Genomic DNA, 72089 nt, shown 5'->3' with positions numbered 1-72089 from the left:
AAGAGTACGAGTAAGAAGTCGAAAAATAACAGAACAATGTTGGCTGTCGTTGACAAGTTCCGTCATACGATATCAGTTTCATTGTCAATAGAAAGGGGGCAACAGAGCTCACAAGAACCGTCACCACAACGAGAACCGCGGACGACTTTTTCAACAGGTGCTGCGTCTGCAGTCTTGGTATACTGGGTCTTTAGTTCGTCAAGGATGCAGTACAGGGTGTGAAAATAATGGATCAGATATTCTACAGATACCTCATTAATACCTCATTCGCACGAGAAGTGCATTTTTGTTTGTAGCGGCAGAAATTTACGCCTCGAGGAGTGGGGATCTGCAATCTGATATTCTAGCGAAGATGTCTTTTGCAACTAGTGGTGCGCATGCAACCTGAGTGTCCCTGCTCTACAGCAAGATGGAAGTAGAATCCACATCGCGAAGGAGTAACTTACCTTCTTACAATGTAACTTTGGATATGACCTGATTTCTCATGGAACTCAATTCCCGTACCCTTCCTCCTCCGCGAGTCGCATGGTCCCGGATGCTTACATATATGGCATGTTGAAAATATCACTTTTTAAAAAAAAGTGACCCAACTATAAATATTCATGAATTACTAGAGAAGAGTACGCAAATTTTACAGTAAACGTTGTTCATCAACATGTTCAATAATCTTCAGAAACGCTATGAATAATGTGTGGAACTTGGTGGTACACATTTTGAACATCAACTGTATCGACGTAATTAAATATCGCTACAGTGTGTTTCTTTTTATTTTGGTGCGTTCGGCATATTTCAAAATGGCTTTGTAATAAATGAACATTACTTGTGAAACACTGGTCCTGAACCAGAGCCTCTGAAGCGCCCAAAATCTCAAGCGTGTAAACCGAGGTGCAGAGGTTCGGTGCACATTCCATCGGTCCGACTCGACTCTGTTCGCACCAGCGTTTTGTGTCGGGGTGACTCGTGTAAGCTCGGCTCAACTCTGTTCAAATGGAGGAGCACTGCAGAGCAAGTGAGGAAGAGGGAGGCAGGCGGAGCGAGCGAGACAGATGTAGGGAATGAGAGAGATACCGCTACTGCTCAAAATCGAGGAGTGCGGGCCTGCACTTCCGCCGCGCAATGCATCAGTGCGTGCACCCTGACAGGCCCCGCTTCAGCTATACAGGTGGTTCCTGAGGATGGTTATGGAAATCTTCCGGGTGCTGACTCGCAACGTCCGTTATTAGCAGGGAAAGTAGTCGCAAGTATCATCTAGCCTCTCTAAAGTTATATAGGGGAGTTGCATACACATTGGCAGAGAACTTCGTTTTCAACATATTTGTTATCACTGTCTTGCATTACACAATTATATCACGAAAACATGCACAATACCACATGCATATCATGTACATGTTTACATCTGGAACGGTTAGTCAGGAAATGACAATAAACAGTTCAGTGGAATTGCGCAAGGAAAAGTATCACTTTGAGTAAAGAGGAGTGAGAAGTTGCCCAAGGTCAGTGTTCAGACAACTGCTAAACACACAGACTGAAGGTCACAGTGTCACTGACTATCTACTAGCGAGACAAAGTCAGGGAAGAAGAAATAATTCAATGTTACCAACTTCAAACCATCCAGCCCTCAAAATTTATTTAACTATCCTCTTTAACCAACATAATACACTGTATGTTATGACCTTTGCTGTTCCCTTCGCAAGGGAAAATTCAGTTCCGAATAACGTTCATAACGTGAATTCTTAGTATCATTTAAGTCTTTGTACGCAAATTATATGTTAGAGGCATAAACCAATGATTGGAACACTGATAAGTGAATGGTAGTGTGTATGTAGGAATTAGATAATTTGTTTCCATAAATCACATTATATTAATAGTTTCAACTGCATTCGCCCGGTAGACAGCAGATCGGCCACATTTTTGTATTATGTTACACATTTCTCGTCAGAGAGTTGAGAAAGGCCTGGGAGGGCCAGGTATTCGTCAGTTAGTCATCTCTTCGCTACCAGGAGTTCGATTTCAACACGTCCACCACTCCCAACCATCTCAGCACAGTCCGAAAGCTGACGGTGACTGTCAAGCTGCCATCTTGCTAGCGAAAGTGACAATTATTCTTCCATCCCTTACAGAAGACGTAAGTAAATATTTACCTATTTGTGCTAGTATTTTGGAATCATATTCATCTTTAGGGAAACGAGTGTGGCATGAAGTTTTTTCTGTTAATTTTTTCGCTGAAATACTAACGATGAATTTATCGGTCTTGTTACCCACTCTTTTATACAGCGATTCTGAAGATATTCTTCGAATTCTGGAGGAACTGGGGAAGGAAGAAGAGGACGTAACACTTCTAGATTTGTGTTATTCTTTTTAAAAAGTTACAAAATATTTTAATACATAGACTTAAAACTCTTTCTTATTTTATACTTGTTTTTCTATAAAAACGTACATTTGGGTAAAATAGTAAATCAAAAGTAAACTTGAAGAACTGAAAATGGGTTATAATTTTACTAACAAAAAGATATGAAGAAATAAATTTCTGCGATTTGCGTAATACATATTTCTGTGAATTGTTTACTGCATATTTTTGGTCAACACTGTGCTTGTGAAATTTTGTCAGAATTGCCTCCCTGATAATTTTGAAGCGATGCAGCTGAAGTGGAGGAAATTTAATGGAAATGTTCAAACATGTTCGGTGGCCAAGTGGCCGTGGGGGCGTGTGGATGAATGTTAACGAATGGTACGCGTTATTTTAAAATAATCCCTATGCATGATATAATTGAAATTATATTGGAATATTTGTGGTGTTTATAACGTTTTACAGTAATATCGGTAATTGTAAGAGAGGACCATCTTTCATAACTTCGTCACGACTCAAGACATTCTTTTTAAAAACGGGAATAAATCGAAAGTAAATTTGCTCACCATTTTGAGAATATGTATATATTGAACGAATCAACGGCTCCCAGCAATTACGGGTTGCCACAATGGACGAGGTAAAATTGTAAAATTCATGAGAGTTGTCAAGTTTCTGGTCTAATGGTTAATGGACGTAAGGTCTCACTCAGGTGACAGGCCGGTCGTAAATATCGACGATGCCATCTACTCGCATTCTCAAGGGATGCATGGGGATGTCAGTCTTGTACTGTAGTGGTTCCCTGGTTCATTCACACCTCATTAGTGAACGCTGTAAACACGAGCATTTACCGCACTAAGAACGCTTGATCGCAGCTGTTAGCTAACACAACACGTATATACTCCAAATGAAAAAAGGCATTTCCTGTTCATCTGCAAATCAAAGAACAAGTTATTTAATCTACTCTGTCAATCAAATGCGAGTCTAATGGACAGCCACGATAATACGAATAAGATCACATAAGATTGTGAAAGGGAAAAGGTTGTACCTTGAGATGTCTGGTAAGTGCTACCCAATCGATATTTCATAATGGTTTGCAACAACGACCATGCGTCCTGACTAAGTCAATGAGTGGATGTATCACTGGAATACAAATAACGAATTTGGGTGTTTAGGATCTTACAGGTTAGAATGCAAAATTACTGAAACGAGTAAGAAGTATACTCTAGCCAGGATAACATTTCTTCTGTGATATTTGCATAAACATTTTTGGCCTTAAATGTTGGAAGGGTAGGCTAGAAGACACTTCCTGAATTCTAACTGATTACTACCTTTACGACCGGGATCTACACACGACTCACATTAAGATGAATTATCGTCAATGAACATTTTTCATTTTAATCTAAATCGATTGTCAAACTGTTAGGTAGTGTTATACGTACATAGTACGTTTTGAAGAGGTGTTAAGTACAAAAAAATGGCATAACGGACATCAGTGGGATACAAACCAACAAGCTCCCTATTTCGCGTCGTTTGCTCTACCAGTTGAGCTATGGTGGCCTAACAAATATTCTTTCTGTTGGAAAGGATCTAAGCTTCAGGTCTGGCACTACTGCCATCACACTGTAGAGTGCGTGCAAGTCGCCCGTTGTGGGCCACGTCAATGACCTGGTAGAGAAAACGACGTGAAATAGGGAGGTTTTGCGTTCGGATCCCACTGGTGCCCGGTTGAACACTTTTTCTGTACTTAACATCTCTTCAACACGTACTCTGTACGTATAACACGACCTAATAGGTTTTAAGTCGATTTAGATTACAATGCGGTTGTGAAAATTCAATATTCATTTTTCATTCTCGTTTATCGCGTTTTTTCTGTTTCGGATGGTGAATCTCATGATAGCCAGCTTTGTTTTGTCGAATGATTGCTAGTAAGAGCTGAGCAGAATTCACATAAAACGTTTATCCGAGAGTCACAAACAAGAATTTCATCTTCTACCAAGTCCTTTTTCAGCTTCCCATTTTTGGCCGGCTCTCATTAAATACCATAACTATATTCTACTTTAAATTCTTTAAAACCTGATTCCATGAAGTATCTTCCCATTTCTGATTTACTTGATCCTCAGCATCCACTTGTACAGTTCACATTTCTTAATCTTGGATCCCCTCTGATGTTATAGATGAAAGGTCCACTTTGAACGCCATATAAAAGACGTGTGAGCTCATACGTCCCTACTACCCTCTTCTCCAGTTCTAGGCGCAGGGCACGGCAGAGAAAGTAAGAATTGGATCTTGGTAACAGGAGGTGGTGCTCTCTCGATTTTATATCGGACATCTAGTGCTTGATGCCAATTGATTACTCAAAAATGTCATTAGAGGTAGAGATTCTAATAATTCACCAAGGGAGATCTTCGATCGGTTTCCAACTTTTCTCACTTCTTGTAAGAGAACTAGGAAAGGGTAGGAGTTAAGCTATTATTAAAGCCGTCCAAATAGATTTTATATCTTGGAATGCTTTGAAGAGTAACCTTTAAATGTATATGACTGTAAAACATTCCGTTTACATTTATGATTCTCTTCTGTACTGTTTAACCTTTATTTGGAATCTATTTTAAAGAAATTTAGAGACAAAGTTTTTGTTACACAGGTTTCGTTTATTATATATTCCACTTCATCAAAAAGGAAGAAGCAGAGTAATAAAGAGGAAGAGAAATGTTGTACTTCGTGCTAAAGTGCGAGACGTTGTGTATCATCGTCTAGAGTGAATCGTCAATCATACACAGGTAATTTGTTATGACTGAAATAGCACCCCATTTGAAAATTCTGGAGCGTACTTCTGTTCTCAAGTTAAAGCAAAAAGCGAGATCGATAGCTGCAGTCCCTTAAGTGTGGCCAGTATCCAGTATACGGAAGATAGTGTGTTCCAACCCCACTGTCGGCAGCCCTGAAGATGGTTTTCCGTGGTTTCCCATTTTCACACCAGGTAAATACTGCGGCAGTACATTAATTAAGGCAACAACCTCTTCCTTCCTACTCCTACCCTTTTCCTATCCCATCGTCAGCATAAGACCTGTCTATGTTGATGCGACGTGAAACCAATTGTAAAAAAAGCCAAAAGGTCTGATTTAACTTCAGAAACACTGTAGGGATTCCTTATTCTCGTTCTTTCCGTTCTTGCGCCGTATATTCGCAGAAAATTCGCATCTTTCATGGAGATTTTTTCCTACTGTGTTTTTCTCATGTCGTATTGACGATCGTGGATGTTGAACCACAGTCGCAGGTTTATAACCAGGAACAATGTACAATTACTTACATGAATAATTGTATCAGGCTTTATTTGTAATTTGAGAAAATATGTTAGGGATAGGCCTATTTCACAGAGGTTTAAGACATCGCATAATGTCCCGGCACAACATTGTGCCTCCTCGTTGGTGACGCATTCTACCACGTGTAATTTATGAACATTTCAAAGCCCTGCTATCGATTCGCTGACAAAGTCTTTAGCGTTTATACTCCAACACCGTTATGCAGCATCGATAACACCCTTCTTACTGCGTTATAACGGGTTTTGACTTGGACACCTTGATCCATTCATTTGTTAGCAAGTATCCCAACTGCTTGGCATTGACACGATTTCTGCGAATTTCTCGACCACGATGATAAATGCGTTGTTAATTCTGCTAAGTGATTACTATGAACTTTTTACCGGTATATATTTTAAGGTGAAACTCATTGCTTAATTCGTTGAAAAGGAATTGGATGTCTTATGAAACTAGGGTGAGAGGCACTGGGTCATCTGAGTATCCTGTGGTGGTGTTACCGTTGTTTATGGTCCTTTCATCAATTTCATCAAAGTATATTCCAGATCACTTCAGAGAATTAAAGTGGAATTTAGTTAGAATACAAGTATACCCCACGCTTTATGAAAATATAGTGATGGGATAATTGAATACTTTTAATATTCGAATAACCTCCATATTTAAATATTTAAATATTCGCATTAATAATCGGATAAAATAATCAAATGAGTTTCAAGTGTGATTTAATTGTATCGCACAGAATAATCGCATGAATCAGGAATTAAGTTTTCGGTTTAAGTGTGTCGGATGGTTAATCGATTGAAATAAGCGACTAGCTAAACTCTTACGAAAGATAGAAATAACGGATTTCGTTGAAATGTGGGAGTGTGGGCGCGTGATGCAGAATGTTAGTTATGCATCTCAGGTAATAGCATCCGAATGTGTGGAGCATGTGTTCTTATTATTTTCGGAAAGCTTATCATAGACCTTTCGTCCTACTCGCACACTTCGTGTAATGGATTGGAGATACGTAATTTTAATTTCCCTGTGATGATGTTGATGAGTTGATGGCAATATTAAGATTACTTTTCATTAGATTTTTTCGAAAACATTCACTGTTCAATTGCCAATTGAGGTGAGATATACTTGTATTCGAATGGAAATTCAAATGAATAATGAAGAAAATAATCGAATGGAAAAATAACCGAATAGCCGAAAAATAATGGAATGAAGAATAATAATTTAATAAAATTTTGTAATCGAATAAGCGATTATTTTGTATTCGATTATCCCACCACTACGTAAATAGTTAGGCTTCGTCCGAGCAAAATAGATTGAAAATAAACAGTTGATTTACTGGCACATTGAAGAATACATATTCATGCTAATTTTTGGAGGCCCGTCGCATAGCCATCAATGGAAATGGACTTCACAGTCTAAGTTTTGTTCATGAATTGAGGTTCTGATTACTAAATATAGCGCATAAGAGTGACATAAGTTCGGTTATAATTTTTTAAAGTTATTGGTAGACCCTGGATGTTTAGGCAATAATAGTTTAATATTCAAACGAAATTGGTTGTTAAGATATACAGTCTAGCCAGCTCTCCCGCAATTTAGAAAGAGTAACATAAATTCTAAGCTTTGCCCGCCTTGTGGCCATGATCATTAAGGCGCTGAAGTCTAAAACGGTCTGACACCGAGGTTAGCTGGTTCGAGTCCCGTTGGTCGAAAAAAATGTCACCACCATCAGAATGTTGGCTGGCAGGGTAGGGGAGGTGGTGGTATAAAATTTCTAATCACTAGATTGCGTGCCAGAAGCCTGGATTAAATTCCAAACCTCTCCGCAGTGCTCATATGGAGTGAGGTCATATGACGCTGTTGATGGTGATTCGTCCGTCGGATGGAGACGTTAAGCCTTGAGCAGACCCCTTGGTGCTATTCGACAGGAGTAGGCTATGTGCCGGCACCGGGTTTCATCCTCTCCGTACAATCATATATCACGTCATTCATTTCATCTCATTAACTCCTCTGATGAGGTTGACGTCAGGAAGGGCATCCGGTCATAAAAAACCTTCAGGACAGATTCATTTCACCTCATATCCGACCCCGTAGGAAAACGGGACAAGGATGGACAAACAACATAAATTCTTAGCTTTCTGATGGGTCGTACCTCTAATGTTTATGCAAAACTCGTAGCATAAATTCTAAGCGTTCTCATGGTCGTACCCGTAACGTTTATGCATAACTCGTAGCAAATGCAATAAAAACTTCTCAGTCTTTCAAACACACAGCAATTACAATATAAATTATAGCACTATAAACATACCTGTAAAAAAGAATGACATGTTTCGTTCTACAAGAACATCCTCAGATTCTATCAAATCACTTAACAAAATAACTCGTAGCATACATTCTAAGCGTTCTGATGGGTCGTACCCCTAATGCTTATGCAAAACTCGTAGCATAAATTATAAGCGTTCTGATGGGTCGTGCCCCTAATGCTTATGTAAAACTCGTAGCATAAATTCTAAGCGTTCTGATGGGTCGTGTCCCTAACGCTTATGCAAAACGCGTAGCTTGAATTCTATACGTTCTGATGGGTCGTACCCCTAATGCTTATGCAAAACTCGTAGCTTAAATTCTTACCATTCTGGTGGATCGTACCTCTAGTGCTTATGCAAAACTCCTAGCATAAATTCTAAGCTTTCTGATGGGCCGTACCCCTAATGCTTATGCAAAGTTTGAAGCATACATTCTAAGAGTTCTGATGGGTCGTACCCCTAATGCTTCTGCAAAACTCGTAGCTTGAATTCTAAGCGTTCTGATGGATCGTAACCCTAATGCTTATGCAAAACTCGTAGCATAAATTCTAATCATTCTGATGAGTCATGCCGATAATGTTTATGCAAAACACATAGCATCACCGTTATGCACGATAGAGCACTCGCTTCAGTAATTTTGCTTTCTGACATTATTGTAACTCATTACTGCGTAGTAATCCGGACTCTAGATAAACAAAACTGGTGTCTAATCCAAACCTGAACTCTGGGTGTGTAGTTATGTCCAGACGTTGCACATTTTGTGCATGAGACATAAAAACTTTCCAGTCTGTCAAACACAACACAATTTCAATATAAATTCTAACACTATAAATATACCTGTAATAATCCACACTATTATAGAGAGAATTGCTTATCGTGAAATAGTGTTTGAAGACAACGAACTAAGCTTCGGTAATCCAGATAAGTACAACAAGGTTTTCATTATGTTAATACGGTGAAGGTTGAGTTCTTATAAAACCATCATTATTTGTTAATACTTGTCGATATTATCACATAATTCTCTATCATTGACACGTTCACGCAACGTAAATAATTTTGTACATATGTACGCTTGATTTAAATGATTTGGTAGAATCTGAGAATGAGAATGAAATGAAATGTCGTATGGCTTTTAGTGCCGGGATATCCCAGGACGGGTTCGGCTCGCCAGGTGCAGGTCTTTGTATTTGACTCCTGTAGGCGACCTGCGCGTTGTTATGAGGATGAAATATGATGAAGACGACACATACACCCAGCCCCGTGCCATTGGAATTAACCAATTAAGGTTAAAATCCCCGACCCGTCCGGGAATCGAACCCGGGACTTTCTGAACCGAGGGCCAGTACGCTGACCGTATAGCCAACGAGTCGGACATCTGAGGATGTTCGTGTAGAACGAAACACGTCATTCGTTGTATAATAGTGTGTAATTTTATGCGTATGTTTATAGTGTTGTAATTTTTATTGGCATTTTGTTGTGTTTGACAGACTGGAAAGTTTTTATATCTCATTTGGCTAAGTCGACATTGGAAAGTACGACATCCTTGTAAAAAAAAGAAAAAACTGATGCATGATTATAACCCAATGTTCTTGTAGAAATTTAGATAATCGAGGAGCTAGAGATAAAATTGTTAAGAACTTTCAGCCTCCAAATCCACAGACTGAATTTCCTAACAGATTCAAATTCTGGCTCAGAGTTGGCAGAAAATTATGGCCTTATTTTTGGAATAGTAATAGTATTCTTACGAAGGTGAAATTTTCACAATTATAGTACTAGTTATTAGAAATTACTTTCCATCCAAACTACCGATCATTTATGTAAGATATATTAATGTGGAGACACTTTTAGGATGGATCCTTCTAGAGATGATTGATTAATAATTCAATTACAGCTACATCATGATCCTTGTCATCAGCCCTTTGATTAATGATAAAGGGCAGTTTCAAACCCTCGTGAAATGAAGGTGTCGGCCGCACGAGGGGAGGGGTCATGAAAAACTCCCTGGGCATGAAAATGGCGTGTTTGAGGGATGGGACAACTACCTCACACACGAAAGTGAAATAGCCAGCAGAATTTTACTGGAGAACCGGCACACGAATATCAGAAAAATGCTTCTTCTTGCACAGCACATACAAGCGAGTATGGAATAATAACTGTTGTACTAATAATGTAAAATGTTTCGAAGGTATTTGGGCTGTGGACGTGTTCGATTGTTAATAATAAGCACGATATTTGTATTGTATTCATCGACATCGTATCTAAATATGTGTAATACAGGTACAAATGTCCCTAAATTAAATTAATCCTTTTAATATCTACAGGTTGGTGCCTTTACAGTATCCAAATGCATCTTTTATATGTTAATCATCGGAAATATTCATGTTTTATTTATAGCTTTCCCATTTCGATTACGGTATCATATAAGTACTTGAGTAAACATTGTTTCTGCTTCGTAATACAAATAATTGTTATAGTACTCTCAAAAGAGACTTTATGTTATGGATTGCAATTCAAACAAATTTTATATTTGGAAAAGTTCTCATTGCTCACGATATCTCTAAAAGTAAATACATTATTTTAAAATGTAGTGTATAGTGGAATTTTCTAGTAAATATTAAATACATAGACAAACAATTTGTTATTCAATGGGTTATTAACGACTTTTTTACTTTTATATTTAACGAATAAATAAGATCACTGGTACTTGGAAATGTTTAAAGCGGAATAATGAATTCCTAAACATTGTAGTGAAGAATAACAATTGACAAAATAGCTTAACGTTTCGAATTATTTATGAAAGAATACATGCTATTATTTTGGTCTGGAATTATTTAAATGAAATTATATCTTACATTTATTTAGAATCTCATTGTTTCCATAGTTACAGCCAGTCAAAGAATAATCCTAGTTCTACTTCAATACAGCAAATCGATGCCTTTCTTTTAGAACGTCGCCTCTCCCCATGCGCTTCCTACACATTATATTCCTTAAGACTAGTGACGCCTCTCATCCTCATATTTAAATGCAGTCCATCAGAATAATTTGCGTTGTGTTCATGAACCTTAAATAACTTACGTAATATTGTAGGAGTGCGTAAATTCGCCATGAAACCAAATCCCTACAATACCGTATGGTAAGGTCCATTTTCCTTCACCCATTAGCATAAAAAATGGCTGGGAAGCGTGACCAGTCTTAAGGAATATAATGGGTAGGAAAAACACTGGGAGTGGCGAGGTTTTAAAAGAAAGCCATCGAAATATAAACGGCCTTCCAAATGAAGAAAGCCGGACGCTATTATTATTATTATTATTATTATTATTATTATTATTATTATTATTATTATTATTATTATTATTATTATTATTATTATTATTATTATTATTATTATTATTATTATTGTACCGGGCGGTACACCTCCACTCCGCTAATTTAAAATGTGCGCCTGTTGAAACTCCTCTGCTGGAGGAAATCTGAACTTTATATACGCTATTAATTTGCTACCTTCTCAAAAGATGTCACCACGTGGAAAATTTTGAGTTTTTGAACTGTGTCATTTTTGATGTGTTTTTGTTTTGCTTGAAGTAAGAAGTGTGAACTTTCTCTTCTAGAGGACACTACTGAAGATCAACAATAGTGCACCCTAGTGCGAAGTCAAAGAACTATTTTGTTGGAGAAATTTTTATTTCAAATGTTTGTTCTTTGCTAAATTTCTTTCTGTTATTGTTTAAGTTGGCTGTATACCCCTCTTTTTCCCCTTGTTTTAGATTTATCCAATCCCGAATTTCTTTGAGTTATTTCCGACCAATCCGATGTATCTTCCCCCAACTTGGATATGTTTCTGTACCCTAGCCAATAAAAAGTTTGTGGGAGGGTGTTTTCATTCCCCTGACACCTAGAACCTTCCGCGAGAGGATATAAACTGCTGATTTTAGGGTCTCCGGGCCACTTCTGTTCCATCTTTCAGTGTATTAAGTACATAGCAGGAGGCGGGAAGCGCCTCTTTCCTCGGCAGCGGTCAACAATAAGGTAATGGCCGATTAATAACTTCTTTCTTTGCTTGCTCAGCAGTTTAACTCTCGGGGCGGGTTCTAAGCGTTCCACCATGTAACCTTTTCCTAAATGTAACTACTCTTTTTATATATTCTCTTTTAAAGCTACATACTGGGATAGAGAGTGCTAACCCTCTCGAGCTCCCACTCATATTGTTTTGAGGTGAACTTATTTTTCTCTACCTATTCTCGTTAACGTTAAACAAATTGTTCTCTTCTTAAGTCACCTCCTTAGTATGGGATTAGCCCTGGTATTATCGGCCTAGTGCCAAGTAGGTCTTAATCAAAGTGTATTAGGAGTGCAAGTTCGCCTCCTCTCAAATTGTTACCTTAGAGGTCATTTAATTAACCTTCTTTTCATTTTATAGACCTCAGTAGATTGGGTATTTTACCCCTGTGTTTATGTCCGTTGAGGACAACTTGAAGGTGGAGTTTGGTGTGGCCTGAGAGAGGCTTAAATTTGAGAGCGAGTGGCTCTTTTGAAAATTGAGTGTTGTATGCCTCGTGGAGGCTTTTCAGTGTAATTTGGAGCTAGGGCTCCTAGGCATGAATGGGGTTTTCTGCCCCTCTGTTGAAACTTGTGTTTGGAGGTAAAACTGAGCTGATTGTCAAGGCATTGTGTTTTCAGGGCTCGAAGCCCAAATCCTGTAAATATTGTAACTACCCTTTGACTTGCTACTTTGTACCTGCCATGCTTGTTATTTCTTTGTTTTGAAAAGAAAATATAACCTTGTTAAATTTTACATTAACTTTGATTCCGTAGTTTGAGACCCGTTCACGCCCGCACCTTCTTTCACCTCTACCTACCACTAAAACTCGGTAACAATTATGAATAAGTATAAATGAAATATATACGAGTACTACACTTAGAGAATGAATGTGAGTGGTCATTTCAAAGAATACAGTAACTATTTGCTTTTACGTCGTACCGACACGAATAGGTCTTATTGCGACGATGGGATAGGAAAGGGTTAGGAATGGGAAAGAAGCGGCCGTGGCCTTAATCAAGGTACAGCCCCAGCATTTGCCTGATGTGAAAATGGGAAGCCACGAAAAGCCATCTTCAGGGCTGCCGACAGTGGGGTTCGAACCCGCCAACACCCGGATGCATGCTCACAGCTGTGCACGCACAAACGCACGGCCAACTAGCCCGGTAGAATACAGTATATAAAACAGAAGTACACAATACGTGCCGAAGTTAAATTTATTAATTTATTTTATTGTTTTTATCGCCCCAGTTACTACGTTTTCGGTTTTCGAAGACGCCAATGTGCCAGAATGTTGTCAGTGGGGAGCTATTTTGCGTGCCAGTCAATCTATCGACACCATGCTGGCAAATTTGAAGACTTTCAAATACCACCGGACCTAGCTAGGATCAATCCTGCCAAGTTGGGCGCAGAAGACTAGCGTTCTACCGAGTTAGCTACTCAAACCCCATGGCACAACAGCCCTTGAAGGGCCTTGGCCTACCAAGTGACCGCTGCTCAGCCTGAAGGCATGCAGATTACGAGGTGTCGTGTGGTCAGCACGACGAATCCTTTCGGTCGTTATTCTTGGCTTTCTAGACCGGGAGTTTGCTAGTCAGCCTGACGAAAAGTTGAATTTGTGTTGATTTGACCCTACGGTTGATCTCCTTCAAGTGAACCTCTTCAGCTATAGCCTTAGACTCCTCGAACTTACTAAAGCATGTACTAATTGTGAACGTCTTCATAAGTATGTGGCTTGGCCTACCACGATGGCGCTTTTTAGAAATATTACTCTCCTGCAAATACACGATGAGGATGACATGTTACAATTTGCGCCTACGAACTCCTCTTCTGGAAGAGTGGTGTTTTCTTGATTGATTTATCTATTCATTTATGTATTTATTGAAATTACACTCAACTGAGCCCGAAGAAACATTGAGGCATGCTGTTTCTAACAGGTGGTTATCGTGGTAGTGATTATTGTTCTAAGAGGAAATACAACTACGCATCGTTCCTCTATTAACACCAATCAGAGGAAAAGTGGAAAGGAATCCGACACTTCGAAAAATAAAGGAATCGACCAAGGAAAGACAAAACCCACTAAGGGCGTGAAAATTAAAGACCCCGTTGCAATGTGGAACTTTCAAAGCCATTATACAATCTGTTTAGGAAGTCCTGCTGCTAAAAGCAGTTCCTTCATTCACCATATCTGAAATAATTTAGTTTCCTAATTATGTGTTAAGACCAATAATTAATTAATTGATCAAAACCACAACACCAATATACTCATGTACAATTGTGTACACACTGTTAGGATATTCAATAAATAAAAAATAAAATGGGAGATTCCCTAGGCCACGAATGCTCTAATGCATCGGAGTCGGAAAAGAACAAGAGTTGACCAAAGTAGGTCGGATAGGATAATGAATGTGTGGAGCCTGGCAGAAGTAAGCAATGTCAGGACTCAGCTAAGGGCCCCGTAGTCGCCAACCCACGTTCCCAAGTTAAGAAATCCTGGCAAGGGATACGGTGGATGTCATTATACTGCCCATAACCACAGGGGGACTATATTTAACATTCCTAATCAAGCGGCATATTGCTCCGTGAAGCGAGCGGTAAAGAATTGAATATATTCCAGTAACATCATCAAATAGCGGCGTATTCATTACAACATACTTTAATGGTCAGATTAGAACCTACAGTACCTCCAAACCATATTCATTCCGCTTATCTCTATTGTAGTGATAACAAAGAGACCTCGTATCACTCATGAAATTCACTTTTATTGTTATGCTTCCTTTTTTCTCGGTAGCACTCAGAATGACTCCATCGAGAATAGAAAGGTTCTTCTATTCTCTTCTCCCAAATTGAATGTGGCCCATTAAACCTAGTATATGAAACTTTTGCATGGGATATTGCAGTTCATCAAATTTCCTCTATAATCTTAATGTGGAGTACTTTCCCTTCATTCCTCCATTATCTGGAGGATATTTATGCTTATTCATGTGTAAAAAGTAAAGTTAAATATTGTGCTCATTTTCTTTTATGAACTATTCTGCATATCTTTCTCCATACGCACAGAAATTACAGAACATTAAGTTACTCTCCGATAATATTTCGTCGCCAATGTAAATTCTGAGGCCTTTTACTTATGTGAGAGAGCCAGAATTACAGTAAGTGTGTCAATGTAAGTCCTACCAAGTTAGTCAGCTGCGCATCTCCGGTCACACAGCTGTAACTTTGAATTCATGAGATAGTGGGTTCAAATCCAACCGTTATCAGCCCTAGACTTTGTTTCCCGTGGTTCCATCATTTTCACACCAATAACTTCTTCCCATTCTTATATCCCGGAGAACTTTCTGTGTGTTAGTGCGACGTTAACATTAGCATAATAATAATAATAATAATAATAATAATAATAATAATAATAATAATAATAATAATAATAATAATAATAATAATAATAATAATAATAATAATAATACAGTGAGAGCCTCAGAATTACTGATTATTCCCTGTGCCATGTAGGGTAGTGAATGATGCATTGACACAGTAATAGCATGGTCTCAGGTAGTCTGCGTTAAGCTTCCGTAGAGCGTTTCACGACTTCCGAATTAAGTGTTCAATATTGTAGATTTTTAAAGCATGAATCTGTTGGAGTCGTAAGAAGAGATTTCCGCGAAGAACTTCTTGGAGTGCGAATGCCATCGCGTTACGTAATTAATAAAATTGTGAATAAGTTAAAAAATAAGGTACAGAAAGCGAGTTAAACAACCGACTGTATTAACTCATATATCCGGTTCACGTTGTTTTCCCACCCTGTATGTTACCAGCTGATGTACCGCGCTTCGCTACGAGATTCTACTATTTATATGGAATTCTAGGTAAATGTTAGCATTATAAAGTCACATAGTGTATGTGCAAAGTTTGATCCCAATAAATCGAGACTCATGAAAATACTATTGCAATTGCTTTCGTCAGTCTATCTTCAATAATTGAGCCCAGATTTTTAGGGAGTACCATGTTAGAATGCGAACTTATCGAAGCCAATAAAAAGTATAGTCGGTTATGCTGTGATATTTCCATAAACATTAGGGGTGCGGTCTGTCAGAACCCCTAGAATTTATGTTAGTGCATAACGAAAGAACAGGCTAGACGACATTTCCTGGTAACCAAATTAGTTTGCATTCTAAGCTGTTTCTGCCTGGACATTCAAACTCTAGTCTTCTTCATCATCATCATCATCATCACCATTATCAACTTTAGCTGGACAGCCTCTTGCAGTTCCTGGCCTTCTTCAAAAGCTTTTGACTTTCCTGTCTGTGTAGAGCCAGGCTTTTTGCAATTTCGAAGCCCCACAGGTCCGTATATCTTGCCCGGCACATTTTTCCCACATCAGCTTAGGGCTTCCAACTTTCTTCGTTCCTTCTCTCATGGAAATGAGGATCATCTAGACTAGTTTGTTGTCGTTCTTACGCAGTAACTAATTCCAGCTTCCATCATTCAGTCAACAGTTTGAAATTAAATCGTGATACAGTGCTGTTCGGTAATGAGGCGTAGTTTTATTTGTATTCGCATGCAAATTCGCTAACTAACCGGTATTGGTCACGTGAGTATCCAAGATTAATTCATGAAATTCGACTTAAAACAATAAATTTGCTCACTTCGAACATTGACAGAGAATTAGAAATATGTTCTGAAGACTTTCATCTGGAGTGTGATATTGTATAGAAGTGAAACATGAATAATAACTACTTCAGAAAGAAAATAGAAGCTTTTGAAATGCTGTGTTACGGAAGAATGCTGAAGGTGAGATGGATAGATCGAATCCCATATGAAAAGATACTGAATCTAATTGGTGAGAGGTAATCGATTTGGCTAAATTTGACGAGAAGAAGGGATAGAGTGATAGGACACATTTTAAGACACCCAGGACATGTTCCCTTGGTTATTGAGAAAAGTGTAGGCGGTAAGAACGGTAGGGGCAGACCAAGGTATGAATATAACAAGTAGATTAGAACAGATGCCGAGCTTATTAGCACAGGGCAAGGTGGCATGAAAAGTTACATCATACCAGTCCATGGACTGTAGACTCAAACAAGAACAATTTTAAAATATCTGTTTCCTTCCCTGTTAGTGCTAAAATGATATTACTGACAATTTTGTTAAAGGCATCATAAATTCAAACCGATATATACAATTAATACTGATCGCGTTTTTTCTCAAGTAATTGACCTGAAAATGTTGCTCAGCTATTTGTAGTAAGACCGGGCTCCAGCTTGTAATTCAATGAAGGCGGTGCGTGATGTTTTCAGAGACAGAATAATTAGTACAGATTTATCGCCAGCTCACCCTCCTGATTTAACGACTTGTAATTTATATTTATGGCGCATTTTGAAATATAGTGTATAGAAGTAACCTCCGCAAAGAACTGAAAAATATAATTCGTACTGAAAATGTTAAAGATTCATGAGGCTGAATTTGCAGAGAGTGAAGTGGAATATAATCACAGGCTACCACGCTTGTGTACAGGCGCAGGGTGAGCATTTTCAACACTTGCAGTAATGGAGTAAGTTTTACGGTTTATACTGAATGGTCGGAAATACGTTGCAGGAGTGTATGGACAAAAAATGGTTGGTCATACTGAAAAATTATAATTATAAAACTTACGCCGTTGTCGTCTTATCAGCTCCTGAAGTTAGCCAATCAAATTGCTTCGTGGGCGAATTCAAATGGGCTTTACCAGGCTCATAAACCATTTTTACGTTGTTTCCGAACACACTGTATATTACTATCTGATGTACCCGTGCTTAGCTACGGAATTCTACAATGTATACAGAATTCTAGGTGAAGTAGTGTACACGTTCAAAGGAGGTGTCGGTGGTGATTATTGTTTTAAGAGGAAGTACAACAAGACAACGATTCTCTATATAACACTAATCAGAGAGAAAAATGGAGAGGATCCGAAACTTCGAAAAATGGAGGTATCGGCCTAATACATATAAGGGCCACTAAGAGCATGAAAATCAAAGACTCCCTAGGCCTCGAGTGCTCTCATACCGTCAAGGTTGGAAAAGAACAAGAGTTGACCAAGGGAGGTCGGATAGGATAGATGAAAGTGAGGAGCCTGGCACAAGTAATTGGAAGTAATGCCAGGACTCAGCTGAGGGCCCTGTGGTCGCCAACCCACGTTCCCAAGTTGAGAGCCCCTGGAGCCTCTTTCAGTCGCCTATTACGACAGGCACTTGGACACGTTCAGTATAAGGTATGTGTTACTCTTCTCGAATTAAATAGTGCAGCTTCCACCATTTTGTTGCTTATTTTACTCGCTCAAATTAAGAACATCACACTCTAACCCTTGAAAATATACGCCAAAACATTAAAAAAAAAATTATTCTCGGAAATTATTAGAGTTACGTACAAAATCCATCTAATATTTTTCTGGCAAACAGAATTTTTGGTACACCTGCTCTTCTCCAATATTTCATGGGACTAATCGTTAAGGTAGGTTATTCAATTTTAAACGTCTGACTTGCTTGAAATTTTTTTTCGATCCATGGCTTGTTTGACAGATGTTGAGGTATTAAAACACAGGAAAACATATTTTCCTGGAATACAGTTAGAATCAGCAAGTCAATGCTTACAAATTTTGGTCTAGAAAATCGAACATGATTCAATAGGACTCACCGTTTAACAGCGTATTCACAGACATACAATTTCCTATGACTTGCTTCATATTTTATTTCTATGCATGGCCGCCTTAAGATATATTACTACTGAGCTCGATAGCTGCAGTCGCTTAAGTGCGGCCAGTGTCCAGTATTCGGGAGATAGTAGGTTCTAACATCACTGTCGGCAGCCCTGAAGATGGTTTTCCGTGGTTTTCCATTTTCACACCAGGCAAATGCTGGGGCTGTACCTTAATTAAGGCCATGGTCTAGACCTTCCCTGTCCCATCGTCGCCATAAGACCTATCTGTGTCGGTGCGACGTAAAGCAACTAGCAAAAAAAAAAAAAAAGATAATATATTACTAGGTAGCCTATGTGTTAACTAAAGGTTCCAGTTGTATGCTTGCTAATTTTGAACACGGTCCGTCAAGTACTTTTTACATGAAAGTAACAAAGACAAGCAGACCAAGGATAAAACTTTCACCAAAACACAGGAAAACACGTTTTTTCGAATAATCTTAGAGATACGAGGAAAATTCATTCAGACTTCTTCTGGGAGATGTAATTTCAAGTACACTCGATGAGCTTCATTGTTTCATAGGACTAGCCGTTCAGGCAGCGTATTCAGTTTTAAGGGTTTCAAACGTTGGTTTTCCTGTGACTTGCTTCACATTTTCTTTCGCTACATAGACCATTTAAAAGATAGCATTCTAGTAATTAGTCCGTGTGTTAACCATAGGTACCAGCTGTAAGCCTACCAAATGTGAGCTCCATGATTCAAGTGCCGGTAGTTTTTAAGTGAAAAAGCACATACAAGCAAACTACAAACTTTCAAGTGTATTATTTCTACCATTTTTCCCTTCAGTCGGAGTTCTCGAAGGATCCCTTTGATATTCCGGTATGATGCATAGCCTATGTTATCCGCAAATATATTACCTTTAAAATATTGAACAAATTATATAATCGGTCCTTTATTTTCTGAAATTACCAGTTAAATACGAACAGACTCGGAGTCTCTCTTAATATATTAGCCTAGTACCTCCCAGGTGGCAGATTCCCTATCCGTTGTTTACCTATTCTTTTTAAATAATTATAAATAATTTTGAAATGTATTGAACATTGCCCTTGGTAAATAATTATTCCAATCTATAACTCCCCTTCCTCTAAACGAATGCATGCACTAGTTTGTCCCATTGAATTCCAACCGTATCTTCATACTGTAGTATTTCCTACTTTTAAACACACCATATTCAATACTCCACGGATATATCATCACATCCCTATTATGACACTCTATAATTGTCACTAGTATTTCGATTGCGATTTTGTCGGAAATCACCCAGAAAAAATCTAGTTGCTTTTCTTTATGTTTTTTGAGTTCTCGAATCAAGTAATCCTGGTGAGGGGTTCATACACTGGAACCATACTCTGGTTGTGGTCTTATATTCATTGACATTGCTTACTACTTTGTACGATTAACATTGTCCTAAAACTCTCATACAAGATAAACACGAGTCTTATGCGAACTCGATGTCTACTGTACTAACGTAATTCAACGCCATCTGTTCACTGAAACTTCGGAACGTATCACTTAGTCGAGCAACTGCTTTCCTTTCTCCCAAGTCTTCCCAGCCCATACTTTGAAACATTTTCGTACCTTCTTCTTCTTCTTCTTCTTCTTCATGTGCCATGTCCTCGCAGAACGTTGGCGATCAGTAGCATGATCTGTTGTTTGTTCATAGCTGTTCTGAACAGAGTAAGCTTTGTCACCCCAAACCACTGGCTCAAGTTGCCGAGCCATGATGTCCTACTTCTCCCCGGACCACGTTTTCCATTAATTTTCCCTTGGAGTATTACTTGCAGAAGGTGGTATTTAGAGTTCCGCATCATATGACCAAAGTATTCTAGTTTCCTTCTCTTGATGGTAGTGAGAATTTCTGGTTCTTTGTTCATACGGTGCAAAACGTCTATATTGGTCATTTTAGCTGTCCAAGGTATCTTAAGCATCCTTCGGTACGTCCACATTTCAAATGCTTGCAATCTCTTGCACATGGTCTCAGTTAGTGTCCATGCCTCAACGCCGTACAACAGAATGCTGAAAACGTAGCACCGGAGTAGTCGTGTCCGTAGTGAAATGGAAAGGTCACGGCTTGTCAAAAGTTTCCTAAGTCTCTGAAAAGAAGTTCTGGCCTGCTCAATTCTGCATCGGATCTCGTGAGTAAGGTCCCAGTCATCATTGATGTGACATCCCAGGTATTTAAATGTTGCCACTCTCGCGATCTGTTCCTTCGCTGTTGTGAGATTACCTCGAATGCCATCTTCATTCCTACTTATAACCATCCACTTGGTCTTCTCTACATTAAGCTTCAAGCCCATTGCGCTGCTGGCTTCAGTGACAGCATTAAGTAGTTCCTGTAGATCCTGGAGATTGGTTGCAAGTAGCACAGTGTCATCGGCGTACCTGATGTTATTTATGATGAAACCATTAACCACAATTCCTTGAGTCTTTCCGTAAAGAGCATCTCGAAAAATCTTTTCTGAATAGATGTTGAAAAGCATGGGGGAAAGAATACAGCCTTGGCGAACTCCTTTCATAATTGAGACTTCTTCCGAGACACGACCATCAACTCTTATGCCAGCACACTGGTTCCAGTAGAGATTACCAATAATACGAATGTCCCGTCCATCAAGTCCTAATTCCCGAAGAATGTTCATAAGTTCATCATGGCGGACTGTATCGAAAGCCTTCTCGTAATCGATGAAACAAGCAAAAACATCGACATTGACATTGACATCTCGGCACCGTTGGACTAATATCTGCAGACTGAATAATGCCTCTCTAGTACCAAAACCATGCCTGAAGCCAAACTGCGAGGTTCCGATATTCTCCTCACATGCAAGACTTTTAGGAATACTTTCAGAACGTGGCTCATCAAACTAATTGTTCTATATTCATTGCAGAATTTTGCATTGGCTCTCTTAGGCAATATTACGAAAGTCGATTTGAGCCAGTCTCGAGGAATGGTTCCACTGCGGTGGATACTGTTGAATAGGTCAACTAATAATGAAAGGGATTTTTCTTTCTCAAGGAGTTTCAGTATCTCGGCATACATCTCATCAGGGCCAGGAGCCTTCCCATTCTTCGCTGTTCTTATGGCATATTCTACTTCTGCACGTGTGATTTCCACACCATCGTCTGCCCAAACACCATGATCCACATTTCTGCGGTCCAAGAAGAGATTTTGTACATATTCCATCCATTCCTTTTCTCTTCTGTGCTCGCTAAGATGTCACCATTCTTATTAAGGAGGACTCCACTACCCTTCCTGTTATATGCACCAGTTACTTGTTTCACTTTCTTGTACATGTTAAAAAAATCATGTTTGGAATTCATTAATTCTATTTCGTTGCATTCCTCAGAGAGTTGTTGTTCTTTTGCGTTCCTTATTCTTTGTCGTATTAAATTCTGCAAACTTTTGTACTTTACAGGATCTTTGTTTTTAAAAGACCTTCTCTGGTCCATCAGTTTCAGGATTTCTTCTGTCATCCATGGCTTGTTTTTCCTTCTTCCAGCATTCATTAATTTTACTTGACTTACGTCGTTAATTGCACATTTGATGTGATTCCAAGTGCCTTCAACATCATTTATATTAACGCTGTTTTGAACTTCCGCAAGTTTTACACGTAGAGCTGACTGAACTTCATCCTTCAGTGCTTGATCTTGAAACTTCTGAATCTCAATCCGACTAAAACTCCCCTTTAAATGACATTTCTTCAGCCTGAGATTCATGGAAGCAAACAGTAGGCTATGGTCTGAGTTGATATCAGCACCTGGATATGTTTTCACACATTTGATGGAATTTCTGAACCGCTTGTTAATTGTGATGTAATCAATCTGGTTCCTAATACTGTTGTCAGCATTAGAGGTCCACGTATAGAGGCGACGTGGAGGTAGCTGAAAATACGTGTTTGCTATAATAAGGCTCTGCTCTTGGCACATCTGGACCAGTCGATCACCTCGAGTATTGCTTGTTCCTAATCCGTAATCACCGACTACATCAGCCCGTCGACCATGGCCGACTTTAGCATTGAAATCGCCCATCACAGTGTTTATCTCAGATGGTTTGGTATATGACAGGGCTGCTTCGATTTTCGTGTAAAAATCTTCGACATCAACGTCTGACGCATCACATGTTGGAGCATATACTTGGATGATATTCACTAAAATTGGTCGTGCATTAAGCTGTATTAAACATACCCTATCTGATACTGGAATAAAATTTTTCACAGACTTACTGATATCTCGATGTACAATGAAACCCACGCCATTAAGATGGCGAGGATCGTCATTACCAGAATAGTATACTTGATAACCACTGACCACACACTTTCCTGAATGAGGCCAACGCATTTCGCTAATGCCAAGAACGTCGATCTTGAGTCTCTCCATCTCTCTGATGGCGTTATGAGTCTTTCCACTTTGAAACAAGCTGCGAACATTCCACGTTGCTATCCTTCTCATGACTGGCCCGGAGATTCTTAGCACCCCCTGCCCACTGAAGGGCTTTGCCGGGGACTGGGGGCCTTGGTTTCATGTTTTCCAGTCATGCTAAAGATTTTCCTGGGGATTAAATACGAGGTGGTTTCCCGTTGCCTTCCTCGCGCAGTTTTGAGACCGCTTACACCACTATGGTTACGCTCCCAAATGTGTGTCACATCACCGTATCAGCCTGTACCTTCGCTGACGCCAACGTGCACTAATGGCGAAGCTGCTGCCCTCCGTCATTATGGATTCCAGTGGCATTTCCTCCACTGAGGGCCATATCCCTCCCTAAAGGTCGGGTTATTTCCCGCCGCCCAACATTCGGCGTTGAGACACTAGCTGTACGGTCTACTCCATATATCATAACAGATTCTGTGGTCTAGGTAACACCGGATATGTAGTGTGAAGTTCCTATGTGAATCGTGGTTTCTATGGCAATTATGCTGAATCGGACAAGATGGCTGACACTTAGGGCAAGAGACTATAGATAGATTTAATAAATTGCCGTTCTATCTAGTGTTATCTATGGAATGATTGTGGGAAATCCAATATGGCTGTCACTTAGGGCGTAAAACTTTCACAAATATAACCCTAATAACAGCAAATAGAGATCGTAAAACTACTAAATAACACCAACACTAGGTCAGCACATCAAAATAAGCCATAAACATCCAACAGAAATCACAACAGAAGCATACTTCTTGCATTTAGTTCGATATATTATGCAGCACAACTTCACTACAACCTTTGCCACAGATGGCACCATTTATTTGAAACCAGCCACAGCTAATACAGCTTCTTTTCTTTGGATTTTTTTACAGTTATCGATTCGAGAATCAACTAATCCAGGTGAGGGTCCGATACACTGGAACCATAATCTAGTTGGGTCTTATATTCATCGAATTTGATGGGTTTTTCTACCAGCGCAAGCGAACTGTGTGACGGGGCCCACATTCTAGTCTACCAGCACGCGACATGCAGAAAGACGACAACCCTTGCGTGAATCAATTTGTAATAAATAAATATTACGAATTCAGTATCTGACCACATTTAAGTTTAATTTTAGATCCCTAACCTTAAACTGCAGTCTTTCAGTATTAGGACAGATGTTCAGCCACTGATGATACTAGATGAGGAGAATTTCTCTTTGAATCCGGAGAACGACTACTTTTTTAGTCAGTTCCCTTTCGGAGTGTGCTGGTCTATAGAAAATCCAAGGGTCTGGCCTCAGGTCAATGGAAACACTCCCACAGCGAATACCTGTTTAGTTAACAATTTTCAATTTCGATAATTTAACGATAATTCTATGGACGACATCCAGCCTACATATCTCCTCTTCGCAATAGTATCAACAACGTAATCCTCAGGCGCGCAAACATGTGGCCGTTAAACAATTATCAGTGCCAATATTTGCCAAGAGGTTTTACGATAACTAAACAAATGAATTACACAACGTTGAACGGAGTTTAATTCGTATCCTGGCGGAGAGAGGGACGCTGAAAATAATCACAGGAGAGATTAAAGCATCTCGTACGGAAAAGAGATCACATGCGATTGTTTAAACAATAATTGTATCATTTTGCTTTTAGCCAGCAACTTCATTAGCGGACCAGATCGATAAAAAGGGGCATCACATTTAGAGTTGCAACAGCGACTAATTTTTAAATCATAGACTAACTCGCGTTCCACTGGCGTGCGTTGTTATAAATGTATGAAAGGGGCGGTAAGTGAATTAAATACTGTTGTTACTGCTGCTGGAATTGAAATAAAATATAATGATGATCACACCAACTATGCATGGTTACATGCACTGTATCTCTTAATTTAGACTTCGATTGGGATCTTGGGTAACCGTTCCAAGAAATTTAACCCAGTGGCATCTGATAATTTGACTTGAAAAACCACCGTATAAATAATTATTTCTTTATATTTCACTACGATGGATCTACATTTGGATTAAAAAAGTAAACTAAATTTTTAGTGTTGTAATGTAATTCTGCCCGCTTGTGAACCCAAGTAAAACTCGAAAGAGTGGCTGTGTTTTTAACACTCTTGGCCTTACAAATGGAACTCGTTCTCAAATGTTTCAGATCCAAAATTCAATATACACTGAAGAACCTTTTTCCTTCCACGCATTGATAAGACGTTTAGTTTACTACTGCTTTTATCTTTCTCATCATCCTTAAAACCTAATTCAAGATAAAATTTTATTTTGTATGAACTGGACGTCTAGAGTAATTTTATAGAACAACGTATACGTCAAGAATCAACCTTCAGTTCATAATACGGCTCCTAAATACACTAGCGGTACTTGTGATCGAATTAAGCTCTCAATTTGGAAAATTGCAATCGAAATATGTTATAGTTATGTACAGAGTGTCAAAATAAGGAGACGATGATATATGTATTGCATGTGGTTTCGCAGATTCTCACAATACGGGCATGAAGACTCGCTGCGTGTTTTACCGGGGTCCGATTCCGAAGTTCCTTTAGATGCCTACGCAAATAAAATTCAAGTGGGTTTACGTCCGGAGAGCGTCAAGGCCAGTATAGACCGAAGTACCTTCAGATGCCTCCGCAAATAAAATTCAAGTGGGTTTACGTCCGGAGAGCGTAAAGGCCAGTATAGTGTTTCCAGACCCATTCTCATATAACATATTTTCTTCTTCTATATATGAGGAACCAGTCCTGAATGTTTGGCCTACCTTACTATTCTACCTTGTATACAGTCGGTTAAAAATGAATGAGCACATGGTATTGAAACATTTCTTCGTTGGCACATTTCCTTCAGACATTTGAATTTATATAGTTATGTCGTAAGGTGACTGTCTGCTATCTTGAATCCCTCTTCGGCAGTTTCTGGATTGGATAAGTTAGTCAGGCTGGGGACCTATCCACTAGCCTGCGGGCACGTGACGACCTCTGCTTTTATTGGCCCTTTCATCTGGTAACTATGAAACTTTTGATAGACGAAGTGATAATAATAATAATAATAATAATAATAATAATAATAATAATAATAATAATAATAATAATAATAATAATATATTTGCGTCCCACTAACTACTTTTACGGTTTTCGGAGATACCGAGGTGCCGGAATGTATTCACGCAGGAGTTCACTCATTTACGTACCAGTAAATCTACCAACACGAGAGTAACATATTTGAGCACCTGCAAATGCCATCGGAGTGAGCCAGGATCGAATCTCCCAAGCTGAGTTCAGAATGCCAGCACCTGAATCGTGTGAGCACTCAGCCCGGCGGTAGGTGAAACTAGAGCACTCATATTCTAGCTGCACCCTAAAAATACAAGGACTTAATCACCAGGTATATAAAAGCAGGCTCGCCTTGAAGAGAGTGTTGTTGTTGTTGTTGTTGTTGTTGTTGTTGCGTGTTGCCTAAACTGAGAGTTCACCGGGCGAGTTGGCCGTGCGCGTAGAGGCGCGCGGCTGTGAGCTTGCATCCGGGAGATAGTAGGTTCGAATCCTACTATCGGCAGCCCTGAAAATGGTTTTCCGTGGTTTCCCATTTTCACACCAGGCAAATGCTGGGGCTGTACCTTAATTAAGGCCACGGCCGCTTCCTTCCAACTCCTAGTCCTTTCCTATACCATCGTCGCCATAAGACCTATCTGTGTCGGTGCGACGTAAAGCCCCTAGCAAAAAAAAAAAAAAAAAAAAAAAACTGAGAGTTCAGTGTGTGGAGCATTTGTGATAGCCAACGGACGTGCTTCCGAACTTGACTACAAGTGCTGTGTGAAGCTGCTGTAGTGCTCGTGCAGCAAAGTGAAAGTCAAGTGTGAAACCTATCTCTCATGATCACACAGTATCGCGTAGTTTCAGGTAAAGGCTGCCAGCCGAAGAGCCGCTTTAAGGACAGGATATTTTTAATACATAACCAGTTGTCAGGGATGGGCTGTCATTCGTTGTTGAATGCAATCAATCAATAAATAAATCAATGCTGATCTGCATTTAGGGCAGTCGCCCAGGTGGCAGATTCCCTATCTGTTGTTTTCCTAGCCTTTTCCTAGTTCATTTCAAAAAAATTGGAAATTTATTGAACCTCTCCCTTTGTAAGTTATTCCAATCCCCAACTCCCCTTCCTATAAATGAATATTTGCCCCAGTTTGTCCTCTTGAATTCCAACTTTATCTTCATATTGTGATCTTTCCTACTTTTTTAAACGCCACTCAAACTTATTCGTCTACTAATGTCATTCCACGCCATCTCTCCGCTGACAGCTCGAAACATACCACTTAGTCGAACTGCTCTTCTTCTTTCTCTCAGTTCTTCCCACCCCAAACTTTGCAACATTTTTGTAACGCTACTCTTTTGTCGGAAATCACCCAGAACAAATCGAGCTGCTTTTCTTTGAATTTTTTCCAACTCTTGAATCAGGTAATCCTGGTGAGGGTCTCATACACTGGAACCATACTCTAGTTGGGGTCTTACCAGAGACTTATATGCCCTCTCCTTTACATCCTTACTACAACCCCTAAACACCCTCATAACCATGTGCAGAGATCTGTACCCTTTATTTACAATCCCATTTATGTGATTACCCCAATGAAGGTCTTTCCTTATATTAACACCTAGATACTTACAATGATCCCCAACAGGAACTTTCACCACATCAACGCAGTAATTAAAACTGAGAGGACTTTTTCTATTTGTGAAACTCACAACCTGACTTTTAACCCCGTTTATCAACATACCATTGCCTGCTGTCCATCTCACAACATTATCGAGGTGCAGTTGCTTAGAATCTTGTAAATTATTTATTACACTATACAGAATAACATAATCCGCAAAAAGCCTTACCTCTGATTCCACTCCTTTACTCATATCATTTATATATATAAGAAAACATAAAGGTCCGATAATACTGCCTTGAGGAATTCCCCTCAATTTTTCGCCTCTGTGTTTGTGTTTGATTGAGTCACCTTGGAAATTCAATAAAAGAATCAGTGTTTTATTTGTAACAATAGATATTGTGATGGAGCCGTCCATTCTACTGTTAGGCCTTAGGAGGAGTAAGTAAGCGGCAGAGAGTCGCGTCTTTGAATTAGAGTCCCGCCTGCTCGGCGATTCAGCAGGCAGTCAGGAACGAGCCAAGCGCCAGACCGCTATCTTACTGGAAGCCACCTGACAGCGCGAGAAAGACCTGAAAAATGATCCCAGAACATTTCCATCGATAGGACTCTGGAGACTCGATTTTGTGAAGTTTAATAATACTCATCACACAGGGTGGTAGGAAAGAACGTGAACCAGATATGAAGCTCATAGCGGTGGTCATACTGATAAATAATAAGCCAAAAATAATTACATATATCGCGTGGTTGTCATTTTATAAGCTGTTGAAATTAGCCAATCAGATCTTTTCGCGGGCGGATTCAAATGGCTTTTGCGTGGCGCTGTCCCTAACCTTCACGTGACTTAAAACAGGTTTGAGAGCACCAATCGAACAAAACACTTTGCCAGGGGAATATTTTGAACACTGACCTCCGCGCCGACAGGATCGCGTCATAGCAGATACGCTATGATGACACTGGCTGAAACCCGCGGTGTGTTTGATGCTGATTTCTCGGGCCGGTCTTAAGTCACGTGAGGATAAAGCAACATCGTCTCGCAAAGCCCATTTGAATTCACCCGCGAAGCGCTCGGTTTGGCTAAGTTCAGCACCTGAACAAATAAAAACGGCGTGAGATATCGAATTATTCGTTTCAGTATGACAAACTCTGTAACTCAGATGTAAGGCTTTTCTCAGGTGTTTTGCTTTATCAACCAGCGTTTCATCTTAGGTCTGACACTAGAGTCATCACAGTGGAATGTGTCAGACCCTACCCACTGACGCTGGGGTGTATGCAGGTGAACTTATCAGAAGCCCATTATAAGAGGCACAGTCTGATAAATGCATACGGGAGATAAATCTCCACAATGGAATTATTGCCCGCCTAGCAATTCCGAAAGGAAATTCTAAGTTCCCATGGGGAGAATTAGATATTTTTCCTGTAACATGTATATACAAGGTGCACATTGTTTCCGACTACCCTGTATTTATACCTGTCAAGTAGGAACAGGAACTTATGGAACTAGGAAGCATAAGATAGAAATTAAAACATTTCTACGGACAGCCAAGCGGCCATTAAGGCAATAGAAGCAGTCCGGATAATATCCAGACCTGTCTGGTATTGCCATTCACTTCTTCTGAAGCTCTCACAGTACAACATTGTCAAAATAATATGAGTACCAGGGCATGCAGGTATAGAAAGAAACAAAAAGGCAGATAAACTGGCCAGGAAAGGGACAGAAAAACATTTTTAGGCCAAGGACCCGTATGTGGAATTTTCTATGGACAAGCTCAACACTACATAGAAAAATGGGTACAAAAGAAACAAATGGAAAATCGGAAATATACTCCAGGGTGCAGCCTTGCAAAAGAACTGATAAAATGGCCAAGCAAGAAGAATGCTAAAGAACTGTTGAAACTGGTCAGAGAAAATATAATACAAGACACTGCCATCTGAAAAAACCCTACATAGAATTGGGGTAATAAATGACAACATATGTAGGAAATGCAATGAGGCAGAGGAATCAGCTGAATGCACACTTTTCGAATGTGAGGCACTGTATAGAATCAGACTCCCCACTCTAGGACTACCAGGTGAAGAGAGAGGAAAAATCCAAGACGACCCAATAAGAACAACCTGCAGCTTTGTGAAGGGAGCAGGTATATCTAGGTAGGAATGAAAGAGAAACTTGGTAGCAAAAGATCTTAGAGGTCGACGCTAATTAGGAACTGATATTTAGAGGCCCCATGAAGAAAAGAAGGAGAAGAAGAAGAAGAACTTATGGAATTAAGACTCTGGAGGGCTACATACTGTATATAATATATACAACGAACTACCTCGTGACATTGTATTTTCAAAACGCTTCAGTATAGATGCCGTGAATGACCATAAACATCCTGATTTTTTTACCACTTACACGATGATAACGGAAAATATTGGAATATTGTAAGGAAAGAAAACACTAAATGATTTTGAGTAGTATAAGTGATGATTTAAAATAGTGACTTAATCTTTCAAAATGTACACTGTACTTTTTCCTATAGTCGTGTGCTGGAATCCAAGATTTTTCACGATTTTCTACATATGCTTAGGTATTTCCCCTGCTTCCAAATAGTAAACCCATCGCGGACGAATTTTTCTGGAAGAATGTCTCTCAATGAGATGTGGAATGCATGGTTCATAACGGCTGTTCATTTCCTAGTCAACTTCCTTGACTAGGGATGTCTCATTCGAACAGAATTGTTGTATCAAGAATAACAGCTGTTCGAGTCTATTGGTGGATGGCAACAATATCTGCTCTTATGTTGGAGCCCGTAGAAGAGATACAGCGTACTTCTTCATAAACTCTCAATATTCACATATTAATAAATTTAAACTTAAACTAAGGGAATGCTCTCTGCAATACCTGGTCTGAAACATATTTGTGAGAATTAGTTTCCTTTTTGGTATTCCTTTTTGATATTCATCATGAGGCGTTATATAAAACCATGTATGAATCAAAAAAATTAAGTATATTATACAAAAATCATTAAAAGCACTGAGTGAAAAATACGACAGCAATACCAAACCACAATTTGTTGTTTGAAATGGAAATACTCGTGTTTCCTATACATATATAATTACCGCAAAAAGCAAATGTGTGATTAGACAAAAATTAAAACAAGTTCATGATTCTGATATCATATATTAATAAGTTTCAATTTCAAAAGTAATTAAACAATAATTCATGAGATAAAATTTGAAATAAGAAGTGCACGTGTTTCCTTTTCACACGAGGATTAGCGAAATTTATGTCTGTAATCTTCGTCAACACAATCATTTTACAGTATAACTTACTTACAGTTATACTAAGCACAAGATACTCTTCACTTTAACATGACATTTTGTAGCTGTACAAAATCCACATAATAGGATGGCACTTCAGAATTTGAAAAGATGCTTTCCAAAAACTTGTCGGAGACACTTCAGTCTGAACATCTTCCAGCGTTCTTTCCTGAGGTGATCCAGAAGCCTAGTTAAAGTCGCATTTTTAATCTGAGTGTACGCCTTGATATTTTAGTCAATGACTCCATCTATTATTCATAAGCAATAATTTTCGCTCTCATTCTGTCGGTGATTTAATTCCAGATGGGGCTATACATTAGTTTATTTCAAGTTTATTTGAGTTTTTATTGATATTATTGTATGTACTATTGTAGTATGTAATTTTAATGCTATTGTACCTTACTGATTTCTCACACAGCTGAATATGTTACAAATTCAACACTTTCATATTATGTATAATTTCTCATGTATACAGCCCTTTAATGTGAGCTTTGCTCGTTGGAAATTTCATGAATAAAAGAAATAATATATATCGAGGGGCATGTGTACCTATTTAAGGCGGGCTGGACGAGCTTCAGTCGTTCGGTTCTACCGGTGGTTCAGTCAAGTTCAGTCAGAGAGTAAGTGCTGCTGTGGAGCACTGGGTCAGTCAGTGGATATTAACGACTGAGTTCTGTCATTGCTGTGTATACAGAGTGTGTGTGTGGGACAGTGCACCTGAGTGGCAAGGAACAGTGGACGAAGTGTGTTGTGGATTTCCGGACAGTGTACCACGCACAGAATTGTAAGAGCATATTGCGAGCGTGCAATTTTGAACTGTGTGGTCGTTATAGTGACAGTGAGTGTAATTGCGTACTGCAAAAGGAGCTAAGTGACAGACGTGGAAGAGTGTGTAGTGTGATCGTTTTAGTTTGCAAGCGATAGAGTTAATAACTGGTGTGATTTGAGCAATAAGAGCAGAGAGCGAGGGAGAACTGGTGTAATTTTGTGCCTGTCTAGTTGTGCAAGCATTTGCTAGTTAGTTAATAAACGCTACCTGTCCTGTGTTTATTTACTTAGCCACCTCCACGTTACGATATAATGTTTGTTGTAGGCATCCGCAGGGTTCGTATCTACATAATTCAAAATTAGGTCTAATACAATATTAAATGCGAGAAATTTGCAACACTAATCACTCATTCTTTGTGGGAACGAGTGTCCATACATTTTCTCTCCTGTCGTCTTGACAATAGCTCGCATATCACTGGAGTGTACTTCATCACAGCTGGAACAAAGTAGGTCCCGGATTGAACAGGCAAGGACTGCATTGAACAGAACGAGCAAACTTCTCTGTAACGGGACCAATCTCCGTCTCCATTTACTTCGGTGTTATGTACTTTCTGTCTTACTTTACAGTGCCGAGACTTGGACCCTAACAGATAATACCGGCAAGAAACTTCCATCCTTTGAGATGTGGTTCTAGCGATGCCTAGTGAGAATATAATGGATTGACAGAATAAATAACACTGAAGTACTCAAACGCCCGAACAAAGAGATCAAAGTCATGCACAGCACCAAAAAGAAGAAACTTGAGTACATTGGCCATATCAATCGAAAGGATAAATATTGACTCCTTCGGTTTATCTTACAAGGTAAAATTGAAGAAAGGAGAAGTAAAGGAAGAAGGATAATATCTTGGCTACGGAATCTACGAGAATGGTATGGGATCAGTACCCCTATTCTTTTTCGAGTTGCTGAGAACAAGAAATACATCGTCCTGATAACAGCCGACATTCAAAGGGGATATGGTACAAGAATAATCGTCTTATTTGCTCACCTCCATGGTATGGAGATGTATCCCAACATATATTATTATATAAATCTGCTAACGGAGTGATAGATAATCCACACTTTCTAGAAAAAATTTACTTCAATGAATGGAACAAGTGATTGCGTGTGAAAATGATATGAGATTATTGTACAATAAAATAACATGTTGGGTTTATATGATAATTAAATTAAAAACACCCGTGCTGTATTTACAAAACAGAAATAGATATAGGTAGTAGTGACTACAGTATTTAACTTAGATGAAGCATTGCAAGGATACAATTAGTTAAATTTCATTTAATAATTTTATTAAGTTTACTAATCTTTTTACGTTCTTATTTCGTTGTGTATTGAAACGAGTATTTTTTTCAAATCTGTATTAGGCTATGCGGGCAGTTCTATTTTCTTTCTTCTTGGTGTGTATGTGTTCATATTTTTGTCTTATACATTAGTGTTATTTGTAGTTCTTAGTATTTTAAGTTAATCAGTGTCATTGTATTAATAATAATAATAATAATAATAATAATAATAATAATAATAATAATAATAATAATAATAATAATAATAATAATCTGTGTGGTTAAGTGTAAGACAGGGCAAAAAGCCCTAAATTCGCCACAGAAAATAAAGGCTTCTATCTATCTATCTAATATTCGTACACCTGTTCAATTTCTATAAATCATAATAGTCAAAATATAGTTCTATTTATGTTCATAGTGTTAAGGAACGTGGGTTCGAAAGCACTTTCTTAATGATGATAATACAACTATTATAACAATGCAGTCCTTACAATCTGCTTTACGACACACATAAGTATTACAACAACAATGGCATAAGAAACGGCTAGAAGTGGAAAGGAAGCGACCGTGGCCTCAATTAAGGTACAAGCCAGCATTTGCGGGGTGTGAAAATTGGAAACCATGGAAAGCCACCTTCAGGTTGTTTATCTGTGGCGAGGAATGTAAAACGGAATTTCATCTGAAATTCTTTATCCGCACAATGTGAACGAAAACTATGTGTGAGAAATAAAAACAAACCTGGTAAATATATATGTACTGTGTTGGACATAGGTAGCGCATTGTCATTTCGTACATTTTTGTGGGTCTCTGCTGTCGCAAACCTATTAGTGTGAATTAAATTATATAATCTGGCAGGCAGTTTTCCGACTCATTGGTTGAATGGTCAGCGTTGAGGCCTTTTTATTACAGGGTCCCGAGTTCGATTCCAGGCCGGCTCGGGGATTTTAATCGCCTCTGATTAATTCTTCTGGCCCGCGGACTGGGTGCTTGTGTTTGTCCCAACACTTTCCTCTTTATATTCGCACAACACACTGCACTACCGACCACCACAGAAACACGTAATAGTGATTACATCCCTCCATATAGGGTTGGCGTCAGGAAGGGTATGCGGCCGTAAAAAAGAGCCAAATTCACATGTGCGACGCAGTTCGCACTCGCGAACCCACAGGTGTAGGAAAAGCGGTAGAAAAGGAAGAATGTGGCAGGCAGTTAATGTAAATGTGTTTTCAGATGTTATTGTTTTCACCAATTGAGAAGAGAATCCATTATTTAAAATGACTCTTGATAACGATATCTCCCTCTACATAAATATTTATTTTCTGTCCGGGCACTATCGTTGTATCGACGTTTCACAGGTATTCACTGTTTCTGTAATGATTATATTCCTCGACTCATCCGGAATTCGAACCCGCGATCCTCTGAAGCGAAGGTATCGGCGCTCACCATTGATATGAAGAGACAGACAAGAAGTTTTATAATCCTACGGCGAATAAAAAAGGAAAAGGCGTGAAAAGGAGGATATTGTAGGCTTCGCATTCCTAATTCATGCGAGGTCGGAAGATAGGGAGACTTAACTGAGGAAACTATGAAATTGAAGCTCCTGACAAGTAAACGCAAAAGTTTTCCATTCAATTTCCTCAGATGATCTACAGGTTTCTATTAGTTGATGGAATTCAGCCGCGTAACTCATTTCATAGAATGTTGAATAGGACGATGATGGGTGTTTTTTCTTAATCAAATAATTGTGAATAACGCTGAAGCAAATTCCTATTTACTCCCCCAATTTTGAAGTTACTGGAGTAAATTTTCCGTCAGTTATGCTCTTTCTTTGTTTAGGAAACGCATGGGAGCGATATGTCTGCACCAATGCCAGTAAATTTAACCGTTGAACGTCGTAACTTGCGACACTGTTAACCTAAAGCTGGTGAATCACCACGCAGATACGCTCAATAAACCTCCTTTCTGACTCGTTTCAGGCTACTTTTAGTACCCTAATAAAGTTAAAGCCGTTAAAGTGTTAACTGGTACCGTTCTGATTGGTCAGCGCCTATCCGCAGCAACTTAACGTCCTACCAGCATCATATCTCATTTAACACCCTTCCATATACCTTCGTTAAAGAAACTAGAAACTTAACCAGGAGTCACTTGGCAGTTAATTGTAGTATTCGGATTTAAATTATAATTGTAGAATTTCACTCTTAAAGTCGTATTTATCACTCTGTTACATGAAGCCCTGAAGATGATTTTCTGTGGTTTCCCATTTTTTACCAGGCAAATGCTGGGGATGTACATTAATTAAGGCCATGGGCTCTTCCTTCCCTCTCCTAGCCCCTTCCCAATCCCATCGTCGCATAAGATCTATTTGTGTCGGTGCGACGTAAAGAAACTTGTAAATAGAAAAATATTTCAAACCTAAATTTTAAGACGGCTCTGAAATTTGGTTCCTATCCTGCTGAGAACTTTCTGTTTAGTCAACTCGCATAGTTGTAGTTGAAACGGGAGGCGAAATAACAGGAGCACGGCGGGTAGTCTACCTTTCAGGAGTCTCTTAATTGGACCAACGTTCTCGAGGTAGTACAGTAACTATTGTTGGCACTTCACTTTCATGCACTACAATAAGCCGGAAGTACAACACATGACCGCATAACAACACGCGGTGTTTGGGAAAATTAATATTGCCGTTTAACCTTAATTTTGTAGACTAGTATGATGCACCTCTATATGTCTTACATATATTCGGTCTGTCTCCTCCTACAAGTGAATGAACGTGTTTATGTAGCTCATGTTGTGTTCCACCTCTCTGTGGTGACTTTATCAAAATCGGTATACAATGATCACTCATTCACCTCTTCATTTATTATCCGATTTAACAGCATCACCTTGAACATTAATCTAGAAAACTAATTTTTGAAGACTTTTAAACTCCTTGCGTGAGGACGCGCATTTCACTCACAAACAATACCCATAATAAACTCAAAGGCGTTAGTAAACTTTAATAAAGACAATAATTATTGTACCGGTTGGTACACCTATACGCCGCACATTTGAATTTTCCGCCTTAAAGTACTCCTCTACAGCTGAAACTCTGAACTTTAAAACTGAATTAATTCAACCGTTTATCAGAAGATGTCACTGTGTTAATTTCGAATTGTTTTTGTTTACTAATTATCAAGAAGTGTGGACATTCTCTCACAGATGTCTCTACCAAAAACTATGATCATGCACCCTTCATGAACTTTTCTTGAAGATATTTTGTATTCATAAGTTTGTTCCTTTTCAATGTAACCTACCTTTCTAAAAATGTAACTTAGTGCCGGCTTATGTAAAAGTTTCTTATTATTTAACTGTAAATCGGGATAGAGAGTGCTTTACCCTCTCGAGCTCCCCTTCATTGTTAATTTGAGGTGACTGCGTTTTCTAAACCGATTTTCTACCCTTAATGTATTAAAATTTTCTTATACGAGTCACCTCCCTAATGTGGGAATAGCCCCTGTTTAATCGGCCTAGTGCACCTTAGGTTTTAACTGGTATTCATGTAGGAGTGCAAGCAACGCCTCCATTCTTCTTGGTATTTTGGGGCATTTAATTAACCATTATTTTTCTTTTAAGGCCCTGTAGGCTGGGTACGAGGTACCCCTGTTTAATTCTTGTAAGTTGTGCCTCGATGGCAAGTTACTGTAAAGTCTGGTATTGCCTTTAATAGGCTTGAAAGATTGAGAGCGGGTCAGCTCTTTCTGGAATTTTAAAAGGTGCCTCTAGGAGGCTTGACATTACTAGGTGGGAGCAAGTGCTCCATGTAATTAGGGGTTTTCTGCCCTTTGGTAATTTGTGGTTGTGAGCTGAGAGCTCAGGTATTGTGATATTGGGGCACGAAGCCCAGGATTTGTAAGGACCCCTTAACTTGTGCTTTCGTTTTTAAAGTTATAATTGTACCTGATTTTTTGTTGTTGTTATTTCACCTAGTGAAAATTTGTTAAATCTTGTTGTCTATTGAAAATGTAACCTTTATTGAAATTTCAAGTTATCTTTCGGACTTGTAGTTAGACCCATTCCAGCCCGCACCTTCTTTCACATCTGCTGTTCCACATATACCTCGGAACAATAATAATAATAATAATAATAATAATAATAATAATAATAATAATAATAATAATAATAATAATAATATCGAATGAGAAATATATAAATGCTAAAGAATTTCTAATAACAGAAATTTTTCGAATAAGGAAAGTAAAGAAGTTCAGGTATTTGGGAGAACAATTCAGGAAAATGTTTGGAAAAGTCTGATGTAGACGGTATAACTAGAAATATCTACGACAAAAAGAGTATATCAAAAACCTCAAAGTACAACATTACAACACAGTAGTCAAACCGGAATGCCTATACGCGAGTGAATGTTTAGTACTGAATTACAAGCTTAATAAATTAGAAGTACTGGAATGGGAAATTGTATGGAAAATGCTAGGTCTGGTAAGAACTACAGAACTCTGGAAATAAATATGTAATGATGAAACATACGGCATCATAGAAATAATAATAGAAACAATGCGGAAGCCACGATTGATATTTTTCGGATATTTCTACAGAATGGATTACAACGGGTTAACCAAACATATCTTCAAAAACACATTTCTAATTCCTTTATCAATGTTCGAGGTGAAAATATTTATTTTCTTAAGAAAGCTCTTCCTTGCTTGTGTTAGTCTGCAATTTATGTCCTCCTCACTTCTACCATCATTTGTTATTTTACTACCCAAGTAACAATATCCAGCTACTTCCTTTAATACCTCATTTCCTTATCTAATATTTCCTGCATCACCTGACTTTGTTCGACGGCACTCCATTACTTTTGTTTCGTACTTATTTATGTTCATCTTGTATTGTGTCGAAAAGCGACCAGCACGGAACTTGGTGCACCATTCACAACGGTGGTTTTCAACAGACATGCTGCCCCATACACAGTCTTAATTCTCCTATGGATGTTCCCTGGTGTTTGTCCTTCGCCAACCAAGAACAGAATAGCATCACGTTGGTCCTGTTTGGACGCATTTGATAATAACGTCGCCATAGTTCACGTGGCCGCATTTAACGCACGCACCTCAGCACGACCGACTGCCACATTAATTCTACATGTCCGTGCTTATATACCCGCATCGGAGTCGCGCTACTTTGCGTTTCCGCTGCAGCAACGCCTTCGAGTGGAAGCGTTTTAATCACGCCTTATATAAGGCCGCCATTTCTACCCTGAATTTGAGAGCCTCCTGAAATTTAATTAGTTTCCCTTAATAACCTTCCATTTTGTCACATTATTAAATCCCTGGTATTACAATTTTTAACCCTTCCTACTAAGATTTTCAAATATCGCACGCAGAACATTTTCAATGGGTTACCTTGTGTTACAAATTGCTACTGCGTAGGTCAAAATTTATTTTCATATTACTAAATTTGGGTTATTTTTTGTACAATCTACTTTACGTCGCAATTACACAGTTAGGACTTATGTGACGATAGGATAGGAAAGGGCTACAAGTAGAAAGAAAATGACCATGGCCTTATATAAGGTACATCTCCAGTATTTATCTGGTATGAAAATGGGAAACCTATCGGGCTCCATGGCTAAATGGTTAGCGTGCTGGCCTTTGGTCACAGGGGTCCAGGGTTCGATTCCGGAAGGGTCTGGAATTTTAATCAACATTGGTTAATTTCTCTGGAACGGGGACTGGGTGTATGTGTTGTCTGCATCATTATTTCATCCTCATCACGACGCGCAGGTCGCCTACGGGGGTCAGATCGAAGGACCTGCACCTGGCGAGCCGAACATGTCCTCGGACACTCCCACTAAATGTCATACGCCATTTCATTTCATGAGAAACCTCGCGAAAACACATTCTGGACTGCTGACAGTGGAGTTCGGACCAATTATCTCCTGAATGCAAGCTAACAGCTGTGTGATCAAACCGCGAAGCCACTTTCTCGGTATTCTTGAGTTATTTTGTGTGATTGAAAACTGGAAGCGTATGCCAGAGAGGGACCTAACATTTTCAGCAATATGCGTGGACATTAAAACAATTTTTTAGCGCAACGAATGTTAAAAATTACCAATTTAAAGAGGAAAGTATGTTCTGTCTGATAGAAAAGGAAATTCGACTCATAAATTTCTACCTCCCTCCCTCAAATAATAATCACCACTACCAGCATCATTATTAATAGATTTTAGCAAACCGGGTGGATGTTTTATTTCGAATAGAAATTCTAAAAATGGTGCCCAGAATTAATCAATAACTTCGCTACAGGAATTAGGCGATTTGTGCGAAGCCTGTATTAAATGACACCCCAGTGGATTCAGCATTAATGTCGTTCTATTTATCATGAAAGCCATGATTCATTTCATGATGTTGCTATATGGCAGCAATAATTCGTGAGCGAATGGATGAAACTAGTAGTCATGTGATGGCCTCCCTTTTATGACGCGGTCAAGTTTGATGTTCCTGTAATACGTATCCCAATAATTAAATGCAATTTCCATGTTAATGCAATACCGCAGAGAAGTAAACGAGAATCGAAACGGTGCCAGTGAAAGTGGATTCTGATCAAAACGGGACTTGGGAGGTTGCTGTCCTCAAATGAACATAACAAAGTTGAAAGAATACTCCGTGGTTCTTGGCCGAGTGGCCAGTGTTGTGACTGTCGATTCAAAGGGTTCAGTCTTCGATTCTCGGTGGTTCGAAGAATATAGCCACGTCTTGTTAATTCCCCTGGCTTGAAGGCTCAATGTTTGAGCTCGCATCAGCACACATCCCTGCATACACACTCTACGGAAACACGTAATAGTGTATTAATAAGTTACTTTATTCTTTACACTTCAAATATTCGCCCCATACAACACTTTCATCCCGGATTAGGCAGACAAAAGTGAAATGAATTTGTTAAGCTTTCATTTCTTACCCTAAGGAGGTGCGGTGAGCCACAGTGAGGTTGAGGTTGACGCCCTCTCTTTGGCCGGGAGATATGTGGTGGTGATCTCAGATGATGTGAAGCAGGAAATGGGAATTGCTGTGGGCTATAAATGGGAACTGTGCCCGCATTTGTCTACCGGGCGAGTTGGCGGTTAGGGGTGCGCAGCTGTAAGCTTACATCCGGAAAATAGTAGGTCCGAACCCCACTGTCGGTAGGCCTGGCGATCGTTTTCCGTATTTTCCGGTTTTCGCACCAAGCAAATGCTGTGGCTATACCTCAATTAAGGCCACGGCCGCTTCCTTCCCACTCCTAGCCCTTTCCTATCCCATCATCGCCATAAGACCTATCTGTGTCGGTGCGACGCAAAGCCAACTGTGAAAATAAAAGGCATTTGCCCGAAAATGAGAATGGGGAACCTCAGAATACTATTCTCAGGATAGCGGACGATGGAGTTTGACCTATTCGCCTCCCGAATGCAGAGTATTGCTCGACGTCCACACTGCCCGATGCAGCAAACGACTGCTACTACTGTGTACCAAAAGAGGTAAACCGAACTGTATGGCGCAACATCCTTGAAAAGCATGGCTTACCACGTGACAACTGCTCGACGTGAAGGCCTGCAGATTACGAGGCGTCGTGTGGTCGGCAGGACGAATCCTCCCGGCCTTTATTCTTGGCTTTCCAGACCGCGGCAGCTATCCCACCATCAGATAGCTCCTCAATGTAGAATGAGTGGATATAGAACCATTCCTCAGATCTAGCAAAAAGTCTCTGAACTTTTAAATCACGAATGAAACACTTCTTGACGAAAATTCAATTCCAAATGCCTGATGGTGCACTTCATTTTTTGAAAGGGATAGCCGTTTACCCTTTATTTCGCTGTTAGCCGCAGCCAGAAACACAAACCTAAAAGTTTCTCGGAAACAGTTAGACTTGCGAATAAAATACATATGACGTTTGTTGTAGAAAGTTTAATTTCAAGACCACACCTCTCACTTCGGTTTTCTATTGCGCCAGCTATCTACTCGTTATTTTAGTTGATGTAGCGCAAAAAATAGCCGAAATTTCGGACATACCCCTGTAAAATACCCCCAATACTTGGAAACAGTGAAATATATCAAAATCAAAAGTGACCCATGCTTGACTCGAGGATTCAAGCTATATCCTTACCAAGTGCGAGCTCAGTCGGTCCAGTAATGTTTGAGCCTATCCGGAACAAACAAACAAAGAAACAAACAAACAAACAAACAAACAAACAAACAAACAAACAAACAAACACCATCCAGATTTAGAAGTAGTAGAAATAATGTTTATAAATCATGTTATAATTGATAATTGTTATTTTATATAAAATAATTGATTTGAGGCAATGATATATCTACGGGAAATAAGCAAAAATGTCTCAGTGAACATCGGTCCGCAAACAAGCCGTTTGGAGATCATTTTAGAATTTGTGGTTACCAGCTACCATTAACTTCATTGTAAAGGTCATCCTAGTATATAAACGATACCAATAAAACGTTAAGAAACTTTATCAGGTACTTTGGTAAAAGTGCAGTTGTTTTTAATGAACGAGAAAACAGTCTAACTTAGTATGTTACAGTTACATGTTACAATGACTGTACAGTGTACGTACATTTTGTTAAATGAAGTATTCAAAGTGTCGTGCTGGCAATCCTGGAAAATGATGTCGCAGAAACCGAAGGTAATTACGTCCATTGAGATTATTTAGTAAAATATACGGCCCAATGTTTGTCAGTCCGGTTAACACGTTGAAGAATTGGAGCAGAGACTTGTTAATGCTTGTTAAGAATTTCAGAGTGATCCAGGCGTATTTGAAAGAATTTAAAACTCAGTGCGGAAACGAGTATAGGCCTGTATCCCGGTACAAGGACGATACTTGGAACACTTCCTTTAGCTACGGGTAAGTACACTGTACAAAGTCATTGTAAGATGTGGCTACAACATACTAAGTACGACTGTTTTATTGTTCAATATAAACAACGGCACTTCTACCAAAGTATCAAATAACTTTTCTTAACGTTATAGGACGACGTTTACACACAATCAACTCAGCGGTGGCTGGTAAAAACAAATTCTCAATTATCTCGCAAAGGGCTCGTTTGCGGACCCATGATTACTAAAACTTTTTTTGCTTCTAGTATCGTGTACTTACAACTATTTCAGTTTGCACTGTTGATTATGAAACACCTGTTTATCATGTTCTAATTGATATTTGGTACGTTATAAACAAATATCCATTTCAGACATTGATATACCTTTATGTAACGACGTTATTATATAATTCAGTATCAAGTGTACATTTTTCTACTGCATTTCACGTTTTGAAGCAAGTGCCATTTACATTGACAATTGAAATAGAATCCTGACAAATTGGATTCTGCATTATTAAATGTTCCAGTGGAATAAATCATGTGCATGTCCATTCCTTGAGAAAATGGTGTACTTTATTAAAATATCCCTTAAAACTTCAAGCTTTGCGTTCTAGAGGAGAATATAATCGATTTTGCTAAAGCGTGATTTAATGGCTTTTGCTATATCCGCATGTAAGCTTATCACGGTAGGAGCTATTGATCAAAGTAAAGAATGGCTTGTGCGCGGATAGCTGCCATGTTTGTACCCCTGCTCTTTTAGCTGGCGTTTGACAAAGGCGGTCATGAACACTTTGACACAACAACGGCAGCATTAATCAGAGCCTTGATGAAATCTAAAGTCAAAAGTGGACGATATTTTTCACTTCTTCCTCAATATATATCTGAAACAGGGAGAAATTTGTGGAGTGGGAACAAAGGAAACTATATTGGTTTTGTCCGTTTGAAGACTGCCTCGCACATCGTGTGAGGTCGATGTTCACTGTGATGTACGCAAAGAGTGAATTTGCTTCCGTTTCCCCTACTCTGTATGTCGTGTATTCTTTCTCTCTCCTTCCTCAAAATCATGTGTTCGTGAATTTTCTGTTTATAGATCGGTCCTCTAGATTTGTCGATCCGAATCACTGAAAGTCTTTTTCACTGCTTACAACAAATCATCTTTGTATACGCGGTCAGTGGCGTAATTTTCTCACTGTGCGCTTTCTTCGTGTAAGTAAGAACTTGAGGAAATCTCGCATCAGGTGAATCCCGTTCTACTTTTCAGTCTAGAATTAATATCCTTCAACTGGCTGGGAAGCAAACCTAGGGCCTTCGAATAATAGACCTGCACACTACATTTACACCCGCGGTGGAAAGGGACCTACAAGAGACGGGGATCAATTATGAAGATATACAAGAACGCAACCCACTCAGAAGGAAACTAAAATTCCATCACGGTTTTCAAGAAAGGCCAAAGCTGAAGACAGGAAAGACGTGGAGGGAGATAAGACAAGAACAACACCGGAAGGAGCACTGGACAAAGATCAAAGCCCAGAGAAGGCAGCTGAAATAGCGTTGTCCTTAGTGGGCCGATATGAACAAAGAAGAAAAATAGTAATAATAATAATAATAATAATAATAATAATAATAATAATAATGTTATTGGTTTCACGTCTCACTAACTACATGTACGGTTTTTGGAGTCGCCGAGATGCCGGAATTTTGTCCGGTAGGATTTCTTTTTAACATTCGATTAAATCTCTCGACAGGACGCTGACAAATTTGAGCACCTTCAAATAGCACTGGACTGAGCCGGTGGACTTTTAATGCTCTCACCGGCAGGTCAAGGTTTCAAGTGAGCACTGTAGCTGGAAGGAAAAGATTTTCGTTTCTGGCTTCTAATTGAGCTCTGTCTTCCTGCATAGTTGTCTTCTTAGGTTGTCCCAATTTTCTGCGATTTTTATGGCCCTCTGTGGCCTTTTTCGGTATCTTCTTATCTACAACCGAACTGTGTCTTCTGATAACCCACCGCTTCACTAGACTGATATTTGACATCGGACTACCACGTTCCCACATAGGCCCTACATGTATAATGCTGCCCCTCGTCACCTATGATGTATAGGGCATGGTGGATGATGTGTAGGATTTGGTAGGTGTGACGCATGTATAAGTACTCCATTCATTTGAAGGAAGAGAGAGTGTTATTTCAAACTTCTGTTCGTTGCAGAGTTATGACTTGCTCATGCACTTTTCATACGGTCGGCTGTGACCGTGTTTCTCCGCACCCCTTTCCCCTGCGCACAGACTGTGAAGATAGAGATGGTAGAGTAAAATCACTGAAGCATTTCACAGTCTGTATGCAACTGCGTTATTTTAGGATTCTGGAACCATTGAATTACATGAGATATCCGTATTCATGCTATACTGATCATGATTAATATTCGAATGGATCGAGGTGGTGTGGGCTATTCTATATTGCCAAAAGTACATTAAAGGTTCAGCAGTCATTCAAAGGGGAATACGTGCTAAGTACTTTATGTTATTTTCATGAGTTCTCTTGTGGTATTAAAATATTACGTCTTATTATGACCACTTTTTGCCGTAATAAAGCTGTTGAATTATAAATAACTGTTGAGTTTATTTCTCATACGGTGTGTTATTAATATTGATTATTATTATTTTCAACAACCAAATTAAAAATCTGGCATTATATAATTATTATCATCAGGTACGCAAGGGTGTTTGAAAAACCGTTTCTATGGAGTTACTGTCAGCGCTGATCAAACACTTAAATACTTACAACTAGGGAACAAGACAGAGCTAAATTAGAAGCCAGAAACGAAAATCTTTTCCTTCCAGCTACAGTGCTCACCTGAAACCTAGACATGCCGATGAGTGCATTAAAAGTCCATCGGCTCAGTCCAGTGCTATTTGAAGGTGCTCAAATTTGTCAGCGTCCTGACGATAGATTTAATCGAATGTTAAAGAAATCCTACGGAACAAAATTCCGGCATCTCGGCGACTCCGAAAACCGTACAGGTAGTTAGTGAGACGTGAAACCAATAACATAATTATTATTTTTCTTCTTTGTTCATATCGGCCCACTAAGGACAACGCTATTTCAGCTGCCTTCTCTGGGCTTTGATCTTTGTCCAGTGCTCCTTCCGGTCTTGCTCTTGTCTTATCTCTCACCACGTCTTTCCCGTCTTCAGCTTTGGCCTTTCTTGAAAACCGTGATGGAATTTTAGTTCCCTTCTGAGTAGGTTGCGTTCTTGTATATCTTCATAATTGATCCCCATCTCCTGTAGGTCCCTTTCCACTGCGGGTGTAGATGTAGTGTGCAGGCTTACATCGTTCACGTTTCTTCACAATTAAATTATAGTTAATTAATTGTTTTCCTTAATTAGGAAAAGCCAGTATATCCAGATTGTTTAATCATGGAACCATCTTGATCAGTTCCCGAAGAAATGGAGTTGGGAGGGATCTCTGAGTGACGTCGCAAGCCGCACTTCCTGGAAGACGAACACATGCGACGTTCTCTTCGTTACTTCTTCTTCATCCTCAGGGTTGGCCAAAATCTACGCCAAAACGTTACCTGTTTCCCTTCCCAGCCAGAATTCTTGTCATCACGAGTGTACAGTCATATATATAATATATGGATGTATTTTAGGGAAAAAAATATTAATTAAATGAGTGTTTTTCGCGAAGCCCGTTGGTCTTTCTCAAGGAACCTAAGAGGTCCGTAGACCATAGGTTGTGGATTTCTGATTTAGAGAGCTATGTAATGGGAGTGGTCACCTCATTGCACGCCTTTTGCAGTTGTTCGCGACTAGATAACGTGAATCGTTTTCTTGAAATAAATAAATAATAATAATAATAATAATAATAATAATAATAATAATAATAATAATAATAATAATAATAATAATAATAATAATGGCGTGTGGCCTCCGATCAGGCCTGGTGCGGGTCTTTCGAGTTGACGCCGTATAGGAGAACTACGCGTCTATGAGGATGGGGCCTTCCTATGATGATTCTAATGATGAAGACGTCACGCACCCCCAGCCATGGGAATTAACCAATTAAGGTTAAAATCCTCGACCCGACTCGGAATCGAATCCGGGACTCCTTGGACTAAAAGCCAGCACACTAACCCTTTAGCCATGGAGCTAGAAGTCTTGACGTTCCAGTCTAGACCACAGCCGTTGAATTATTCCACAGCTGCAGCACACAGTCTATTTTCCGGGTAAATACTTCACAACGTGCGTCTGACTGAAACGAAACTAAGCCAGGTGAAGCGCTGATAGGCTCAGAGTGATGAGTGTCATTGTGTTTATCTGCTTTGAGGATTTTGTGCTGCCACTCTTCCATATAAAAAACCGCGTACGTTGCAAGCCAACTGGTTATTTTCGCGTGGATACGCGTTGGCACCTCGTTACGGGGTAAAGCGTGATATTTCCTTACTCCATTACAATTCGTGTGACGTCGGTTTGAAATGTATATTCTGTTATGAATACTAATATAGGTTAACGTTACAAATTAATGTAGCACACCTCTTTGGCTCTCTGACGCAGACACAAAAGAATACATAACTGACCAATTTAGAGCACAGTTAATGTCACTCTGTCGCATTTAACAATTAACTCAGTGATATTCCTTTTATTTTCCAACACGTTCGTCAGCTTGCTTTGTATGCCGCCCTTGTCGAAACGACAAAATAATTGCTTATAAATACTTTATTAACATACTCATTTGTGCTAAGTGGATCAAAGTGATTCGGGAAAGCACATATTTTTAACCCCTGTTGCACAGTGAATTAAATTGCCTGGTTGCTATGTGTAAACACTAGACGTACATATAAAATTCCCCAGTTTATTTGGGTTGGCTCTCAAGATGGATTTCGGCTTGTGAGAGTGTAAGTCATAACAACTATATTTTCTCACACTTCTTATTCTTCTTCTTCTTCTTCTTCTTCTTCTTCCGTTTTACCCTCTTTGGGGTACTTTGAACCAATCATTTATCTGTGTATCGTTACTTTCTTAGTTCTCAGCATCTCTTCACTCTTTCTGATCTTCGTTTCCTTTCATCTTCCAAGATTTTAATGAAGATTTGTCTTGGAACCTTATATTTTCGTATTTATTTATTAATTTAGCTGTTCGATCGAATAGTGAATTTTCTGTAATTTTAATTCTACCGTGCTGGGTCTTTTTAATTTCTTTAAACCTGTTAGTTTTTGTTTTGCGGTTAAGCAAGAAGTCATAGATTTGTTTGGTTAATCTATTAGAGTTCATTCTGAGAGGATGACCGTAAGCATGCATTCTTATTTCTCGCATAGTATCTGATAATTTTTCTATTTTCTTGTAGATTTTTTCATGATATATATTATCGTTTTTTCCTGAAATGTTGGTCCTGTATCTTTCTTCAAATTTTCCTTTCTTTTAGCTCGAGTTTCTCCATCTGGCCTTTTTCGTTTTTGAAGGAATATTACCATAATCTATCAAGTCTCACTGACATATTTAGAAATAAATCTGAAACTTATATTAATGATGTCCTCCTTTGTCTCTACTCCAGCAGTTACTTGCAGAACTATGTTGTTTTAAAATTTTCACGGTGTTGTAATAAAATGGCCGTATGTCCTGTAAAGAATGTCACTCATAAGTACATGAAAACAATACGAAATGGCGGTGCGTTGAACAGTTACCTTGCACAGTGCGATGGCGCTACAGTAATGAGTCAGGCTCCGTGAAGAATGGATGTTACAAGGTAACTTCAGCGCTAGGGATGGGAAGAATGGTGACACCTGCCATATTATTATTATTGTTATTATTATCTTTCGAAGTGTTATGCCCATATGTGAAGCGTGATATAAATTTTCCTCCCTTCTTCAGTCCATGATTTATTGGTCCTGGTATTCATTTTTCTAACAAAATGATGGTTATTGACTGCTTTCTTGATGTGGAGTCAATCTTGAACAATTTCCTGTGGGATGCCAACTTCCTAAAGGTCTTTTTCTATTTCACTGAGCCAGTTGTTCTTGGCATTCATTGAGAGAGCAAGGTTGAAAATCCTTTTGGTGAGCCTGTCATTTTTAATTCTGAGAATTGACCATAGAGCATTAATCACCTCTTCCTGAAGGTGTCGGTGATCTTTTCAGAATGCTGATAAAGCTCCCGAGACTTCCGTTTCATCCAGACTCTCTCTGAACTTCTGAGTAAATTGAGTAGCTCAGTAGTTGTTGTTGCCGGTCCCAAGCCCGGAGAAAGAAGGAGGGTTTGCTTAATGCCGTAAATTAACAGCCAGAAAACATCTTGAGGCAATCTCTACGGCTCAATACCTTAGTTGTAACATCGAGATTGATTACAATCAACCCCCCTATACGTTCTTCTTCTTCTTCTTCCTCTCCTTCTCCTTCTTCTTCTTATTATTATTTTTACCACATTGTAAATGGGATTTCTTGACATAGATCAAGCATACCGGAATGCATACTAGACTACTTGATCTGAACTCATCCACATCATAAACTTGTATAATAAGGTTACTCTGGCTGAGCAAGTTGTGTCGGAGAGGAGACGTAGGATTATGACGGAGGTACTGGAAACAATGCCAGACTCTGCTCTGGGACCCGTGATCATCACTATCGTTCCAAAAGTAACAGACATTGTGGTGAACCCATTTATTTACCTTTTACGACAACAGGATATGTAGTAGTGACAAACCCCGCATACAGTAGGTGAAACCTTCTGCTCTGCAACTTACTCTCCTAAATCGAGACCTTCTGAATGGTACGTGAATTGCAAAGATAAGACTTAAACGAGAATTTTGTAAAAGGCTTTCTAAATGGTAGGATACCATTTACATTTCAGACATAGACTTAATAAACTTTAACTCTTTTTCGTCTTGGCCTAATCCCTTCCCTTCCCTTGCTGCTGGGAGTGAACAGACGAGTCTTCCGTAAAGAAGGAAGTAACTAAACGTAAAATGTTCCGCCAAGAATAGTATAAAGTAGAAAGGATAATTATCAGGGTGAGAGAAGGAACTTTCGAGGAACTTCACACATGATCAATGCATCAGAGAAAATTAAGAATTTGTAAACGCTTGAAGAGAAGGAAAAGGATAAGATGGGAAGAGTGCGGAAGAGATTAAAAGTATTTTCCTCTACGATCTACGTGAACTTTTAAAACGCCTTGAAATTGGCTGAGCAGAGGGGAAAGTGCGGTGATAAAGACATAGGACTTGATGTAAAGGGGTTATTACTTCACACTTAACGCGCCTCCTAACAATAAGCTCCTTCGTTCCTTTTTATAACTTATTTTACGGGAAAAATAGGCGCTTATTATGGAGAGAATTGGTTCATAAATACTGCTCCTACTTTGTAAAATCTAATTATAGCTTGTAACACGCATAAATTACTAGGATATATAGAGGACCATGTTAGCAAGTCGTAGTGCAGTATTCCACTTTAACTAGATATAAAGTGGAATATCTAAACGCTGTCGTAATAACATCTCGTTACAAGACATATTTCTTTATAGTGAAAGTATATTATAAATATTTCTTCCTTAATACGGAGGTCGTACTAAAAGCACTTATTTATTTAGTACGAGAATTGTTGTCCATTGATAAATAGGAATGGAAATTAAGACGGGATAAAAACCAACCATGTAACTCACTCTTTTCATGCAGTGTCTATTCGAGGAATGTAAGTTAATGAAGATTGTTGATTATAACTTCTTGTTCTTCATAATTCTCAGTCCAAAGACTGGTTGGCAGCAATTCTTCTCCATTCAACTCTGTAGTCTGCTCAGTTCCTCACATGAGCCTGCTCCTACATCTTCTCTGATCTGTCTAGAGTAATGTAGTCTGGGTCATCCTCTTCCTCTCTTGCCTTCAATCATTAACTATTGCGCCTGTAAAGATGATCAAATAATTACGGTCCCTCCTCTTTCTTCTTTTGAAAAAAAGTATATTTTTTCACCCATTCTGATGCTCGCCTCCGTAGCCTAACGGTTAGCACTGTTTGGTGCCGTCCTCGGGGGACTGGATTCGATTCCCGGTACTGCCACAAATTTTAGAACGGTAGTACGGCTGGTATGGTACATGCAGCTCACATCCATGGGGTTGCTGGCTGAAAAGAACACCTCGGGATGAGAACACGAGTTTAGTTTTACCTATTCCCCTAAGAATTTCTTCAATTGTGACTTTCGCTGTACATCAGATCTTTTCAATCAATCACTAAAACCTACAACCAACTTTCCAGTTTGTGACAGAGTCAGGGATAGAATCGAATGAATGAAGTCCCAATCTTGCGGCGAGGATGGTAATTGTGCCGGCTTCCGAGGACTGTCGCACTCTTCTGGGGCAATGATTAATGACTGACAGATGAAATTAAATGATAGTGGAGAGTGTTTCTGGAATGAAAGATGACAAGGAAAACCGGAGTAAGAAAATCCTTTCTACCTCCTCTTTGTCCACCACAAATCTCACATGGAGTGACCTGGATTTGAACCACTAACCCAGCGGTGAGAGGTCGACGCGCTGCCACCTGATCCACGGAGTCTCCTAATCAATCATTACTGATCTGCATTTAGGGCAGACATCCAGGTGGCAGATTCCCTATCCGTTGTTTCCCTAGCCTTTTATTAAATGATTCCAAAGAAATTGGAAATTTGTTGAACATCTCCCTTAGTAAGTTACGCCAATAGCTAACTCCCCTTCCTACAAAAAAAAAAAAAAGGAATAATTGCCCCAATTTTCCCTCTTGAATTCCAATTTTACCTTCATATTGTGATCTTTCCTCCTTTTAAAGACCACTCAAACTTATTCGTCTACTAATCTACTAATGTTATTCCATGCCATCTCTCCATTGACAGCTCGGAAAACACCAGTGATTTAATCAAGTAATCCTGGTGAGGGCCCATACACTGGAACCATACTCTAGTTGGGGTCTTACCAGAGACACATATGCCCTCTCCTTTACATCATTACTACAACCCCTAAACACCCTCATAACCATGTGCAGAGAACTGTACCCTTTATTTATAATCCCATTTATGTGATTACCCCAGTAATGATATTTCCTAGGTACTTACAGTGATCCCCATGAGGAACTTTCACCCCCATCAGCGCAGTAATTAAAACTGAGAGTACTTTTCCTATTTGTGAAACTCACAACCCCGTTTATCATCACGCCATTGATTGTTGTCCGTATCACAATAATGTGAAAGTCATTTTGCAGTTGATCACAATCTTGCCCATTCTCCTCCAGCACCACTTCTCAAATGCTTACAGACATCTCTTATCGCATGCACAAATAGTCCACATTTCTGAAACTTACAAAACCACATTCTATACATTGTACTTTATATGTCTCTTTTTAGTCCCCACATTTAGATTACTTAATGTAAGCAGCACCCTTGTCTTGTAATAGGCGACCTTTATCTGTGTAATTCTGCTCTTTAGACCGGCTGAACTTTTGCTATATGAACTGATTTTACTGCCTAAGCAGATAATAGCATTTACTTGTCTGAGTGGTAAATCATTCATTCTTGCGTCGACTGCAACATGTAGGCGGATATAATTCACACATCCCGGGGAAAACCAGATAAGTCAATGTTTTCTTCTTTCTTTTAATTTTTGTAGTAACGTACTAAGGTCAATGCCGTTTATCCTTTGACACTAACAAGGTATGTTATTTCGTCATAACGTTGAAGAAATAGCCAAACTTTACTTCCAAAGTATTCAAAAACACAAAACAGTCACCGTTTAGAACCACATAATTTGAGTTACCTTGTTAATATTCTATATATTGTTAATAAAACTGGATTCAACCAGATAAGTCAGTTTGTATTGTGTATGATACATTTTCTGTGGTATTTGCACAGGTGGTTCTCTTAAAGACAACAAAAAAACAAAGTCACCTCCGTACAGGCCATGAAGGCCCTGGGAGGAGTGGAAGGTAGAGGCTTCCACAATTGTTAACCTCGGCACGTGATAGGGTAGAGTGGTTAGCTCTACGTCCGGCCGCCTTTGTCCCCAAGGAATTAACCCGATACTCATGTTTGGCGTAGGCTAAGTGAACCTCAGGGCCATATGCGCCTCCGGAAGTGAAAATCTAGTTTCTTAAATTTTACGACTTCCTGACGGGGATTCGAACCCATGTCCTTCCGCCTCGGCCAGGCAGACCCTCTTAAAGAGAACGGTCAAATCTTACTAGCTAACAATACAAAATAACTGTGGGTAGAGGACGCAGATGAAGAATACTCCCGCGGTATACCCTGCCTCTTCTAAGAGGCGACTAAAAGGGGCCCCAGGGGCTCCCAACTTCGGAGCCTTGGTTGGCGACCGCTGGGCCCTTAGCCGAGTACTGGTATTTTTTCCTCATTCTCTTCACTTTCATCTATCCTGTCCGACCTCCCTTGGTCAACTCTGGTTCTTTTCCGACCCCGACGGTAATAGAACAATCGAGGTCTAGGGAGTCTTTCATTTTCACGCCCTTCGTGGTCCTTGTCTTTCTTTGTCTGGTACTTCATTTTTCTAAATCTCGTATCTCTTCTTTTTCCGTTTTCCCTCCCACTCTACCCCCTGTGTGCGGGGGACGTAGACGTAGACTACATCCACGGTATCCTCTGCCTATCGCAAGAGACGACTAAAAGGGGAGACCAAGGGATGACGACATTAAACCGTGAAAATATTTGTGATTAGTACCATTACGTGCCGACAACATTTTTCTTTTTTTTTCCTAGTTGCTTTACGTCGCACCGACGCAGATAGGTCTTAAGGCGACGATGGGATAGGAAAGGGCTAGGAGTTGGAAGTAAGCGGCCGTGGCCTTAATTAAGGTACAGCCCCAGCATTTGCCTGGTGTGAAAATGGGAAACCACGGAAAACCATTTTCAGGGCTGCCGACAGTGGGGTTCGAACCTACTATCTCCCGAATATTGGTTACTGGCCGCAATTAAACGATTGCAGCTATCGAGCTCGGTGCCGAACAGCATGAGTCGACGTTTCTTGCGACAAGTATCACCTTGCGAGGGTCTAAGTTATATAGGAGCAGCACCATTCTGTGCGGAACATTATGGATCTGAGTGTTGCTTCTGAAAGAGGTCGTCGTGTGTATTCCACTGCTCCGTTCCAGTGTGTTCAGTACGGTCTGCGTTACCTATGAGTAGAACCACTTTATGTGCAACACCCTGGCTCTACGTTGTCTGCGGTTAGTACTAGTAAATCAGGAACACCACGGGAATAGCGGCGCCCGTGATTTGTACCACTATTTGAGGAAAACAATTGGTCTGCGTTGTCAGAGTGTAGTATTATAATGTGATGAACACCATGGGATTGTGTTGCCTGTGGGCTTTACCATAATCTGTAATTCACCGCGGGTTTGCATTGCCTATGATTAGTACCGTTTCATGTTTGTGGTTATCACTACGCATAAATGAGACAGTATTATAAACCATCTAGTTTTTACGAATCACCCTGTATATTGCCCACAAGTGTTTTCCACTTAATCCAATTCTAAAACTTTATAATATAATATATTGAACATATATAGTGTGGATATCTATTATATAAATCAAATAAACTTTGAATTGGCCTGTGATACTTTTCTATAAAACAAGTAGTGTTGAATATTATCTTCCTTTTCTGTGCATGGCTGACTTCATTCTTGTAGATGTTCTTTTATTATTATCTCTACATTTTGCTGTTAAATTTCTCTTCTTGTCTTTGAATCCACAGATTTTAAATGACCTGTAAATTAAACACTTTATTTCTCTCTTGCCATTGATGCCTTCACGGCCCGAACTTATAGACATGATACTGTATAGGCTTTTGGGCTTATGCCGTGTCAAGAAAATAGCGTGAAATCCTGTACATTTCGCATAGAACTGTGCTCTGCGTCATCAGAAGAAATATCGACTGTCCACAAGAAAGGCTTCTTCATAGTTCTCAGCGAAACGTTAATTTCACCTTATTTTCTTGACACGGCATAAACCGAAAAGCCTATACAGTATCATGAATTTATTTGTATTCTCAGAAAATTATTTTGCATAAGGTGCTATGTTTAGTTCGTGCTCTCTCGTCTAAAACTGTTCGTATAATTTAACTTAATAACTAAATGTGTTAGTTTGTATTACATACGTCTGTAAAAGTAATTTATTGTAATAACTGTATACTTTTAATTCTATTACCAACTTTCTCTTGTTTGGAATCCTCGAAACTAAATTGGATAGTTCATTGTATTCTTCAATTTTATTTGTTTGTATTTAGTTAATGTTTAGTAGTGCAATGGTAGACCCAAGATTCTAATGGGCCTAAGCGCCAGAAACGACTTTATGAAATACTGATAATAATTAGAGACATACATAGTAGAAATGTATTTTAAAAATATGTTATAAATGGTACATAGACTTAAGAAATTAGTATTTAATATTTTTTTAATAGTGACTCTAAGAAATTTACCTTTTGTTTATAACTATTATTTAAGTTTAATTTTATAATTAAATATATGTAATTAGAAATCTTAATACTCTGTAGTTTGTACAATGTAGTACATATGAGATGGTTTGGCATAACAGCAGGCTTCATAGCCTGAGACACGCCATATAAAACAAGTCAATAAAACAAAACAAAACAAAAAGCATTACATTACTAAATGCTCCAATTGAATTGTTTTGTCTTTTTTGTGTGCATTTGTAAGTGTTCTATTTATGAGAAACCTTAGAAAATACCATTTAAAATTAAAATTGGAGAAGGGGCTATAACTAATACATTCTTCAGCCTATATGAATGAGTCACTTGCAGTCGATCTACGACAGAGTCCTTTTAGTACGATATGCTCATTTGGATGTATTACCAATAGGTCCAACAAAATGAAATCTTAAAAACTGGCGCTTAGCCCCTTTAGAATGATAGGTCTACAAATTATTAATTATATATTGTGAACATTGTAATTGTTTGAAAGGTTGTTATGTTCATCATTAAATACATAAATAAATAAGTAAGTAAATAAATAAATAAATAAATGAGCATTCGTGAATTCCATCCCAGTATAATATGATTCAGTTCAACTGCTATGAGCTGAGAAGTGTAGGGGCTAAACAATTCAGTTCCTCAATACTGATTTACGCCAGCGGAGTAGCTAGGGAACAATGCTGTAAGTTGATTTCGAATTGGATCGATGGTTAATGTTACATGTGTACTGTAACTGGAGTTAGTTCATGCCTGCAGTCGACAGGCGTACTTCTGGGGCATTCAGCGAGACAGAGGAACATCTGCTACAGGTTCGTATCCAGTTTCAAGCACGGATGTGTGTATTGTCTGCAATTGTAACCTCATTTCATCCTTCAGGTTACCCTTCACATGTTGATTAAGTTGCATGCATCATAACAAATACATATGCCAGCTTCACGTGATACTAAGTTATAATTATGTTATAGAAATAAAATATTCTTGCCTGAATGATGAACGTTGTGGTCGTCGGTTCAGAAGGATCAGGATTCGAAATCTGGCTGAGGGGAATTTTTACTCCTTATTGATACCTCCTCTAGCTTGGTGACGTGAAGTTTGTGTATTTACTAGCACACATCTTCATTTATATTTAACACTTCCCAAAACAAACCAGCACAAAAAGCACAAAGAAGCATTAGTCATTCAGCGAAATAGCTCGACATATCTAAGATCTTTCTCAAAATTTTCCTTTCTTTGGTTTCCACTTTCTCGATCAGGCTTTTTGTTCATCGCAAGACATTATGAAGCGTATTAGATCTCTGGACGGATTATTATTATTATTATTATTATTATTATTATTATTATTATTATTATTATTATTATTCTCATTTTTATTCTATTATTATTTTGTATTTTCGTAGACATAATCTCAATTATACACCTCGCATCTTTCATAGAAAGGGACGAACAAACAAACAAGAAAACGTCAATGCATAGATCAAACATGGGCAATTTGCGTCGAGATGAACTAAAATTATTTACAATTAAATTCATTTCATTTAAAATAACTGAATTCACCACAGTATGAAGTAAAATATTGTACACAACAGCCACTAAGATGACAAGATCAGTTTCCGTTCCAGTTGCTTAAATAACTATTTAATGTTCCTGTTGGGACATGAACGCATATCATACTGGATGGGTCAAGACGTCTTTATCATCCCATATAGGCAACCCAATATTGACTATATCAAAGGAGGTAAAATAAATTCTGTGCTTAAATTTTCCATTGGAATCACATGTGCAGCTCGATAATACCAGGAACAATGGTTGTATCAGCTTGTACGAGACAATATTAGCCGGATGTCTACTTGTCAACAATGAAGGCTGTTGTCCACATCGGGTACAGTCTACGGTCCCGAGCTAGATTGGTCAGCTGGCAGCATTGTGCCAATAGCGACTGGGTTATCGCCCGGAGCCTAGGTAAGATACAAATCTAGCTTAGCGGGTGTTATCACTGTGACCCCACATTCCGCACTGCTCTGGAAGTGATAGGATTTAGACAATGCATATCTAGTGATAATGTACTGGTAGGGTTTCTCAAAACCTTTTATTTCAAGTATCCTATATCTAAAATATTAATTTGCTAGTACATATGCAACTTAATTTGTTATATGTAACTAAGGAGCGGTTTGAACTTACGCTATTTCTTTCCTTCCCAGTATTTCTTAATTAGTTCTCTGAGTGCCTTTCTGCGTTCTTCTGTCCATCATGCATATCGTCGTTGCGCCAAGAAAATCCACTATGTGATAATATTTTAGCTTAGAACTCTGACCAGAAAGGTTCTGTCATCTAAGGTTCAGTAGTACATGAGCTATATCAACGAATATTTTCATTCTAAGTGATATATGTGTTGCGGGTCAGTATTCCTCCTCTCGATATTGCAATGTACCGGTGTTTCGAGGTGCAACGACGATGGTTTCTTTTAGGTTTACCTGAATATTTACGTTTATTTATCTTCTGAATTTTGAACTATATTGAATGGTTTGCTCGGCAATACCAGTTTTTTTTAGAACTTCGTTTTCATCCAACCAACTGTTGCGGATTTTAAGGATTAATGCTAGTTTTAGGATTTTCTTTATCAGACTGTTCTTACCCATTCTCTGTAGGTGTTCATAGAATTCCAATAACTTTTTTCATAACTGTAACTGTGATTTTCCAGTGATTTGATAAATTTCCTGTGGTTAATTTTTCATACAAATTTCATTTTTGCACTTCGGTCCTAGGATTTTTCTCAGACTATTCCTCAGTCGTTTCCCCATATTTTTATACTTGTGACGTGTCGCCACTTATCGAGGTTCCGGATGCGTAAAGTGCCTCTACTTCGATGACTTTTTTGCAGTGTCGTAATTTTGCACTTTTATATAGATTTTTGTATCTGTTCCAGATGATTTTGTAAGCTCTTTGTAGTTCAGTCTTTTTGCTTCCTGATTTATCCCTTCGCCCATAAACTCAAATTTATCTGCTTGAAGGATTTTTCGAAATTTGGTGATTAATGATCGAATCTTCATTTAGTTCGTTCGATATAACGTGTTTTTTTCCAATGAAATTTGGAGTCCACTTTTGGCCACTACTTCTTGAAATTCTTCTATGGACTAGGTTTCTTTTTTATGGTGTTGGAAAAGATTGTTAGGTCATCTGCAGAAGCTAAGTAATCAAGGCGATCTTTTAAAGAAATCTGTCAAAATTTGTCCCTTCATTTTCTTCTTTTCCATTCACGAATCACTTTTTTCAACAATCAAATTGATTAGAGGTGGGGATAAAACATATCATTGTGGAACACCAATTCTGATTTCGACTTGCTAGCGCAATGAAGGGTGTGAAAATGAAGGACTCCCTAGGTCTCAAAAACCTAATACAGTCGGGGTAGGAAGAGAAAAAGTATTGACCAAAGAAGGCCGAACGGAAACAAAGTCAGACTCAGCTAGGTGCGCCATGACAGTGTTTCTTCCAGGTTTCTCCATGCTGTACAGTTGTTGAGGGAGACAGAAATTGTATCATGTACGGTGCACCATCACAGTTGTCGGGATTTTAATATCTTGCTAATGACAGTGTTATATCAAGCTGAAATCGCAATCTGGGAGCCTTTCTCTTTCTAGCATTATCCTATTTACTTTAAGTAGTCACTGAATGTTGATTTAGTCCAGTTTTTCCCGCCAATTGCCTTTCTTGACGCCAACCGTATGTGGGCGATTATATTCGCAATTCCGAGTTTCTGTGTTGGATTTTAGTGTGATATTTTGTATGAAACGCTCTGTCCCCGAGGTAGAGGAATTAAGTAAATGTGCTGAAAATCAATGGCCCTGCCGAGAATCAAACCCGGGGCGCTCTGAACATAAGGACAATATATAAGCTGGGATCCTTAGTATGTAATGATTAATTTGTACAGATTTATAAACTAGGTTGAAGGATAGGAATGTAAATTTTGAAATTTTGATTATGCAGTTTCTCAGTTTGCAGAAATTTCTTTAGTTATTTGCAATTATTGTTTGTACTACATTTTTAATTTAATTTCGTGTGGCTATTTCTAGCCGAGTGCAGCCCTTGTAAGGCAGACCCTCCGATGAGGGTGGGCGGCATCTGCCATGTATAGGTAACTGCGTGTAATTGTGGTGGAGGATAGTGTTGCGTGTGGTGTGTGAGTTGCATGGATGTTGGGGACAGCACAAACACCCAGCCCCCGGGCCATTGGAATTAACCAATGAAGGTTAAAATTGCCGACCCGGCCGGGAATCGAACCCGGGACCCTCTGAACCGAAGGACAGTACTCTGACGATTCAGCCAACGAATCGGACTGTACTACATTAATGAGGCGGTATCTCGGTTATCAATGACATATTAAATATAATTGTAAATTAAAGAGCATAGAAATGCTTTCCTATTCTGGTATCGAGACAGAAAAGAGGTATGTTCCAAAATTGATTGAATCAAACAGAAAACCAAACATTAAAAATTCAAGTCACTCTCTTCCACTGTACGCCGTTATTACGTGCTTGACTCTGTGACATTCTACCCAGAGCGCGATACCAGAGCTAATTTGGTATACATTATTAAGAAGCAGCTTCTGTCATGCTGTGTGCACCTTTGAGTGCAGGAAACTTCAGGCTGCAGCCAAAATGCATATATTCAGAGGAGGAATGTTAAACGTAACACAGAAATTAATGGCATATGGTTATTACTCAATGATATATTCCACAACGTTAAGTCGTGGCGTTATTTTAACCGAAACTTAAACGTATGAAGTACAAATAGCCACGGATAGCGGTGTGGAGTATTGTATATTAACACTGTATTAGTCACGTGTTATCTGAGAGATACACCGTGGTGATTATTTGCTGTAACGTGAGCTTGCTTGAGGCAGGACCCCAAATTCCCTTCCAGCTTCCCGTGTTGGAAGTGGTGACATCCAATAGTTTTGTAACGTTCATGCAATGCAAATATCACGGACAGTTGGCAGAATTATCTCGTAGATACGACGTGAGTAAATTTGTAGTTATTCGTGTTAATCTCCTGTGCGTTTGATTTGCTGTGAATTAGCTCATTATTGTTTGTGCTAGTGCCTGCAACTCGAGATCTTATGAAATTGAAAATGCAGATGGTTTGTAGAACTGTATTGTGTTCAGTGAGTTGTTTGACCAATCAGTAGCATTTCAATCTCAGGATCCTGAAGACTGTGAAAAGAACAATCAGATAATTAATTTAATTGTTTCAAACATGCCAGTGCCGTCTTTTAGTAGTTCAATGGATATGTTGTAATAAACCTTAAAGAGCATTTAGTGTTAGTTTTATATCTACCAAAAATGATATAGGGCTTTTTTACTGTAGATGGACTGAATTTATATCTCTCTCAGATACGACGCGAGCACTGACGCTACTTCTAGGACATGCTAACATACGCAATGTTAGTGAAAGGTGTATATTAACTCTTAACAGTCGAAGACGTTTTGAACCTATATAACTATTCTTATTTGTTTACCAGAAATAGTATGAATCTATTGCTGCCTATTCTTAACGCTGAAAATTCCTTGTACTATTTCCTGAATGCATAAATATATTTTACATGATTAAATAACGTAGGTTTTCGGTGGATAATTTTAATTTAAGTATTATTATTTCTGAACTAAATCCACATATACACTGACTGGCCAAAAGTCGCGGGAAGGGTTGTCCCATTAGAAAATGTGCCGTATATGTACCCTGAGCGTTGCGGCCAGCTGCGGCGATGCTGAGCATTCTGTCACAGACACCAGTGTCTAGAAGATGATAACACGTCGCAAGTTAACCGACTTTGAACGCGGGATGATCATCGGCGCACGGCGTATGGGTCATAGAATTGCGGGGATTACACGCAAATTCGAGTTTCCAAGGTCAACAGTATCGAAGGTGGATCTTCAGTATAGCAGAGTGAATGTTACCACCCGCGTAAACCATCGACCGTGAAGGCTGTAGGTGATTAACGATCGGATATTACGTCGCCTCCGCAGAACCATACTGGGCGCTCGACGAGCTAATGTGAGTCAAATTACCGCCCAGTTGAATGATGGGAGTCAGGAACCCATTTTTTCCAGGAGTGTAAGGGGACAACTGCACCGCATAGGCTTCACCAGCCGACCAACTTCTGTCCCTTTGCTGACACCTCGACACAGAGCTCAACGACGTGCACGGACCCGCGAACATCGGCAATGGATCATGGAACAGTGGTGGCGGCTGGTATGGTCCGATGAATCCTGGTTCCAGTTGTATGGAGCTGATAGGTGCATGAGAGTGAGTCGCATGCGCCATGTAGCTATGGATCCTGCGTGTCAACAAGGTTGTGGCTCAGTTCTGGTCTGCGCGTTGTTCTTATGGTTGCAATTAGGCTCCATTTTCCGGCTCCAGAGAGCGCTGACTGGTGCACGTTATGTAGACATTCTTTCAGATTATCTGCATCCCTTTCTGGCCCTAAAGTACACTGACGGAGATGCCATGATTCAACAGGACAATGCGGCATGTTATCACTCTGCGTTGGCAGACGGGTGGTTGGAGCAGGACTCCAATGAAGTTACGACCATGGGCTGGCCCTCAAAATCCCCCTCCAGATCCCCAGATCTTAATAGATCATTTATGGGATGCTGTCGGAGCTGGTGTACGCTCCATGAACCCCGCACCAACAACAGAAGACCAATTGTGGGTAACAGTACAAGATGCGTGGCTCCAAATCACTCCAGCACGTTTCTAACACCTTGTGGATTCGGTCCCTCGCTGTATCGCTGCCGTTGTTAGGGCTCGCGGAGGAGCAACTAGTTATTAACATCACATTCAGTGTCTTCCCGTGAATTTTAGCCACTCTGTATATTAGCAAGTCCTTAGCAGGGGCATCGGACCTGTAAAAGACTACTGTGATCGACTTGTGAAGGAATCCATACATGTAGAAATGTGCCCTAATAACTTGGAAGGTGGCTTCAAGTTGTCAAATATATGGAGACCTACTTACGTAACACTACCATGGAACAGAGCGATGCAGAGGGTGATGACTCAGTATCTTCCCTCCCGAACACCTGGGTCCAGTCAGCAGGGGGCAATGAATAATGTGTTTGTGTTTGTCTCAACAGACTTCCATGTTCCTTGAAGTATGTCAATGCTTATTGTCAGCAGCAGACCTTCTTACGCTTTGCCTTGACGAAAGCCAATCAAACTTGGCTGAATGATTGGATTTTGTTAAGGAAATGCTAATAATGTATGGCATTAATCCAGAAATAATAATATTTACTTCATATTTTTATGATTACATAAGTGTTGGAAAGGCATGTTTTTAGGTATATTTATCCCCTTAGTTTATGTTCCTTGTTACTTATTTAGCGAATGATGCTTTCATAAGAATATAAGTTACAAAACAATAATAACTTAAATACTAGTACACTATAAGTATAATTGACTAACCATAGTAATAGGAAATAACTAATTATAAAGAGCAATGAGGAAATTTTTACAAGAAATGCTGCATCTAGAAAAAGAAAATCATAACACTATTAGATTAACTATATTATGGCTAATATATACTGTGAGTTTCCTAACTGTTTGACTAAATTTACAAATATTATATAAAACTGCATTTAACTTGAAAAATCTTAATATCTGCAATTAAAATGGAAATTATGAAAATTAACATTCATTAAATAAAATACACACTCGTCGGACCTTACACTCACACTTACTTGTTACCTGCTTACTTACACATACGTTATTTGAAGGGCGGCAGCTGTCACTCAGTACAGCAATAATAGAATGAGACTCTTGACTATCTCTAGGGTGTGGGGTAATAAGCTTACTTTTGACCACATACCATATAAGTTCTGGGAAAAGGAGATTGGCGTTCGGTTTCCCCATTAATTTTGAGGTTAAGATATTTTACTTTCATTGAAATAAAACTATGAATTCGTTTGATAGAACAATATATATTCTTTAAATAATATATCAAAAAATAGTGAGTCTTGTTGCGATAAAACAGATGAGAATATGAAATTATGACATTGCAACTGAAAGAAACTAGGCATGAATTTGAATTCTTCTCTTGATCGGACATTTATACGAAATATTTCCCTCACTGATTCACTTGACTGTACCTTCAACACTTTTAGTGTAATTACGACGTATTCTTTTGATCTGGTGTTTACTGTAGGTGTGTCACGCCTAACTTGGTGATACATCCTTGTGACTGCTTCTTCTCCATATCATCTGACTTCATTGTAAGTCAATATGGTATTACCTCTTGGCAGGTAGAGGGTTGCCCTCTCTACTTCATGGTAAGCCCTTGCGTCCGTGTCTTCAACTGAGTGAGCGACCAACCTTTTGGTCTCACTCTCTCAATGACCAATAATTAATGGCTCACTGAGACTTCACCATCTCTCGTTCACACTCGTTCACTGACCAACTAAGACCTCTTGATCTAGTAGACTTCTTCACTGTACTGCATCCGTATAACTAATGACTGACGCTACAATATGCACCCACCTTATATAGACGTTGATTGACACAGCTACGTAATCTCCAGAAATAACAATGACATACTCCCACAACGCGGCAAGTATTACATACAGTGGTGAAATAGCCCTGGGGCGGCCGACTCTCTGAGCGCATATTCTAAATAAATACAATGCCGTAGCCATGGCGCGGCGATGACTTGGCAGAATCGCCACTAATCTTGCACAATGTCCCAACGTCACACCCAATCTCTGATATATACAACAATTCTCACTGTACAGGTATTGAGTGTTATTCTACACATACGTATATATGCATACATCTAAGTACAATCTTGCAAGCAACAGGCATTGCAAAATAGAATTGAATAAGACTGATAATTACAATAATAGTAATAATATCACAGATAAAATAATAATAATAATACTGACATAATAATAATAATAATAATAATAGTAAAATACAGATAAAATCATAGAATAATAAAAATACAGATATCATCTTGTAACGGGATTTGAACCGTTACAATACACAGCAACAGAATATACGAACAACTTTTCATTACTGTCAGAATTTACATAACTTCGTGCTGTACTACAGAAGGAGATCTAGATTTTGTATCCATGCACTGCTTCGAGCGTTGATGAATGGGGGTCCTCCGCACTTCTAGGGAAGGCACGAGGTGAACAATCTAGCACAATGTGCTTAATAGTTTGCTGGACTTCTCCGCCGTCACAGAAATGGGTTGTTCTCAAACCAATTATCTAGATAATGCCGTGTGGCATTCAACGTGAAGGTGTCAAATCTGACAACGTGTTTAGCTGTTTCAAATCTCGTTAGTAGAAAAACTGTTCACGATCAAAATGCAGTCGCTAGGATAGGAGCGGTGGTATACAGTTTCTAATCACTCTCCTCAGTGTTTCTATGGAGTATGGTTATATGACAATGTTCATGATAATTCGCCCGTCGGATGGACCGTTCGTGGTATTGAGCAGTAGAAGGCTATGAACGGACACCGGATTTCACCTTCTCCTAACGTCCTCATAATCATAATTCTCCTGGGCGTGCAGGTTACCCATGGAAGTCAACTACAGAGACCTGCACCAGGCCTCTCCGGTGACCACTAAAAGGTTTTAGGTCGAAAATAAAAAAGGGTACTCTTCGTCTTATCTTTCCTGTCGTCTTTCCTTTCCTGTCTATTACTATGTTCAGTATAGCCCTTTATACACCTATGGAGAGTTGAATTAGAAATAACTGGCTAGTAGCGTGTATCAATCCCTTTCGTCCTGATGATGAAGGCCATGAAGGGTGACGTGGACTCGACAAGTGACTTGAAGCGCTGGAAAGCCATCCTGACTTACGACTGCAGCGCAGCCTTCCATAATGCAAGTAGATCTGTTGGAACAATGTTCGGAGTTTACTCATACCTCTCGGCACCATCGCAGATGTGCTCAGTAGGTTTGTTGTTGGATGAATTTGAGGGCTAGACAAGCGTCGTCATGCCCATGGAGCGTTAATTAAAACAATCGGCCACAATTTGGGAGCGATAAGCAAGTGAATAACCTTACTGTAGGTATCCTGTGAGGTGCTGAAAGCAGAAAACGTATGGATATGATTTGACAGATTTTCCTGTATCATTTTTCGGTACGGGAGTTTGGCAGATGAATCAGGGTGCATATTTATTTCACATAATGTCTCCACCATCACCAGACTGAACTGTACCCTACTGACAAGATAGATATATTTCCTCCCGTGCTTTGCTACGCACTTGTACCCTGCCATCGGCCTGTATCAAGTGGTACCTCATCTCATATATACAGGTGAACTCTTACCATGCTTCGAAATGTCAAAGGTGATGCTCCTTTGCTCTTCTAAATCTTTGTCTTTGTTTTCCTGAACTACTCCAAAAATTAGTTAGTCAATTTTCAATTTTATATAATTATTCTGCTAGAATTTTTCAAAATTTGATCTTGTCTACCATGAATGAGGAAGACAGATTCAAGTAATAGGACAAATCAAACATTTCCAATCGGGCTACTACCCTCCTGCAATATAAATTAATAGTAATGCCTTTTATTGCACATGTCGAATACGAAATTGTGTATATTTACAATAAATTGACCTTTCCTTTTAACAACCCCCTTCCCCTTAATATGCTAATCGCCCTTATCCTTAGCTTAAACACTAAGTAGTTCCCGTGAGGCTTTAACAGTCAAGCAAAAGACAAACGGAGGCAAAGGGAAACAAAAAATAAACATCCACAAATTGACTTGAATCCTACATTGTTGCTTCCCTTTCTGTGCAGTAGAAATAAAAGCCAACTATTAGGTTAATGTTCTGAAAATGTATAATGGTACACTATTTTATGTATATAGACTTAACCAAATAATGGAATTCTATATTCAGCCAGTGTAGCGAATCCCGAATAGAACTACAGTTTGTGCTGACGCTGGAACAACTGTATTCAGCTGCGCATGTTGTTCCAATAATCGGGCTGGTCATCCGAGTGAGCGATTGCTTACTCCGTAACACACACCACTTACCACTGTCGTAAATAGCAATTTCCTCCAAAAGTTACTGTAATTTTTGCATACTGAATGACAGGCGGTCTACAGAATATTTTCCACAAATGATTTCAGTATTTGATATTTCTATTCCAATGACATTTTAATTGAATACGCACTGTTGCAATGTACAGGTAGAATTATGTTGAACTAGGAGATCTTATGAATTGTCTGGCTACATTTATCTTATGGGTTTAGATTGTTTGCTTCGAAGTGGCTCTTGTTTAGCATTACCCAGGGGTACGCGTGACATTAGGTAGATCACGCAAACAGTCGTTTCCAATTTTTTGAATTTTTTCTTACGTTGTGCTTCTTGATTTATCAATCCTAGGATTTGTTTGCGGCGGCGCAAGCAGCTCTCCATCTTTCTATGCCTAGGGATAGTATCGCCAGAGTTGAAGAGAAGTGACAACTGTTAACTTTCACCACCCGATTGATGTATTTCAGCCTCGGTCTGCCTCTAGGACTCCTTACGTCAACAGCCCTTTCAAGATTTGTCTTCAAACTTTTAGAAATTGCCCAATCGACTTAACTTCTTTCGTAAATTAGGTTTCACAAGCACAGCTTCACCAAATCTATCCTTCACGGAACATATTCGTTCGTCATTATTTTTGCTAGGGGCTTTACGTCGCACCGACACAGATAGGTCTTATGGCGACGATGGGATAGGAAAGGCCTAGGAGTTGGAAAGAAGCGGCCGTGGCCTTAATTAAGGTACAGCCCCAGAATTTGCCTGGTGTGAAAATGGGAACCCACGAAAAACCATCTTCAGGGCTTCCGACAGTGGGATTCGAACCTACTATCTCCCGGATGCAAGCTCACAGCCGCGCGCCTCTACGCGCACGGCCAACTCGCCCGGTCGTCAATTTTTCCACCCAGGAAATTCTGAATATCACCATATTTCAAAGGCCTAAATCCTTTTCCTCCCACCTTCTCCAAACACCCATGTTTCCCTTCCATATAACGACACATTCCTACAAAGTTTTTAACAGATTTATTGTCGGTATGTGCTTGTCTTTGCTTCCTGACGTGAAGAAATTACGACTCGTATTAATGACGTTCCTACCCTGCTTTACTCGGCTTAAAATGTCGCTCTTTGATCTCCCGTCTGATGTAAAAGCCTCTACGTTCTTCGACCGCTCCGCTCCCAGTGCCCAGTTCGTGTGTGTGCAGTGTTTGCTTTCTACTAGTATTTTGGTGTTTGATTTGTTTACTTTCGTGTTAAAGATTTCTGAAGGAGGCCTCCATCTTCTCTAGCACCTTTAACATTTCCTGCTCACTTCCAGCCAGCACAGTGATATCGTCTGCGAGTCTCAACTACTGTATTTTCTCTCTCTTTGAATAAGTATGTGGAGAGTGGGTACTTGTCGCACTCTCTGTTTTATGACAGCTTCTTTCTGATATTCACCACATTTACTTCATCCTTGTAAAGCTCCAGTATTTTTTCTCCTGTCGTGGTAGTTCATACATATCTCTTTCAATATCGTATACAACTCCTTCCAGCTGGGCTGAGTAGTTCGGATGGTAGAGCGCAGGTCTTCTGCACACAACTTGACGAGTTCGATCCTGGCTCAGCCCTCTGTTACTTGAAAGTGCTCACATACTTCAGCCTCTTTTCGGTAGTTTTACAGGCACGTGAAGGAACTCCTGCGGGACTAAATTACTCTACGTAAAACATAAAAATGCAGGGTTTCCTTGAAAAATATTCCAATATTTAAAGTGAGGCAGCATGCAGCAAACGAAGAAGAATACTCGTAGGTCCTCTAAAACGCCTAAACCAGTTATAATGACTACGAACCGACCGTCAATTAACGGTCGTTATGGGCGATAGCCGCACTCACCGGTCTTGTCTTTGTTGCTGCTAAAATTCTGTAAGTTTTAGGCTGCGCATTTAGACGGTTAATTAACAGAATAAAGTTAAAAACTTCTAAAGACATGAGAATTTAGGCCTGTATTTTCAATACGGTATGTGTGGTCTGGTACAAAGAGGAATTTTTCGTCTAATCTTCACACAGTACGTACGGCAATGATATGCTAGAAAAAATATACAATAATAACTGAGGAAAGAATTAGCAACAATTGATCAATAAGTTGATCTGATTTGAAATCGTCACTCTACTGAAAATAAGCTTTAAATTTTTGTCAGCAATTTTCAAATACGTAACAAACAATAATCAACACTGGACATCATAGCCGATACATTTCTCAGAAAATGTAATAAAAGTATGTCGTTTTATACGATATGTCTTCGTTGATGTGACTCTTGCACAAACTATGAAACTTCAACGAGCATTGCACTCTGGTCTTCGATTTGTTTTTAATTTGAGTTATGATTCCCACAGAACCCCTAGCTACATTTCTTTCCTGGCTGAAGTCCGAGAGTCGACGAAACTTCCACACACTTACGTTGATATATCGAACTCAGAAGGAAAATCTACCCAAATACATTTCTTCAGAATTATATTTATTATCCTCATTCTACAATTGTAATACAAGATCTGGCACTTCCCTCGCTATTCCCGTCAACCGCACTTCAATGTAACATAGATCCTTCGTTGTGACTAGGTCACGACATTGGAATTCACTTCCGGCTGCTGTCGGGAACTCTAACTCAAGATCAAAATTTAAGACTGCATGTAGAGTTTACCTGTTTAATTACCGCTGATTGTTTCATGATAGGTTGTGATATTGTGGTTATTATTGTTATTATTATTGTTATTATTATTTTTCCAGTGTAAATATACATAATGAAAACCTACAACCTGTTTTCCAGTCATTGACCGGGTCAGGGATGTAATGAATGAAACATATATACGCTGTTATTACAATGGGGTCGCCACTCCCAAGGTGATTTATTAATGAGTGATAAATGCTATGAAATGATAATGGAGAGTGTTGCTGGAATGAAATACGACAGGGAAAACCGGAGTACCCGGAGAAAAACCTGTCCCGCCTCCGCTTTGTCCAGCACAAATCGCACTTGGAGTCACCGGGATTTGAACCACGGTATCCAGCGGTGAGAGGCCGACGCGCTGCCGTCTGAGCCACGAAGGCTCTCAAATATATATAATATTTATATCTTATTACTCATGTACATATTGCACTCTTTATTGCCATACTTATATTTTAATTTACTCCATTACGTATCGTGTTCTCTTTATGCATTGCTTATATTTTTCAGTTTATATCTTACTTTTTCATTATGACTTTGTCTCTTTCTTTTTGCCTTTATTCTCCGGATTTCTTTTATTTTATTCTCTTTTATTTGTTTAAACTTTCTTTATTATACCTATGTATGTTGTCCAAATCTATAATTGTTTGCTTATCTTTGATTTTATAATAGAATAGTGAGTTTCTTTTATCCATTTGTCTGTCTGTTAGATCGTCAGCCTAGAGGCTGGTTGGATCCTCAAATATCACCACCAAAGGTTATGCGGTTATAAGGAAACCCCAAAAACCAATGGCAGCACCAAAATGAGGCGTACTAGGCAAGATGATGAGTGAGGTAGTTTGCCATTACTTTCCTCACTGGGTCTGAAAGTACTATTGCAGCACGACTGACCCTATGCGCAGCACCTTTCATAACACTCAGATGCACTAATCGTGCTCTGAATGTCGTTACTCAGCACCACCCATACCCCAGCAACTTCCATATTGTCACAGCCATGGATAAGACTGGGACTTCGGTGGAAGCTTAACTTCACTCTGGCCTTTACCAACAGACGGATACAAAAATACTGCATCCATTAAGAAATGACAACAGGCAGTTTATCCATTTATTATCTGCGAATTACGTGGCTAAGTGTAAGAGAGGGCCACGAGCCAAATAAATAAATAAATAAATAAATAAATAAATAAATAAATAAATAAATAAATAAATAAATAAATAAATAAATATGTCGTGTTAACGGATGTCGCTGTAAACGGTTTCGACTCCACATTGGTCGTAAACCAATTATCTTTGGAGTTGTGGTACTGTACCACTACCATCAATGATCACGATGTTCCAATAATTTACGGAGGGTCGTATGCAATACAAGACGGAAATACATTCCTTCTTAAATATTGATCATAATAAATCGCACTGCTTTTCTTAGGTTCTTTTGCAATTATCGTATCAAGTAATTCTGATGTGGGTCCCACACACTGTAGTCTAACTTGGGTCTTAACAGAGACATGCCCTCACCTATAAATCCTTACTACAACCCTTAAATACCCTTATAATCACATGAAGAGACCTCTAACCTTCATTTACAATCTCGTTAATGTGATTACCTCATTGATAATTTTTCTCTATATTAACTTTCAGCAGCCGACCATTCACCAGCGTGTCCAACAATGAACCTATGTATTGATTTTATATTTAATATTCGTTCAGATGGGTAACAGTGCATCATAGACTAAACAATTCATGATGAGGAATTATTAAATGGCTCTTTTCCGTGCAGGGATGTTTTCAGTCCGGAGAGTACGTATCCCATTCAGCCAGCTGTCACCTTTACGGGAGCATCCGACCGTGGAATGTGATTGGCTCATTTTACACGCCAGTTACCCTCCTGCGATTACTTTTCCTTCCCTGTTTTATCCCCTCGTGTTTCCTCGCTACAATTTATTAAATAATCAACATGTCATTTCTCAAATCTCACCCCTTTCTGACCCTCCAGCATGTTATCCTTTCAACCCCATCCTTTCACAGGTTTCAATTACATCTAATGCAGGTGATGATACCTTGTTAAAGGGGTGAGAGATATTTTCATAATGTTTACGAGATTCCCTCGCTTGCTCCCTCCTAAACCTCGGGATAAATAAAAACCAGGGATACATGCGTAAATGAACAAAAGAGAACGTGGAAAGTTAAGTTACGCGGGTGATTTCTGGTCGTGCCGGTTATGTTGTTTACACAGCATGTGTTAAACTGTGATTTACGACTTACAGTATATCCTACAAACGTAAAACAGCCTATGTACAGGTCACGAAGGTCCATGGAGGAATGGAAGATATAGGCTTCCAAATCCATAACCTTAATCTTAACATAAAGTGAGTAGAATATGGCACATTTTAGATAACAGTGAGTAAATACCTAACATCTTTACATATTTGAAATAGACTCAACAGCACTTAAACTCGCAGGACCGGGCGAGTTGGCCGTGCGTGTAGAGGCGCGCGGCTGTGAGCTTGCATCCGGGAGATAGTAGGTTCGAATCCCACTATCGGCAGCCCTGAAGATGGTTTTCCCATTTTCACACCAGGCAAATGCTGGGGCTGTACCTTAATTAAGGCCACGGCCGCTTCCTTCGAACTCCTAGGCCTTTCCTATCCCAACGTCGCCATAAGACCTATCTGTGTCGGTGCGACGTAAAGCCCCTAGCAAAAAAAAACTCGGAGGAATTTACCTGATACTCATTTTTTGTGTGACAATTTTGAAGGTCTCCAGCTCCTGCCCAATAATATCAGTGCAGTAAGTGAGGACATGGGACTAAAAATAAATGTAAACAAGACCAAGTTCATGATCTTCAGCAGACGTGCCAATGCTGAGGCAATCTTACAACTAAACAACCGACAGATTGAGAGAGTAACCACTTTTAAATATCTGGGTGCCATTGTCACTGAACAACTTGATCCCGAGAAAGAAGTGAAACAGAGGATAGCAATAGCACGAAAAATATTTACAAAAATGAAATCTTTCTTTTGCAATGACTACTTAAATTTAAAACTTAGACAGAGGATGGTCAAGTGCTATATATGGTCAGCCTTGCTATATGGTGTGGAAACATGGACTCTCAAGAACATATCAGTGAAACGCTTGGAAGCCTTTGAAATGTGGATCCACCGTAGGATGCTCAGGATTTCGTGGGTTGCACGACTAACGAACCAAGAAGTACTCAGAAGGGCAAGAGCAAGTCGGGAACTCGTTCAAACAATAAAACTCCGGAAGATCTCTTACCTTGGCCACATCCTTAGAAATGACCGTTACCTCATCTTACAGCGGATTGTACAAGGCAAAATACAGGGTCGAAGGGTGTCGGGAGGAGGCGAACATCATGGCTTGGAAACATCAAAGAATGGACTGGAATTCACAGTGTTGAAAGACTTTTCCACCTAGCTAGAGATCGTTCTGCATTCGCCACAGTGATCGCCAACGTCAGGGGGACCTGATACGGTACTATGAAGAAGAAGAAGAGTGGACCTTAGGGCCATTTTCATCCCCAGAATTGGAAATTGTGTTTCCAAATGTTCCGACTTTCTCATGGCTAATCAGATAAACGTCACTCCTTCAGGATGGGGAATGAAAACACTTTCGTCTCCATTTATATTTATTTATAGGTTTCCTCCTTAATTTCTTATTAATACATTACTTTGTTAATTGATGTTATGCTCCTCCTTGTGTACTTCTCGTAACTTACATTATATCGCAAAAATTGGAGTTATTTTCTTTCCGTACTTTACCTACATAAATTACTTCAAAGTTGTTCCGGCTACATGGCTAAATGGTTAGCGTGCTGGCCTTTGGTCTCACGGGACCTGGGTTCGATTCCCGG

The sequence above is a fragment of the Anabrus simplex genome, chromosome 9, assembly GCF_040414725.1.
Source record: "Anabrus simplex isolate iqAnaSimp1 chromosome 9, ASM4041472v1, whole genome shotgun sequence".
NCBI classification, from domain to species: Eukaryota; Metazoa; Arthropoda; class Insecta; order Orthoptera; family Tettigoniidae; genus Anabrus; species Anabrus simplex.
The sequence above is the reverse complement of the archived record's forward strand: the minus strand, read 5'-3'. Positions refer to the sequence as shown.